This window comes from Populus trichocarpa, chromosome 11 (assembly GCF_000002775.5).
Source record: "Populus trichocarpa isolate Nisqually-1 chromosome 11, P.trichocarpa_v4.1, whole genome shotgun sequence".
Classification (NCBI taxonomy): Eukaryota; Viridiplantae; Streptophyta; class Magnoliopsida; order Malpighiales; family Salicaceae; genus Populus; species Populus trichocarpa.
The window spans coordinates 14,800,319-14,861,266 of record NC_037295.2 but is presented as its reverse complement, the minus strand read 5'-3'; the positions used below and the strand labels follow the sequence as shown (position 1 = coordinate 14,861,266).

At 31.4% G+C, this 60,948-nt stretch overlaps 2 protein-coding genes across 6 annotated transcripts; one reads left to right on the top strand and one right to left on the bottom strand.

Moving 5' to 3' along the window:
* Window positions 1-288: 288 nt before the first annotated feature.
* Window positions 289-4,450, top strand: LOC18110330 (protein DETOXIFICATION 18). Of its 2 annotated transcripts, none has more exons than XM_024581072.2 (8): window positions 289-655; window positions 975-1,519; window positions 1,605-1,691; window positions 1,795-1,851; window positions 1,953-2,191; window positions 2,306-2,424; window positions 2,677-2,788; window positions 4,196-4,450. In XM_024581072.2, the coding sequence occupies exons 1-8, from the start codon at window positions 374-376 to the stop codon at window positions 4,258-4,260; spliced, it is 1,506 nt and encodes a 501-aa protein (XP_024436840.2). In that variant the 5' UTR covers window positions 289-373; the 3' UTR covers window positions 4,261-4,450. The 2 variants fall into 2 exon arrangements, with proteins under 2 accessions (XP_024436840.2, XP_024436839.2); XM_024581071.2 differs by having other exon boundaries at window positions 4,193-4,450.
* A 3,906-nt stretch (window positions 4,451-8,356) lies between these two features.
* Window positions 8,357-29,780, bottom strand: LOC18110332 (protein DETOXIFICATION 19). Of its 4 annotated transcripts, XR_008056822.1 has the most exons (9): window positions 29,542-29,736; window positions 11,846-12,057; window positions 10,324-10,868; window positions 10,148-10,234; window positions 9,978-10,034; window positions 9,648-9,886; window positions 9,148-9,266; window positions 8,871-9,071; window positions 8,357-8,749 (listed from the first exon to the last, which is right to left on the bottom strand). XR_008056822.1 is itself a non-coding variant. In XM_006388578.3 (7 exons), exons 1-7 carry the CDS (start codon window positions 12,122-12,124, stop codon window positions 8,940-8,942), a joined length of 1,458 nt encoding a protein of 485 aa, XP_006388640.3. In that variant the 5' UTR covers window positions 12,125-12,291; the 3' UTR covers window positions 8,782-8,939. The 4 variants fall into 4 exon arrangements, 2 of the variants coding, with proteins under 2 accessions (XP_006388640.3, XP_006377765.1); XR_002976858.2 differs by lacking the exon at window positions 29,542-29,736 and having other exon boundaries at window positions 11,846-12,290; XM_006388578.3 differs by lacking the exons at window positions 8,357-8,749; window positions 29,542-29,736 and having other exon boundaries at window positions 8,782-9,071; window positions 11,846-12,291.
* Window positions 29,781-60,948: the final 31,168 nt, after the last annotated feature.

Sequence of the window (60,948 nt, the reverse complement as noted above, 5' to 3'; positions counted from 1 at the left end):
TTTTTTTAAAATAAAAAAAATAATATTTTAATACTTTTTTAAATAAAAAACATTTTAAAAAATAAACACATACATTCAAATATCTCTGAATTCATAACCAAATATTGAGGTGGTTGACGCATGTCGGGTCCAACGGCTGAATGTTATGTTCATGTTTTTTGTGCCCCATCAATTAATTTGTACGGTGACATTGATCCAATTTAATGTGCATTAAAGTTTTAAAGAACATTAATTTCACATGTTATCTTCAAAGAAAATGTGCAGTGACACACTGACACTTTACAATAATGGCATACATATCTAATGTAAAATCAACCATAAAACTAATAAATCTTTTTCTCTTGAAAGAAGGATCATAGAGATAGCTGTAGAGATGCCAAAAACAAGTTTAGATACTGCTTTACCCTTGTTGCAGGCTTATGATCATCATTGTGAAGATCAAAATGGCGAAGGAAGATGCTGGTGGATCAAACTATTGGATGTCGAAGAAGGCAAAGGCCAAGTCTTGTTTTCACTGCCCATGATCCTTACTAATGCTTTCTACTATCTAATAACTTTGGTTTCTGTCATGTTTGCCGGTCACCTTGGTCAGCTTGAGCTTGCCGGCGCCACTCTTGGGAATTCATGGTGCACTGTCACTGGCATTGCTTTCATGGTACGTTTCTCTCCCTCTCATCCCCCACCCCCGTCCACACACACACACACACACACACACACACACAGAGGAATAATTTAATGATATTATCATATATATGGTTATGAACATACAATCAAGGAAAATGATTTGGAGTAGGAATGGCAGAGCTCTAGCTTAAGTGGTGTGCATCCTTAATTTGAATTGATTCCTATTTCTGCTACATAGAGCAATGTCTTAGTCCTTTTGGGCCTAATGCTTCTATCAACTCTTTTTGTTTATCAAGTATACATATGATCCTGGTTTCTAATTTTCTTTCTCTTTCTCTTCCTTCTCCCAGACTGGATTAAGTGGAGCACTTGAGACACTTTGTGGTCAAGCATTTGGTGCAAAACTATACAGAACATTAGGAATTCATCTTCAAGCTTCTTGCATCATATCCTTTCTGTGCTCCATAATCATAAGCATTATCTGGCTTTACACAGAGCCCTTACTCATCTTCCTCCGTCAAGATCCTCAAATTTCAAAAGCTGCTGCTCTTTACTTAAAGTATTTGATTCCAGGCATATTTGCATTTGGATTCCTTCAAAACATCTTGAGGTTTCTTCAGACACAATCTGTTGTCATGCCCCTCATCCTGCTTTCAGGAATCCCAATGTGCATTCACATCGGTACAGCTTATGCATTGGTTCATAAGACAGCTCTTGGTTTCAGAGGAGCTTCGTTGGCGGTTTCAATATCTTTGTGGATTTCAACTCTTGTGTTGGTCATATATGTGATTTATTCAAAGAAATTTAAACATACTTGGGAGGGGTTTTCTTCTGAATCATTACGTCACATCCCAATAAACTTGAAACTGGCCCTGCCCTCTGCTGCAATGGTGTGGTAAGAGAACAAAAAATGTTTCGTTTTATTGGTAGCAGGTTTGTGATGTCATATATCTTACAAGCTCTCTTTGATGATTTGCTAGTTTGGAGTACTGGGCATTCGAGCTTTTGGTGCTCATAGCAGGAGTGATGCCAAACGCAGAACTAACTACATCTGTGATTGCAATGTGGTATGCTTTACAGTTTACACCACAACACATTTTTTGCTAAAATGTAACTGTTCTGCACTTGTTTTCCTGACTTGACTATGGTGATGTTCTCGTTTCTCTTCAGTGTGAACACAGAAGACATTGCCTACATGTGTACCTCAGGTCTAAGCGCTACTGTGAGGTAAATGGTTGGAAATTAATTTGACACTTCTTAGTTATAGCATTTCCGTAATTTGATCCTATACGCTTTTAGATATTGAAACTACGAATTTCTGTTAATAGTACAAGGGTGTCTAATGAGTTGGGAGCAGGAAATCCTGATAAAGCTAAACAAGCCATGGCTACGACTCTCAAGCTCTCTGTCCTTCTTGCTCTTCTAATTGTTTTAGCACTAGCCACTGGTCATGATATCTGGGCTGGCTTCTTCACTGATGACCTTTCCATTATAAAAGCCTTTGCCTCGATGACACCTTTCCTTGCTATCTCTATCGCACTTGATGCCTTCCAAGTCGTCTTTACAGGTTTCAAGGATCCTATTTCTTTCCTTATCTGCTCTAATTTCTCTATCCTTTCCTTGAGGTGGCTAACTGTATGACTTGTTCAGATCTTAATGTAAGTATTTTAATTTGACGCAGGGGTAACAAGAGGGTGTGGTTGGCAGAATCTGGCTGTTATTGTAAATGTAGCAACATTCTTTTGCATTGGAATGCCGATGGCAACCCTCCTCGGATTTAAGTTTAAGCTTTATTCTAAGGTGAAGCCAAACAAAAATAGTCTGTTTCTGCGTTTACTTACACAAGCATGCAGCTATTCACAGACACACATTAGACATTTTCACCTTCTATGACAGCAATTTCCCTGCATACAAAATTGAGGAAAATGCACCTAGTAACTCATCTTATTCTCAATCTTTGTCCTCTGGATTTTCATATTCTGTTTACTCATCTTATTTTCAATCTTTCTTCTATCGATTTTCATGTTCTGTTGTGGGACCATTTGGGATCAGGGATTATGGATTGGTTTAATCTGCGGTCTGTCATGCCAAACCTGCACTCTGTTGTTGATTACACTGCGTACAAAATGGACTAGAATGGATCTCTCAGAACCAGAGGAAAATGGTAAGGAAAACTCAAACTTGCCTTGATAAAATCTCGAAAGTATGCTTTTGATGAAGAGGGACAGATAGGAGAAACTCAGATGCCATAATGTTCTATTGACCGGGACAACATGGAGAATTTTGTCAATGAAAGCTCTCTCTTTTTTGCAATAAATTGGTAATTTTGCAGTGCAGAGAATTTGACTTCATTTTTCATAGCACTTTTTAAATAAATACTGGAGATTATGAATGGCCAAGGCTGTCATTTTCAGATCAGGGAAAGGAGAAATAAAATTGCAAGGCAGAAGAGCTATGTCACATGTTTCACACCATTTGGTCGTCTTTTTTTTTTTTTTCCTTCCCTTTTTTTCTTTTTATTGACATGAGTTGAAGTAGTAATATAATTAGAGGGCGTTTGTCTACGCGGCTGCGGCTGCGGCTGCGGTTGAAATAAAACGCAGCAAACATATATTTGGTTATAGAAAAAAACGTCTTTAATTGTTCATGGGTCCCACCTTTTACTGCGTTGCAAACTCAGTAATCGCGAAGCAGCAGGAGGCTGCTTTTGTTTCAACAATAAACAATGGGCAACATATTTACGCACTGTGCATGCTAATTAATTAGCATGCACAGTGTAACTTGCATACACTGTACACTGTATGCATGTTACACTGTTCATGCTAATTAATTAGCATGAATAACAGTTCCGGTTGGACCGGTTCCGGCCAAACCGGTTTCGGTTTAAAGCTTAAAATACATTGAACCATGTCCAACCCTTTAAAATAAAAATTATTTTTAATTTTTTAATTATTTTTTATTCGAAAAACTAGTGTTTAACATTATTTAATGACACTACATAAATTAGACAAGGATCGCTTGATAAAGTAGCATTTGCAGAATTTGATCGCAATCCCAATTTCGTTCTTGATTATATTTTACCTGATGTTATTGCGCGCTTAAAAAACCAAAAAAATTATAGTCCTTGTCGGATATATTTCATACGTGATGAAATTGTAGATATTTTAATGGAACAATAAAAAATATTTTATATAAAGTATTATTTATTTCATGATGTAATAACAAAAGTTAAATCTACAATATTTAAATTAAAAACTATCAATATTAATATATATTTTTTAAAATTATTTTATAACCTCAATTTCAAAAGCATTATTAACCAAATACATTAAACTATTTTTTTTCAACCTCAATTTCAACCACAGTTTTAACCAAACACCTATTTTTTCAAACCAACCTCAATTAAAAGTACTTTTTATAAAACAACTTTTTTCAAACCACAACCACAACAGCTACCGCAATACCAAACACACTCTTAGATAAGTAACTCGCTCGCGCTTTGCTAAGGATTGTAATAATTTTTTAACGCAAAAATTGCTCATGTATTTTGTTGTTGTTGTTGTTGTAGCAGGGTATTCTCCAACCCTTTCCAAACCAGAAGACCAATCCTCTTCCTGGTATCGTCGGGCATCTTAAAGCGGGTTCCACTACTAGCGAGGATTCAAACTGTGTTTGCCTCACAGGGAGGACCAGCCCTTCGCTGCTATAACCAACCTCTAATGTATTGCTGATTTGTTTTTTAATAGATTTTTTATTATCAAGAATTCAAAATTCTATGCATATTGTTCGAAACCTTTTTTAAATACGACAGTAGTATATTAGATGATATATTTTTAAAAATATTTAGATGATAGTATACAAGATTTGCTTGTGCCAACCTATGATAAATTTTCAAATTCATGACCAGTGTTATGAAATCGTGATAATTCTATAGAAAACAGTTCAAAATAAATAATGAAACCCAATTTTCAATCAACAAAATATTGAATGATGAAATTGAAAAAAAAACATTCAATTTAAAAAAAAAAACAAAAAACAACATAAGTCAACCTAATTTAACTTTCCAAACTCACGACTTGGGTCATGAGAACCTAATAACCCCATGAAAAACAATTTGAAAAAACATACGATGCTCAATTCCCCATCAATCAAATGTTGATGGATGAAATTAGAGAAAAACTTAATTTGAAAAAAAAGGACAAAAAAGATGCAAGTCAACCAAGGTTAGCTTGTCAAACTTGAGACCTGGGTTAGCTTTTCCCGGATTATGAGATTGAGATAAGTCCATATAAAATAAATAAAAAAATTATAAAGCCTAATACCCAACTACTCCAATGTTGAAGGATACATTTGATAAAAAAAATCAAATAACAAAAAGTACCAAATAAAATTGACCCCAGTTAACCCAAACTAATCTGCTAAAATCACGACCTAAGTCTCAATACTAAAATAACCTAATAGAAATCAAACAAAAAAAAATCTTGAAGCTCAATTCTTAACAAATCTGATGATGAATGATGAAATTGCAAAAACAATAATGATTAAAAAAGAACAAAAAAAAAACAGCTCAATTATCCAGCCAAACTCGTGATCAGATTCATGATACCAAGATAACCAAATAGAAAGCAAACCGAATAAAATTACAAAACACGATTCCTAGAGAACCTAACATTTAAGGATTAAATTGAAAAAAAAACTAAAGTAAAAGATTGAGGATCAAATTTGATATCCAAAAACAAATGAGACCATTTTGCTATTTTAGTTAATGTCATGTGCAAAAATCATGGGAACGAGAGAGAAAAGAGAGAGAGAGAAAAAAAAGGGGAAGATTAGGCCGCCAAAGACAAACCAAACCTCCTTTATGCATTTGTGTTGTCTTGGAGGGAAGAGTTTATCGAGGCAAATCAAATAATATCAAGGAAGGCCGCCAATGGATAATGGTAGCCACTGTATGCACCACCCAAATTAGATTGACGTTCTCACATGCTAATGCATATGTTGCATCTACCAACCATTTCCCTCTATTTTTTTCAATCCAGTCCCTAAACATTTATTTCAGTTTCAAACTCGGTCCCTAAAACTTCAATTGTTCTAAATCAATGAAATCAAAATGTATTTTGCCAAATCAAGCATCAAACAAGTACTGGATTTTTTCCTCGACATTATAAGAACCCAACATGAAGTCAATTAAAGCAAACTATCAAGTCAAATCCCTAATAAATCAATTTGGAAGGATAAAATTGAAGAGCGAAAAAAACCTGAGTGAAAAAAAAAAACACAAATGATGCCATTATTACAATCCACAATAACTTTGTGCCTTGATCTACAATAGTTTTCCTAATTTTTTTTTTTGTAATTGCAATGTAATTATAATTTTTAATAGTAATAACAAGTTGTTTAAAATATATCGTATCAACAAATAATTTTATAGTTTTAAAGTAATAATCAATTAAGCATTCATATGTCGCTTAATTTTTTAATTAACAATCTCACAAGTATAAATAATATAGTTTTTTTATATAATTTTAAATCATATATAAATTTTATTATAAAGTTAATTTATTCATCAATTGTAATATTTATTAATAGGTGTTATGGAGTACAACTAAAATAGTCAAGGCTTAATTGTAGCATCATCATCTTTGAATGAAAAATATTTTAATTTAAACAAAAACTAAAGGTTATAATGATAAAAGAAAAAAAAAAGAAATTCTAATGTATTTTAGACTTCATTGCATTAATTAGTGTGCAAGGAATAACTTGATAGCCAATCAAGAGAATAATTAATTAATAGTTGATGATGTTCTAAAATCAATATGTGATTTTTAAGTGTTTGGATAGTGGATAATCACATGTTCACGTCAATATGTTTTTTTTTAAAGCTCACGAGGTAGGTGGTTGATGGTAGAAGGCTTAACACCTGCAAAATAGTTCCTTCTGGTAGGGACTCTTAAGTGATAAAGTCATCTAAGAATAATAGTGTTTGTTTTTTTTTTTTTTGTATTATAAATGTTTTGAGAATTAAAGTATAAATACTTAGAAAATAGAAATTGTGAATTCAACGGTGACGATCAAAAGTTATTTCTTTTATAACCCTAGCTTCTCTTGCTTGCATTTTTCTTTTACTTTCACTCTTTGTAATTTCTCTGTAAAAACAAATTGTTGAAAAAGCCTTGAGCGAGATTTGCTCTGTTTGTTAAGAAGAAACTATCATTTTAAGTATTCACTGCCCTTAAAAGTTTCTTTTTTTCCATTCTTATGAGAAAAATAAACTTCGAGAAAGTTAGATATGACCCTAAAAGTAGGGATGTTGCTTCTTTCGGTGATGAGTTTAGGTTCCAACCATAAACTAAAGGAAGTTGTAGGGGACAAAGGTCCATTAGATTGGGTCCTAAAACTAGAGAGGGTAGAAATCCATCTTCCACCTCTAGAAGGGGGAAAGGTAGTTCTCAACATTGAAGAATTCCATCCTCTATTTCCTCTAGGAAACCCAGGAGAGAGAGAAAGCGAGAGAGATAGAGAGAAAGAGACTACCTTAAGCCCCCGAGGACGATGCACCTAGCACCTTAAGCATAAATGAGGTGGTATTTATAAATAATTGATAACTAGGGGAGTACGTGGCTAAATTGCCTTCAAGGAATGAAAGAATTAGCTAAGTGACCTTGGCCTCCACTCAGGGGTACTTGGAGATTACTTTCCTAATATGTATGTATGAGTTAGGGTATAACTTCTCTCTTCAAAGGTTTGTGAGGGGAGTTTTTTGGTATTATAGGTTGGGTCCAGGCCAGTTACATCCCAATAGATGAATAATTTTGCCTGTCTTTGACAAGTTCTTTAAGCTTGTAGGAATCAAGCCTATCGTAAATATATTTAGAAATTGTTACCATTTTGTTGCTAGTACTAATGATGACAATAATGTGTATTGGTTTTTTTACTTTCACCAACAAACTCATTGGATTAATGAAGGGGGATCTTTTAGGCCAAGCCTGCACACGTCAAGAAATAAAGGGGGAGGTAGATGATAGTGAGATACAATGAGATGATGAACCTCATAGATGAGATGTAAATAATTTAAGGTTGTTTCTACTATTAGAGAGTACCCCTCTAGGTGAACAATATGCTCCATCCAAGCTCAGATGATGAAAAAACATGTGCTATGTTGGCCTCGACCTTAACTGAGTATAGTGTTTATAAGATGGCCAAAGGGCATTACTGTGCTTTGTTATAAAGTATGCAACTTCTTTATCTTATTATATGCGTATTAAACATGGCCTTCCAGGTTGATAATGCTATTATCCCACATTGGCTAAGAGACAAAGGCCTTGATCACTTATAAGCACAAGGTTCAACCTTTCTCCCTAAAAGATGCCTTTTCAAGACAAAACTCATTATGTGGTTCCAGTTGGACAATACCTCTTAGGACTTACCATGTGCGGGTGTGAGCACACATCATCATTGACGCTATCTGTGGGGACATCAGCCATGTGTGACTATCCAAGCCTCTCGTTTGAGATGCTATGATGATGCCACTATCCTATATCAGCTAGGAAACGAGGGTTTTGGTTGGTTATAAGCACAAGACTCAATTTCTGTGCCCAAAAGACGCTTTTTCAAGACAAAACCCACTATGTGATTCCAGTGAGATAATATCTTTTAGAGAGCCCTACTATATACGGGCATGGATACACATCATCACATGTAACAGTCTATGTTGATTTGGCTATGCAGCAGCTTCTCCAAACCAATCTGCACCTTCTTTTTCTTATTATATGCGTATTTTTTCATTAAAACAAAGGGGAAAAAATACACAGCATATCTCAACATACGAGTTCTGAAGAAACATTCGACAAGTCTCAACAGATGAGTCCTTGAATTATATGTTGAAACGGTTCAGATTATGTTCTTTTTGGAGTAAAATCTCTCTGAAGGTGTAAGCAACGAGATTCGTGGGACATCAAAAGTGAGAAGTTGATTGTAGGTTTTTGCCGACTTGTTTTAATCTGAATGACAACCATGACAGAATTCGAGGGAGCAATTTAGTTGAAACAAATCCCAATCAAGTGCACAAACGTCTGAGCTTAACCTCGTGCATGCATGCAACTGAAGTTCAAATGCTCTCTCCAGCCTGAAATTTTGACAGTCATTGTTCTTGGTCAGTGAATATAAAATCTATTTCTTTATAGAAAGCCACTGCATCATAAGACTAAGCTTGTTTATACAAAACGCATATTGATTTCATGACTAACTTTTTGCCACTTGCTAGTAACTTGCAGTTCAGCTAAGCTGTCTGTCGACAATTAATTGAGAAGATACTGTTAGACGACAATGGGGTTCTCTTTCTCTTTGGTTATAGACAGATCTGTTGCAGTCCAATTGGTCCTTATTGTGATTAACAAGAGGGTACCGGCTTGGCAACAAAGGCCACTGATTAAGCCAATCCATAAACCCTGCACCAAAGTAAATACATCAGAATTCATAAAAGTTAGTACAGGCTCCAGCCTTGTTACATTTCTTTGACAATACCTTAACATATAGCTTTAACTTGAATCCAAGAACACAAGCTACAGGCATGCCAATACAGTAGAATGTTGCCAAGTTCGCATAAACAGCCAAGTGCTGCCAGCCACAACCCCTGGCCACCCCTGCAGTATGTCAAATGCATTATGTGAAAAAAGATTTTTTGTTTTCAATTTGATAGGAAAGGTTTGTGTATAGATGATAAGAAGCTTCTGAATTTAGTAAAATAGAAGAAGCACATCATTGAAGGATATTCCCTCCAGGACCTTATATTCTTCAAAATAAAATAAAATAAAAAAATATTATGATAACTTTATTCTATAAACCATTTCTAAAATCTAAGCAAATTGATTCTGAGAAAAGAATGATCAAGGAAATTGTGATTAGTCCTCTAATCAGAAAGAGTGCATCTGATTCCCTTTCATTGATGACAAATATGAGAAAAATTGAAAATAATCCTCAAATAATTAACTTCCCATATCTACAGAAAAGTGCATGTTTCGAACCTGAGAAGACACCTTGCACAGAATCAAGAGTAATCGAAATTGCAAGAAAGGGAGCCATTGATGCAAATTCCTTTGCTATTGTAGGGCTGCTACTGAAAAGTCCAGCCCAGATGTTGTGACCAAATGCTAGAGCCAGAACAACAAGAAGAGCAAGAAGGACAGAGAGCTTGAGAGTCACAGCCATAGCATTCTTAGCTCTCTCTGGATTGCCCTCTCCTAATTCATTTGACACCCTTGTGCTGTTACATGAAGTTATTAATTTCAATATCTAAAACAGAAAAATGAAACAATAACAAAACAAAAAAATTTTATTTCACATTATCAGCAAACCTTGCAGCGGCACTGAGACCATAGGTTAACATGTAGGCCACAGTTTCTGTGTTTACACTGAATATTCAAAAAAAAAAAAGGGACAACCAGAGTAAGAACGAGAAACTAGCGTCAAAACAGAAATTTTATTTCAAGAGATGGTAAAGACAGACAATAGTAATTGAACGTACCATATTGCGATCAATGAGGTGCTTATTTCTGAGCTTGGCATCAGTCCTGCTAGGAACACCAGAATCTCAAAGGCCCAATACTCTAAGCTGGCAAAACATTTTGGGAAGTCGATTGCTAGTGAGATTTTATTAGTCATGATGAAGAACTGAACGGAATCCTGTACACTTTCACTTACCATACCATTGCAGCAGAAGGCAGGGCTAGTTTCAAGTCATGAAGAATGTAATGAAATGACTCAAATGAAAACCCACCCCATGTATGCTCAAATTTCTTTGCACAAATCACATAAATGGCTAACATTAGGACTGATATCCATAGTGAAATTGATGCTGCCAGTGGAGCTCCCTTGAACCCAAGAGCTGTATAGTGAACCAAAGCATAAGCAATACCGATATGAATGCACAGTGGTACTAATGAGAATACCACAGGGGGCATTACTACAGATTGTGTCTGAAGAAACCTCAGGATGTTCTGCATAATGCCATATGCGAACAATCCAGGAATGAGATACTTCATGTAGAGAGCAGCAGTCATAGAAACGTGAGCATCTTGATGGAGTAATAACAGAATTGGCTCTGTATAGAACCATATAACCGATATGGTAATACAGAAGATGAATGATATAATGCAGGATGCTTGAAGATAAATTCCTAGCATTCTGTACATCTTTGCACCAAATCCTTGACCACATAGTGTTTCAAGTGCTCCACTCAACCCTACCTGGAAAAAAAAAAAAAAACAACAGGAGAGGGTAAAAAGAGAATCAACAAAGAATCATCGTCTCAAAAGAGAATTTCAAAGGACACCGAGACCATGAAGATAAAACTGAATTAAGGGTTGTATGTAGTTGGGATCAAAATTGAGTCTTCCAGGAAAAAAATATCTGGTAAATGCACCAATTCTAATGTGGATGACCCGTCTAAGAACAGAAAGAGAAAAGACTTAATTTTAAGATATAAAAGCTAAAGCTTGTCCAAAGACACCTTGAGTCCTTGATCATTAAAAAAAGGGGAAGGACAACTTATGATTTAATGAAGCGTATCATAGTGTTTTTAGCTAATTATACTAATATTATCATGATCTGTACAGTGTTTTGACACAATCATGCACTACCAATTCTTCAATTACAACACCGTTTGAATTCTGATCACCATCTGTTCTAAATTTACTGTAGTGATCTGGGAACAAACATGCAACCCACCTGGACTCTTGCCATTTCAACAGGCTTCTTCTACTGCTCTAGAGGCTATACAATCAACGATCTAAATAAAACTCAGCCCAGCCTTGATGTAGCTAATGTGCTGGGCTTTTACATGTTGTTTTTCTAAAGCCAATGATAACGTGCTGCTAAATTCATTATTGCCATGACAAATGATGGTGACCATACCACAACAGAATTGTAAGCGAACATTATGGAGTCCTAGTCTTGATTTGGCAATAAAGGCTAGCTCTCCGTTTGTTGTTTTTTAATTGGTCAATCTTATCATACACAGCAACATGTGGAGCACAAAAATCTTGACAATATCTCACATTTCAATTCTGGCAGACACATCTTGTCGGTTTTAAACAATTCTAGAAACAGAAGTGAAAAATGGGATGAAGATGGAATTAAGGAAGAAATACAAGGCAAGAACTAAGATATGAGCCCGACTTATTACTTGGAAAAAATCATGAAAAGAAGTGCGAGGTTGAGTTACCATGAAGGCAAAACCAGTGACCGTAGCCCATGAGTTAGCCAGGGTGGCTCCAGCAAGCTCAAGCTCTCCGAGATGACCAGCGAACATGACAGAGACCAAAGTTATCAAGTAGTAGAAAACATTAGTGAGAATCATGGGCAGTGAAAACAAGATTTGGTTCTTGGCCTCTTCTACATCTAACACCTTCTTCCACCGCAGCCTCCTCTTCTCACCTTCTTCTACACTACTGATGCTACGCTCCAACAAAGGGGCAGCTTCAAAACTTGTGTTCGATAACATTTCTTTGATCTTGGCCTGCCTTCTCCAGCCTTCTCGTCTATCTTCAAACTTACACTATGTTGATAGCTCTTTTTTCATTAAACAAAAGGTGAAAATGATGGAGATTTACATGTGGTGAATCAGTCCTGTTATGTACCTTTTATTGTATATTTTAAAGGGGTCTTAAATGATTTAGGAAGAGTCGTTTGATTTCAGATGACCTCACACCCATCTCGATATTTATTTGAAGGTTACGGGTCGAAGCAGTAAGGATAAGGGTTAGGGCTCCATGATCGTGTCCTCGCATGCTTGAGATGTAAGGATAAATTGGTTTTGTTTTTGTGTTTTAAAAATATCTTTTAAAAGTTAATTTTTTTTATTTTTTTTTGGTGTTATTAATTATTTTTAATGTTCTGATTTCAAAAATAATTTTTTTTTAAAAAAATATTATTTTAATATTTTTCTAAGTGAAAAACATTTTAAAAAACAATCACAATCATAAACATGCTAAATTTATTTAAAGAAAGGTCCTGTGAGAGACATTAGATCAACCAATTTTAGTTCATGACCTCCTCCTTGAGACATAAGTAAATTATGAACTTATGTTTCAATCTCCTAGTAAAATATTTACTACATGTGTGATCAATCTAATTAATATACACTCAATCTCCTTACCCAACAAATATGAATGCCAGATGGGTGAGATGTCATAAAATGCTAACTTGTGAACCAAGCTTCAAACCACTTGCACAGGAAACAAGCCACCTGGGTCACGACAAAGCAGCCAACTCAGTATTCAAGTTGCAGCCAATGAGCGCAGAGGAGAATTTTCACTAGAACTTGCTCATAAGCGGGACATATAAATCGACTTATGCTGTGTAAGTGAGTGCTGTAGTGTGTTCTTCTTTGTGTTTTCAAGTGTGGGTAAAGTGCTCCCTCCCTGTGCTGTGTGCATTACAAAGCTTTGTGTGAGCGTTTTGCAAGTGCTCTTTGTATTAGAAAGTGTTTGTTTTTGGTTGTTCCTGCAGCTGTTTCGTTCAACAGATCGACAACCCATTTATTCTCTTTTTTCGTTAAACAGTTGAGTTCTCCTTGTTCGTGTCAGTCATAATATTACTTTTTGACACTAAGGGAAGGCACCAGGAGACCTAATCTGCTCTCATTGCTTGAACAACTTCAGCGGGCCAATATTAAAAGCTGATAAGGGAAGGCACCAGCCTATCCTTTTCTTGAATCGTGGATATTTTCAATCCAAGTATATATTTCTTTAATTCTTAAACAAAAACAATCAAATATAAATCATAATGCTCGTAATCTTATAACTTTATGATTTTTAAAAGAAAATGTACCTTGATCCATATATAGAAAGTCTTTTGAGAGAATAAAAATTATTTTCACATATGCTTCTTCTATAGAAGAAAACATACAGTTATAGGATAAAAAGATGATCAATAAACTTTTAATCTTGGACGTACATCCATCAATTTTTTATGGTTATAATAAAAAACTAATTATCAAAATTAACTAATAGGATTTTAGTATTGAGATTCAAATTCATGATCACTTGGTCAACAAAATACTAATATCATGTTAAATAACTATCTGAATCTAAAAGTTTAAACTATTAAGTAAAATTGTAATATATGATTTATATTGTTATCTAACTCACCCCCTTAAATAAAAGTTCTTTGGACTTTAAACTTGCACAAACCCACCATTACCTTGTGCTTAATTTTATCAAATAAAATAGGGGTGGTGAGATTTAAACTCATGACCGCATAGTCAACAATGCTTTGATACAATGTTAAAGAACCATCTCAATCCATAAACTTAAACTGTTAGATGAGATCTAAAATATGATTTATATTATATTCTAATAACAATAGTGAAGTTATGTTAAATACCGATGCTTTCTAAAGAGCATTTGAGCTTCTAGTTGTTGGGTTCTTTTATAGATATGTATTTCCGATCCAAATCGAGATTTTCTATTAACCTTAGTAAAACTTGGTATTGTAGAGCTTATTGGTAAGGAGTGGTACTTTATGAGAGTGCATGATATTGTTTAAGTTTGCCTTCAATATGTTTACAACTTAAGTCGAACTCCTAAGAATCAAATTCATTTTCCCCTCGTTTTAATTATCCTGCTTAACTTTTATTAATTTTTTGCGTTTCTTTTTTATATTTTATTTTGCTTTCAATTGTTATCACAAGATTAATGCTATATTTGTGTCTCCTCCTTAATTTGGTTTAAGGTATGCATCCTTTTTTTCCTTATATGGTTAAAGTTAATGGTAAAATGCAAAGGGAGGAAAATAAATCATGCTAGTTTTGCTCTCTATTTTTGTTTTGTTTATATGACTCCTTGTGTGTTTTCTCTTCTAGACTTTCTGTTTTTTTTCTGTATAATTCTTTCCTAAGTTCTTTTCCCTTAAATGGGGGATTTGTTGGCCATCATGGTTTTTTTAAATGTTGTTTTTATTGTTAAAAGTGTTTCTTGGTTTCTGTTCACGGTATGGCTTTATGGTTGGATCAAACAATTTTGTACTAGTCTTCTTGAATTTGAAAATCAAGCAACAAAGCTATATGGATGAAATGAAAGGTCTTTCTTATAATTATGCCTAAAAACCCTTATATTTCAGTGGAGTTTATGAAGGTAACATATTCATCAATTTTTCTTACTATAATTTAGTCTCAATAGAACTCGACCATTTGAGCTACTCTATGCAACTAATTCCCTTACCTATTAAGAACTGATTTGATGTCCCTCACATTATAAGATATAACAAAACCTCTTACCTTTTCAATTTGGGATAAGGTTCTCTTTAACTACCTAATATACAAGCTATATTTTAACAATTATCCCCAACTTAGCTTGTAAATTAGGTGGTACCATGTTTCATACATAAAATAAGGTATTTTTAGATTTAAACATCTTCTTAGTGTAAGCATTTCAAAACTCTAAAGAAATCATGATGACAAAAAAGCTTAAATCAAGATTTCATTCAATAGAATTGAAAATACTACACACGTGATCCAATTAATCCAAAACAGAAGTTCACCATTATTTTAGCAATAATATGGCCTTGTGCTATTTCCTAAATTCATGAACATTTACAAAGTTTTCCAAACTTTTATTGAAGCATCACTACTTTATATAGGTGAAATCTCCTTATATTGATATTTCATTAAGAGTGTTAATCATTCATCCTCCTATTTATTTAGAAAACTAATTTTATAAATCTTGATTTCATACACAAATTAGTATACACCACTCTTAATAACAATTTGTTATTACCCATGAAACTCCTAACTAGTTAAGGTACTAGTAAGAGTTGGGTGCCTATTATTAGTAAGTTTAATTAAATGGTCTTAATCTCATACTAGCAAAAGTGTATCTAACTAAATCTCTTGAGAGACGTTTAATGAAAAGATCTGCTATATTATTGCAAGATCTAACATACACAATGATAATTATCCTGTTAGAAATTAACTACCTTATATATTCATGTCTCAAGCTGATATATCTAGATTTTTCATTGTAAATTTTACTAAATGTCTTAGACATAGTTGCTTCACTATCACAATGTAAGAAGATATATGGTATCAGTTGGGGCCATAACTTAATATCCAAAAATATATTTCTTAACCATTCTACCTCTTTACATACTTGGATTTCATTGTAGAATGAGTTATATATGTTTGTTTCTTTGAAGCCCAAGAAACAACACCACCTCCTAAAATAAATACCCATCTAGAGGTTGACTTATTATCACTTACACTCGTTATCCAACTATCATCAATATAACCTTTAAGTATAACAGAAGATTATTATAAAATAATCCAAGATTCATAGTCTTTTTCAAGTAACCAAGTACTTTTGTAATTTCTTTCCACTGATCCTTACTAGGATTACTTGTGGATCTAGACAATTTACATAATGTGAAAGCAATATCTGGTCTATTACAATGCATGACATATATTAAGCTACTAATTGTACTAGCATATTCAATTTGAGCAATTGATCTACCACTATTTTTTGTCAACTTAAAGGAAACAACATAGGGAATATTTGCTTCTTTGATATTCAAATGATTAAATTTATTTAAGACTTTATCAATACAATGAGATTGACAAAAAGCAAAACCCTCCACTATGTTTTCTTACTTTGATACCCAAAAATATACCTTATTTAAGTCTTTCATTTTGAATTTTGAGGTTAGATACTTTTTTGTATCATTAACACCATTCATGGTAGTATTAATAATGAGCATGTCATCTACATAAAGACATATTATCACACCAAAATCATTTGTAAATTTAGAATAAATACATTTATAAACACTATTATGTTTAAAACCATATTATAATATTACATAATCAAATTTCTCATGCCATTGCTTAGGTTCTTGTTTCAATCTATATAGAGATTTAATCAATTTGCAGACTTTATGCTCATTTCCTGGTAGAGCAAAACCCTCTAGTTATTCCATATAGACCTCCTCATCTAATTCACCATTAAGGAAAGTTATCTTAATATCCATTTGATGTACATATAAATTATAGATTGATGATAAAGCCAAAATTATTCTTATAGATTTTATACGAGCCACTAGAGCATATGTATCAAAATAGTCTATTCCTTTCTATTGTCTAAAGTCTTTGGCTACTAACCTTGTTTCAAAAGTTTGAATTGATCCATCAGTATTATATTTTCTTTTGAAAACCCATTTAAATCCAATACCTTGGAATCGGAGGCAAATCAACAATAGCCCAAGTATTATTATATAATATGAGACAATCTCATCATTAATTGCTTCTTTCCAAAAAGCAACATCTTGAGACATCATCACCTCTTTGTATGTTTTAAAGTCATCTTCAACTACTAATAATGATTGACATCTTATTAAGCACATTAGTCTTATTGCCTTCAACTAAGGAAACAATAGATTGTGAAGATATATAATTCAGATGTAAATTATTTTCTTTTCTGGCACGTTAGCTTCTTCTAAGTTCAATACAATGATCAATTTGAGCTCTTTTATTTCTATAATTTAGGTCAAAACCTGAATTATTTGTTGACTCTATTTCAATTTTAGAATTATTGATTCATTCACTAATTAAGTTGGAATTAGTTTGAAATTTATTTTCAATAAACTTAGCATCTCTGGATTCCACAATGACATTAGAACTTGAATCCAATATTCTATATGCTTTTGAATTTTCAGCATAGCCAACAAAATTCTCCTTTAAAACTCTAAGTCCTAATTTTATCCTTTTAGGATCTGGAACTCTATAAAAGGCAAGGCAACCCCAAACTTTAAGTTAATTAAGTTTGGTTTTCTTTTCTTCCACAATTCGTATGGAGAAACTTTTAATTTTCTAGAAAGATTTCTATTATGTATATAACAAGCAGTGAGTAAAGCTTCCATCCACAAACTAGTAGACAATTTAGCATTCACTAACATAAAGTAAAGCATATCAATAAGTGTTCTATTCTTTCTAAAAATAAGGTTCGCTATCTAAAAATAGTATAAAAGTCTAATAAAATATGTTTCAGGGGTCCCTCTAAATACAAATTTGAGTATTACAAATTGAATTACAAAGGTTTTTTTTTTTAATTTCCATCTTGATTTTTATTGTTCATTCTAAAAAAAACCTTAAAAATCTAATAAAATATGTTTACTAAATAACTTTTTTCAAAATAAAAACAATGGCCTTGTTTATCTTACATTATAATTGAAAACAAAAATGACATGAATAATTATTAGATGAATCAAACAAGATCCTTAATTTTATATTAGAAAATTTGGAAAACAATCCTTTTCGTGTTTTTTTAAATTTTCTAGAGAATTAAAGAAATAGAAAATACATGTTTTGAAAAAATAGTTTCGATTTATATTAACAAACATGTTTCCTTCAATTTTATATTTTATATTAAATGTTTTAGGAAAATTGAAAAAAAAAATCATTACCAAAAATAAATGTGCATAGATTAATTGAATTTGTATGATAACTGATGAAAATATATAGATAATAGATTTTATAGAAGTTTTGTTTGGTAATTGTTAAGAACCATTGAAATTCATAACTCAATCTCGTTTTCACCCATACACAAGGAATTAATTTCTTTAATGATTAGATTTTATGTTTAACTAAACAAGTTTAATTATTATTTTTCCTGAGGTATAATACACCCTTAGTAACACATAATTAAAGTTCTTCCTTAAAGTAAAAGCCTCTCTCCATAAACCATCCTCTTTAACGTTTAATTTTTTTTTTTATTTCCTTGTTCCTATTTTGTGATATAATTGTCAAGAATTACTCTATAATTTAAATGGTGGCCTAGATATATAGAAAGTCAACAACAATATTATAGGGTAAAAAATAATATGAACATCGAGTGGAGTAATTTAAATAGCAGTAATAAAAAAAAAGGTCATTATAATAATCTTATCTTAAATAAAAAGTATTAAATAAACAATGATGCAACCCTTTTTTAAGAAAATATCAAGATTAAAAGCTACCATTCAATAAATAACATTAAAATTACTGAGAGAGTAGCGTCAACCATCAATTCTTGCCTCAATTCCTCGAGTCATTCATTTATTGGGGCACATGCAACCAATAAATAATAGCAGGAGTTTTTATTTTATTATTATTAACATAGATGTTTAGAGTAACTCGTGTGTATCTCGACTAATTTTACGTGCTTTAAAATTAATAATTATATAAATTTTTAATGACTATCATATTAATAATTATAAAATTTAATTTTGAGATTATATGAAAAATAAACGAAATTGTTTACTATTGAACCACTGGTTGGCAACAGCCTTTATTGATCTTTTTGTCGATGTTTTTCACGTGATTTTGAGTTTGAGAAAAACAAGTCAAAGATTTTCAATCTATGAAATTATTTTAAAGCAGAACTGAGAGAAACGCGTAAGGGCCAAGCCGACAAGGATTTTTCTTCCTCATAAATTATAGTCAGTGAATTTTATTTTTTTTGTCCGTTTCGTTAGGTCATTGAACTATCGTAATTATATATCATATCTGTTTGTATTTATAATTTTGACTCGGTAGTACCATATGCTCAGTAAGTCATGAATGCTTGCTTGAGGTTTTAAATTTTAGACTGAGAAGGTGAAGGGGGTGTTTAGAGCTGCTGTTAGGACAGTTTTTAAATAAAAAAAATTAATTTTTATTTTATTTTCAAAATATTTTTAAAAACAATATTCATAGTTAAAAAAACCTTTTAAATTGAGGAAGTATTAACAAATATTGTTAATTGCTGAAAATTGAAAAAGAAGTGAAAGATTTGGTTAGAAATTAAACAGTAGTAGCCCATTCATAACCCAATTCTGGGTTATTCCCCAAAAATCATTTTTTAAAAAAAATTAAACTAATAATAATAATAAAGGCTGGTGACGTCAAGCAAGCAGACAGGAAAGGATTCCAAAAAAATATACATAAAAACCAAGCTGCAATTTTAGAGGAAATTCAAGGTCTAGTTGTATCCCATTATGCCAAAAAAATGAAGAAAAAATGCAAATTTAAGGTCAAATTAAATGATTATTGGATGAATTTGCATAAATATTAAGTCCAAGGACATAATTAAATTTTTAATAGGCCAATTTGATTTAATCATGGGCCAAATTGAATTTTAATTTTGTTTAAGAATTAATTTGGGTCCAATTGAAGGATTTAATTAAGTGCAAGGACTTAATTATACTTTAAATTGGTCAAATTAATTTTATTTGGGGCTTAATTGGTGAAACATTAAGTTTCGGAGCCTAATTTGGGCTTAATTGAGAAGATTGAAATTTTAAGAGACCAAATTTAATTTTTACCAAGTTAATTGATTGAAATTAGGGGCCACATTGCACGAAAATTGAAGTTTTTGGGTCAATTAAGGGTTAAATTGACAAAATTTGCAGCCAATGACCAATCTGGTTCTGCATGCTGCCTTATTAATTTGCATGGTTAGTGGGTCGGGCCAACAACCATGCGAGCCTGGGCTGGACCATTTGGGTCTGGCCCGCCCTAAAAAGAAAATAAAAGGGTATGTTGGGCTGAGATTGGCCCAACCCAAAGTCCCTGGGCTCGGCCCAGTTAGCTGGGCCGACCCAGCCCACATAGTTAATATAATATAATATAATATATATTATAATATTATTTTTTAAAACAAATCTAAAAAAATTTCAAAAATCATTTCAAAAAAAATTGTGATTTTCTTAAATATTTTTCTACCAATTTTGCATAATATCGGGTTGTATATTTACACTGTAAAATACAAATCTGGTATTAAAATACCCGGTTTTCTCTGAAATATTTTTTTAAAAAAAAACAAAATTCAAAATATTTTTTTTAAAAAAGTCTCAAAAACTTTTGAATTAATTTCCCTTTTCAAAAACAAAAAAAAAAAAATTTGTTTTCATGCATACGATCAAATCCTAAAAATTCTCAATGCATATTTTCATTAAAAATAATTTGCATCTTTCTTATGTTTTGAAAATCCAAAAAATAGATATTATAACCAGTTTATGATTATCCATTAGGGTTTGACCAAAATATCAAAAACATTTGTCTAGATGTAGACTTTAATATTTGTATGGTGTAAAATTACACGATAACGTACACCCTCAGGTATTAAAGATATAAGGTGTAAAAATACGATTAGAATTTAACCCGATAAAGTAGAGACTTTCTCATGAAGAGAGATCTGCCTTGAACCTTAGAAAAGACCAACGAATAGAAACCCGACTTAGAAAAATAATTAAACAGCAATGCAGCTTATCTTAGATAGGGTGCACTGGGGGTGATGCGTCTTCCCCTTGCACAACCAGTCGCTTACTCAGACTCACGTAGACCATAGATTTCTAGTAACCATAATACTAGGTGGCGACTCCTAAACATTAATTATAATTTTATGATTAAATCCAAAAACCCTTCTCAACACACTCACCACAGTGGTTTGCATCCTTAATTTGAATTGATTCCTTTTTCTGCTACATAGAGCAATGTTTTAGTCCTTTTGGGCCTAATGCTTCGATCAACTCTTTTTGTTTATCAAGTATAATGCATATGATCCTGCTTTCTAATTTTCTTTCTCTTTCTCTTCCTTTTCCCAGACTGGATTAAGTGGAGCACTTGAGACACTTTGTGGTCAAGGTTTTGGTGCAAGACTATACAGAACATTAGGAATTCATCTTCAAGCTTCCTGCATCATATCCTTTCTGTGCTCCATAATCATAAGCATTATCTGGCTTTACACAGAGCCTTTACTCATCTTCCTTCGTCAAGATCCTCAAATTTCAAAAGCTGCTGCTCTTTACTTAAAGTATTTGATTCCAGGCATATTTGCATTTGGATTCCTTCAAAACATCTTGAGGTTTCTTCAGACACAATCTGTTGTCATGCCCCTCATCCTGCTTTCAGGAATCCCAATGTGCATTCACATCGGGACAGCTTATGCATTGGATCATAAGACAGCTCTTGGTTTCAGAGGAGCTTCGTTGGCGGTTTCAATATCTTTGTGGATTTCAACTCTTGTGTTGGTCATATATGTGATTTATTCAAAGAAATTTAAACATACTTGGGAGGGGTTCTCTTCTGAATCATTACGTCACATCCCAATAAACTTGAAACTGGCCCTACCCTCTGCTGCAATGGTGTGGTAAGAGAACAAAAATGTTTCATTTTATTGGTAGCAGGTTTGTGATGTCATATATCTTACAAGCTCTCTTTGATGATTTGCTAGTCTGGAGTGCTGGGCATTCGAGCTTTTGGTGCTCATAGCAGGAACGATGCCAAACGCAGAACTAACTACATCTGTGATTGCAATGTGGTATGCTTTACAGTTTACACCACAATACATTCTTTGCCAAAATCTAACTGTTCTGCACTTGTTTTCCTGACTTGACTTTGGTGATGTTTTCGTTTCTCTTCAGTGTGAACACAGAAGACATTGCCTACATGTGTACCTCAGGTCTAAGCGCTACTGTGAGGTAAATGGTTGGAAATTAATTTGACATTTCTTAGTTATAGCATTTCCGTAATTTGATCGTATACGCTTTTAGATAATGAAACGACGAATTTCTGTTAATAGTACAAGGGTGTCTAATGAGTTGGGAGCAGGAAATCCTGATAAAGCTAAACAAACCATGGCTACGACTCTCAAGCTCTCTGTCGTTCTTGCTCTTCTAATTGTTTTAGCACTAGTCATTGGTCATGATATCTGGGCTGGCTTCTTCACTGATGACCTTTCCATTATAAAAGCCTTTGCCTCGATGACACCTTTCCTTGCTATCTCTATCGCACTTGATGCCTTCCAAGTCGTCTTTACAGGTTTCAAGGATCCTATTTCTTTCCTTATCTGCTCTAATTTCTCTATCCTTTCCTTGAGGTGGCTATCTGTATGACTTGTTCAGATCTTAATGTAAGTATTTTAATTTGACGCAGGGGTAACAAGAGGGTGTGGTTGGCAGAATCTGGCTGTTATTGTAAATGTGGCAACATTCTTTTGCATTGGAATGCCGATGGCAACCCTCCTCGGATTTAAGTTCAAGCTTTATTCTAAGGTGAAGCCAAACAAAAAAAGTCTGTTTCTGCGTTTACTTACACAAGAATGCAGCTATTCACAGACACATATTAGACATTTTCACCTTCTATGACAGCAATTTCCCTGCATACAAAATTGAGGAAAATGCACCTAGTAACTCATCTTATTCTCAATCTTTGTCCTCTGGATTTTCATATTCTGTTTACTCATGTTATTTTCAATCTTTCTTCTATCGATTTTCATATTCTGTTGTGGGACAATTTGGGATCAGGGATTATGGATTGGTTTAATCTGCGGTCATGATATCTGGGCTGGCTTCTTCACTGATGACCTTTCCATTATACTTGGATAAGTATCTCGCTCGCGCTTTGCTAAGGATTGTAATTATTTTTTACCACAAAAATAAAATGCTCATGTATTTTATTTTTTATTTTTGTTGTACCAGGGTATTCTCCGACCCTTTCCAAACCAAAAGACCAATCCTCTTCCTGGTATCGTCGGGCATCTTAAAATGAGTTCCACTACTAGTGAGGATTCAAACTGTGTTTGCCTCACAGGGAGGACTAGCCCTTTCCCGCTAGAACCAACCTCTCTCATGTATTACTAATATGTTTTTCAATAGATTTTTTATTATCAAGAATTCAAAATTCTATGCATATTGTAAGAAACCTTTTTTAGATATGAAAATATAGGTATATTAGATAATATATTTTTAAAAAATATTTAGATAACAACATACAAGATCGGCTTGTACCAACCTGTGATAAACTTTTAAATTCATGACCGGAGTCATGAAATTATGATAATCCTATAGAAAATAATTCAAAATAAATAATGAAACTCTATTTTCAATCAATAAAATGTTGAAAGATGGAATTGAAAAAAAAAACATTCAATTTAGAAAAAGGACAAAAAACAATATAAGTCAATCTGGTTTAACCTTTCAAATCCACGACTTGGGTCATAAGAACCTAATAACCCCATGAAAAACAATTTAGAAAAACATACGATGCTTAATTCTCCATCAATCAAATGTTGATGGATGAAATTAGAGAAAAAGTTAATTCGAAAAAAAAGGACAAAAAAGATGCAAGTCAACCAGGCTTAGCCTATCAAACTTGAGATCTAGGTCATCTTTTCCCGGATTATGAGACTGAGATAAATCCATATAAAGCAAATAAAAAAAATAACAAAGCCTAATGCCCAACTAACCGAATGTTGAAGGATGCATTTGATAAAAAAAAAATCAAATAACAAAAAGTACAAAATAAAATTGACCCTACTCAATCCAGACTAACCTGTTAAAATCACGACCTAAGTCTCGATACTAAAATAACCCAATACGAAATCAAACAAAAAAAAATCATGAAACTCAATTCTCAACAAATCTGATGATAAATGATGAAATTGCAAAAAAATAATAATTAAAAAAGAACAAAAAGAAAAACAGCTCGGTTATTCAGCCAAACTCGTGATCCGATTCATGATACCAAAATAACCAAATAGAAAGCAAATCGCATAAAATTACAAAACACAATTCCTAGAGAACTTAACATTTAAGGATGAAATTGAAAAAAAAAACTAAAATAAAAGACTGAGGACCAAGTTTGATATCTAAAAACAAATGAGACACTTTGCTATTTTAGATAATGTCATGTGCAAAAAATCAAGGGAAGGAGAGAGAAGAGAGAGAGAGAAAAAAAAGAAAGGAAGATTAGGCCGTCAAAGCCAAACCAAACCTCCTTTATGCATTTGTGCTGTCTTGGAGGGAAGAGGTTGTCGAGACAAACCAAATGATATCAAGGAAGGCCGTCAATGAATAATGGTAGTCATTGCATGCATCACCCAAATTAGATTGGTGTTCTCACATGCTGATGCATATATTGCATATACCAACCATTTTCCTTAATTTTTTTCAATCCAGTCCCTAAACATTAATTTTAGTTTCAAACTCGATCCGTAAAACTTCAATTGTTCTAAATCAATGAAATCAAATTGTATTTTGCCAAATCAAACATCAAACAAGTACTAGATTTTTTTCCTCGACATCATAAGAAACCACAAATGCCCCCACCCTTGATTTCAACTATAGAAACCTCTCCAATTATTGAGATTTGTTTTCATGGTGCTTTTCTTGAAGCTGGACAGCCTAAGCTATAATGGATCTTTAAGAGATTAAAGATAAAGAAAATTCTTACTTGGTTTAACAATACCTTAGAAAAAAACTTTTTAGCGAGGAGAGTGTTAGGTAGGAGTAATTACTAGATGGAGTTGGGCCACATTAAGAGTGAAGGTCCTTACGCTGAAGGTTAAGTTGTTTTTAGAGTAGAGAAACTTATTGAAAAATGAAATAACAAATCCAACTTCATTTTTTCATTTCATTTCTTGTTGACAAATATTGGCAATTGTTACTGCTAAAGGTGTTAATTATGATAAGGAAATAGAAGCCAATTTGGTAAATGACATGTTCAATGCTCCTAAGAGCAAGATAGATAAAATAAACAAAAATAATAATAATAAGGTTCCTGAAAAGAAATTTATCTGAATGAAAGTGGTCTCTATTTTTTTGTTGGTTATCAATGTGGAAGATATGTGGAAGATTTAGTAAGGTCCAAACCATGAGAAGCTAGAGACAAAGTTTCTAGGGCGTATAAAGTCTCATTAGTAGGGAAAGATAGGTGGTGTATTAGTGAAAGACAACTTATTAAGCATGGCCTTCTAAGTTGATGATGTCACTATTCCACATCGGTCAGAAGACGAGAGCCTTGATCACATATAAACATAAGGTTCAACTTCTCTCCGTAAGAGATGCCTTTTCAAGACAAACTCACTATATGATTCTAGTGAGATAATACACCTTAGAGAGCTTGTCATGTGCGGGTGTGAGCACACATCATCATTAACGTTATCTATAGGGATGTTAGCCATGTGCGACTACCTAAGTCTCTTGCCTGGAAGGCTATAATAATGTCACTATCCCACATCGGCTAGGAGATGAGGGCCTTGATCATTTATAAGCACAAGGGTCAACCTCTCTCCTTAAGAGGTGTATTTTCAAGACAAAACCTTCTATGTGGTTCCAGAGGGATAATATTTCTTGGATGGCCTACCATGTGCCGATATGAGCACACATCATCACAAGTCATTGTGTATGTTGGTTTGGCTACGCAGCAGCTTCTCCAAGCCAATCTGCACCTTCTTTTTCTTATTATATGCGTATTTTTTCATTAAAACAAAAGGAAAAAAAAAATACACAGCATATCTCAACATACGAGTTCTGAAGAAACACCGGCAAGTCTCAACAGATAAGTCCTTGAATTATATGTTGAAATGGTTCAGATTATGTCTTTTTTGGGGTAAAATCCCTCTGAAGGTGTAAGCAACGAGATTCGTGGGACATCAAAAGTGAGAAGTTGATTGTAGGTTTTTGCCGACTTTTTTTAATCTGAATCACAACCATGACAGAATTCGAGGGAGCAATTTAGTTGAAACAAATCCCAACCAAGTGCATAAACGTCTGAGCTTAACCTCGTGCATGCAACTGAAGTTCAAATGCTCTCTCCAGCCTGAAATTTTGACAGAGTCATTGTTCTTGGTCTGTGAATAGAAAATCTATATATTTCTTTATAGAAAGCCACTGCATCATAAGACAAAGCTTGTTTCTACCAAACGCATATTGATTTCATGACTAACATTTTGCTACTTGCTAGTAACTTGCAGTTCAGCTAAGCTGTCTGTCGACAATTAATGGAGAAGATACTGTTAGACGGCAATGGGGTTCTCTTTATCTTTGGTTATAGACAGATCTGTTGTAGTCCAATTGGTCCTTATTGTGATTATCAAGAGGGTACCGGCTTGGCAACAAAGGCCACTGATTAAGCCAATCCATAAACCCTGCACCAAAGTAAATACATCAGAATTCATAAAAGTTAGTACAGGCTCCAGCCTTGTTACATTTCTTTGACAATGTTGCTTTACCTTAACATATAGCTTTAACTTGAATCCAAGAACACAAGCTACAGGCATGCCAATGCAATAGAATGTTGCCAAGTTCGCATAAACAGCCAAGTGCTGCCAGCCACAACCTCTGGCCACCCCTGCAGTATGTCAAATGCATTTTGTGAAAAAAGGTTTTTTGTTTTCAATTTGATAGGAAAGGTTTGTGTATAGATGATAAGGAGCTTCTGAATTTAGTAAAATAGAAGAAGCACATCATTGAAGGATATTCCCTCCAGGGCCTTATATTCTTCAAAAATAAAATAAAATTATGATAACTTTACTCTATAAACCATTTCTAAAATCTAAGCAAATTGATTCTGAGAAAAGAATGATCAAGGAAATTGTGATTAGTCCTCTAATCAGAAAGAGTGTATCTGATTCCCTTTCATTGATGACAAATATGAGAAAAATTGAAAATAATAAACTTCCCATATCTACAGAAAAGTGCATGTTTCGAACCTGATAAGACACCTTGCACAGAATCAAGAGCAATCGAGATTGCAAGAAAGGGAGCCATTGATGCAAATTCCTTTGCTATTGTAGGGCTGCTACTGAAAAGTCCAGCCCAGATGTTGTGACCAAATGCTAGAGCCAGAACAACAAGAAGAGCAAGAAGGACAGAGAGCTTGAGAGTCACAGCCATAGCATTCTTAGCTCTATCTGGATTGCCCTCTCCTAATTCATTTGACACCCTTGTGCTGTTACATGAAGTTATTAATTTCAATATCTAAAACAGAAAAATGAAACAATAACAAAACAAACGAAATTTTAATTCAAATTATCAGCAAACCTTGCAGCGGCACTGAGACCATAGGTTAACATGTAGGCCACAGTTTCTGTGTTTACACTGAATATTCAAAAAAAAAAAGGGACAACCAGAGTAAGAACGAGAAACTAGCGTCAAAACAGAAATTTTATTTCAAGAGATGGTAAAGACAAACAATAGTAATTGAACGTACCATATTGCGATCAATGAGGTGCTTATTTCTGAGCCTGGCATCAGTCCTGCTAGGAACACCAGAATCTCAAAGGCCCAATACTCTAAGCTGGCAAAACATTTTGGGAAGTGGATTGCTAGTGAGATTTTATTAGTCACGATCAAGAACTGAACGGAATCTTGTAAACTTTCACTTACCATACCATTGCAGCAGAAGGCAGGGCTAGTTTCAAGTCATGAAGAATGTAATGAAATGACTCAAATGAAAATCCAGCCCATGTATGCTCAAATTTCTTTGCACAAATCACATAAATGGCTAACATTAGGAATGATATCCATAGTGAAATTGATGCTGCCAGTGGAGCTCCCTTGAACCCAAGAGCTGTATAGTGAACCAAAGCATAAGCAATACCGATATGAATGCACAGTGGTATTAATGAGAATACCACAGGGGGCATTACTACAGATTGTGTCTGAAGAAACCTCAGGATGTTCTGCATAATGCCATATGCGAACAATCCAGGAATGAGATACTTCATGTAGAGAGCAGCAGTCATAGAAACGTGAGCATCTTGATGGAGTAATAACAGAATTGGCTCTGTATAGAACCATATAACCGATATGGTAATACAGAAGATGAATGATATAATGCAGGATGCTTGAAGATAAATTCCTAGCATTCTGTACATCTTTGCACCAAATCCTTGACCACATAGTGTTTCAAGTGCTCCACTCAACCCTACCTGGAAAAAAAGAAAAACAACAGGAGAGGGTAAAACGAGAATCAACAAAATATCATCGTCTCAAAAGAGGCTTTCAAAGGACACCGAGACCATGAAGATAAAACCTGAATTAAGGGTTGTAAGTAGTTGGAATCAAAACTGAGTCTGCCAGAAAAAAAATATCTGGTAAATGCACCAATTCTAATGTGGATGACCCGTCTAAGAACAGAAAGAGAAAAGACTTAATTTTAAGATAAAAAAGCTAAAGCTTGTCCAAAGATACCTTGATCATTAAAAAAAGGAGGACAACTTATGATTGAATGAAGCGTATGATAGTTTTTTTAGCTAATTATACTAATATTATCATGATCTGTACAGTGTTTTGACACAATGCACTACCAATTCTTCAATTACAACACAATTTGAATTCTGATCACCACCACCTGCCTAGTGCCTATGGAAACTCTGTCCTTAATTTACTGGGTGATCTGGGAACAAACATGCAACCCACCTGGACTCTTGCCATTTCAACAGGCTTCTTCTACTGCTCTAGAGGCTATACAATCAACGATCTAAATAAAACTCAGCCCAGCCTTGATGTAGCTAATGTGCTGGGCTTTTACATGTTGTTTTTCTAAAGCCAATGATAACGTGCTGCTAAATTCATTATTGCCATGACAAATGATGGTGACCATACCACAACAGAATTGTAAGCGAACATTATGGAGTCCTAGTCTTGATTTGGCAATAAAGGCTAGCTCTCCGTTTGTTGTTTTTTAATTGGTCAATCTTATCATACACAGCAACATGTGGAGCACAAAAATCTTGACAATATCTCACATTTCAATTCTGGCAGACACATCTTGTCGGTTTTAAACAATTCTAGAAACAGAAGTGAAAAATGGGATGAAGATGGAATCAAGGAAGAAATACAAGGCAAGAACTAAGATATGAGCCCGACTTATTACTTGGAAAAAATCATGAAAAGAAGTGCGAGGTTGAGTTACCATGAAGGCAAAACCAGTGACCGTAGCCCATGAGTTAGCCAGGGTGGCTCCAGCAAGCTCAAGCTCTCCGAGATGACCAGCGAACATGACAGAGACCAAAGTTATCAAGTAGTAGAAAACATTAGTGAGAATCATGGGCAGTGAAAACAAGATTTGGTTCTTGGCCTCTTCTACATCTAACACCTTCTTCCACCGCAGCCTCTTGTTTTCACCTTCTTCTACACTACTGTTGCTACGCTCCAACAAAGGGGCAGCTTCAAAACTTGTGTTCGATAACATTTCTTTGATCTTGGCCTGCCTTCTCCAGCCTTCTCGTCTATCTTCAAACTTATACTATGTTGATAGTTCTTTTTTCATTAAACAAAAGGTGAAAATGATGGAGATTTATATGTGGTGAATCAGTCCTGTTATGTTCCTTTTATTTTATATTTTAAAGGGTAGGTTTTTTTAATTAATATTTTGATACATTTATGGTGTAGGAAGAGTCGTTTGATTTCAGATGACCTCACACATATTTATTTGAAGGTTATGGGTCGAAGCAGTAAGGAGAAGGGTTAGGGCTCCATGGTCGTGTCCTCGCATACTTGAGACGTAAGGACGATATTTATTTAAAGCAAGGTCTTGTGAGAGACATTAGATCAACCGATTTTAGTTCATGACCTCGTACTTGAGACATAAGTAAATTATGAACTTATGTTTCAATCTCCTAGTAAAATATTTACTACATGTGTGATCAATCTAATTAATATACACTCAATCTCCTTACCCAACAAATATGAATGCCAGATGGGTGAGATGTCATAAAATGCTAGCTTGTGAACCAAGCTTCAAACCACTAGCACAGGAAACAAGCCACCTGGGTCACGACAAAGCAGCCATCTTAGTATTCAAGTTGCAGCCAATGAGCGCAGAGGAGAATTTTCACTAGAACTTGCTCATAAGCGGGACATATAAATCGACTTATGCTGTATAAGTGAGTGTTGTAGTGTGTTCTTGTTTGTGTTTTCAAGATCCCTCCCTGTGCTGTGTGCATTAGAAAAGTGTGAGTGAGAGCTGTGTGATCCAAGTGTGAGAGAAAATTGAGTAAGCTGCTCTGTGTGAGCTTTTTGCAAGTGCTCTTTGTATTACAAATATAAAGTTTTTTTTTTATTTTTAACCGAGGGAGCCAGAAATTTTTTCTACCCTGGTCTACAAAGTAAATATATATTTTTCAAGATCAATCATTAACTCATATATATAAATTTATCAAGTTAACAGTAAAGTTTCAATCCAAATACATAACACAAAATATAAAAAAATAAAATAAATTTAAAGTACATAAAATTGGAAAAAAAAATATTACACTATTAAAGTTGTACTCTTCGATGTTTTGTGAAATAGAATTTATCTATGATCGAATTCGAATCGATATCTTTAGCAAGTTCTCGTTTAATGTAAATGATTTAAAGTTGTCCTTAGGTTCTAAATCAGAGATAAGTGCAAGGAATTCCACTGTCCCATCACTGAATTTAAAATTTAATTCTTCCAACTGAAAATCTATTATTGAGTTAAATATATCATAATGATAATGTTGGTAAACTGTCACTGATTCTTGTTGTTGACATGAACGACCTATAGCCTTTTTATACGAAGTATTTATATTTGGTATGTCAATTTCATATTGTGTGCAAACAGATTGCACATGTGCAAGGAAAAAATCAAATTCGACATCTCTCAAAGTTCAAAGCAATGTTTTAGTAGTTGATACAAGATCAATTGCATTTAAGATGTCAAGAGATTTTTGTTGCAAAACTCGACAAAGTAAATAAATAATCCCCATTATTTTATGCATAAAAAATAAGATGAATATAAATTTAAAAAATTTCATCACGATCAAACAACCACCAGCTTCTCCACATATAGAGTTAGAATATCCTTTTTTAACTATACTTTCAAGCATAAGTTGCATCATACATATCTATTAAACTGCAAATAGAATCAAAATGAGAGCTCCACCGAGTAATTCCACTTCGATGTAAATTATCGATTTGATAAGCCCATCTACTAGTCTCACATTCTGCGGTAGCTAAAACTCGATCCAACTTACAAAGGCATGCAAATTTGATTGTCTCACGACCAATTAATTATTTGTGTTTAGAATTCATGTGGTTTTTAGTAAAGGATAAAGTAAGTTTTTTTATTGAGTTTTGGGTTATTAGAAAGTTTATGTGATTATCTCATAACCAATTATTAAAAATCAAGATGAATAGGTCATTAAATGTTTTATTTATTGAATTTTTTGTAATCTATTTTTTTTTTTACTTAAGCTAGGCTATAGCCCACCATAGCCTCATTAACTCCTCCGCCCTTGGTTGTGACCTTTAGCTGTTTTGTTCAACATAACCCATTTATTCTCCTTTTTTTCGTTAAACAGTTAAATTCTCCTTGTTCCTGTTATTCATAATATTACTTTTCGACATCAAAGGAAAGACAAACGTGTTTGAGAGTGTGATTGCGATTATTTTTTAAAGTGTTTTTAACTTAAAAATATATCAAAATAATATTTTTTATTTTAAAAAAATTATTTTAGACATCAGCATATCAAAATGATATAAAAACACCAAAAAATTATTAATTTGAAGTAAAGAAAATAATAAAAAAATTTCAAATTTTTTCAAAAGCACTTTTGAAACACAAAAACAAACAAGGTCAATTCTTTTCTTAGATTATGGATATTTTCAATGAAAGTATTTCTTTAATTCTTAAACAAAAACAATCAAATATAAATCTTATAACTTTATGATTTTCACATTCAAATAGTTATTAAAAGAAAATGTACCTTGAACCATAGCAAGTCTTTTGAGAGAATAAAAATTTGATGAAAAAACAAATTATATTAGTTTTATAACCCTCTATTATTTTCATATATGTTCTTCTAAGGAAGAAAACATACAATTATAGGATAAAAAAATGATCAATTTTCTGAATAAACTTTTAATCTCATACATCCATTAATCTAATATAGTTATAATAGAAAATCACTTATCAAAATTAACTAATAGGATTTTAGCATTAATATTTATTAAACTATTTAAGAGCCCATTATCTCATCTATATAGACCACATTTTGCATTCTCTCACATGACTTACATGTTATTTTTTTTCTTCTTGGTTTAATAAATATATTAACAAAATCCGCATAGAGTAACACTAAAATTTTATATATATTGATCACATTATATATTATAATTAAGTCAAAGAACTAACAAGAGTCATGATGGTTATACATTGTCGGTTCAACATAGTCTTTTCTGTGTACTATATAGTATTAGTTTTTACTTAATATGACATATAAATGAGAAGCAGGTACTTGATCCAACAATAATGTCATTGTCAAAGATAATTCATATTATCATCATACTAATTCAAGCATATAATCTAATTAGAAAACAAAAAATATCATAAAGTGTACGTAGATCACTTTTAAGTGTTAAATATATAAGCATCATAAAAAATCATGATGTAATATCAATACTACTCATTCTTTCAACATGATGGCTTTTAGGCGGCAATTATCTTGTTAATGAATCGGCAATCATAAGATTGGTGCTATGCTTTCAATTGGTACTCTTTGTTTATGAACTTCTTCTTTAACAATAATGTATTCAATTCCATATGTTTGCACCCTCTAAATACTTGTTGTTTTTAGAGAAAAGATAGTTGGGGAATTATCATGATAAATTTTAATGGCTTGGTGATACCGTCGACTATTTTAAATCTTGAAAAGAAGTTCCACAACCAATTTTCTTGAGTTGCGGACTCAAAACATGCCACAAATTCAACTTTCATGGTGGATACAACAATAATAGACCCTTCACACTCTTCCATGAGTTTTCTTCTCTAACTAAAAGGAACAAATACCCAAACGTAGTTTTTCTTTTCTTGTCTCCACACACTAGCAAAATTGGAATCTAAATAGTTAACCATCTCAATATGATTTAGTTTTTTTTATAAATGAGCATATAAACTTTTATTCTTTTCAATTATCTCAATACTTTCTTTTTAACCTTCTAATGATCCAACCCTGGATAACTTTGGCACCTCCCTAGCATTTCAATAGCAAAATTAATATTTGGCTTGATACATGTTTGAGTATTCATCAAGCCCCTAATAATTGATGCATAAGGAATTCTTTCCATTTATTTGTGTTTTAATTTGTTCTATGGGCATTGTAAAAAACTAAATTTATCTCATTTCTGAATTTGAACCATATTTGTTAAGCATTTATCCATTCTAAATCTCGATAAAACTTTATAGATATGTGTTTTGTTAAAAAACCCTAACAATCATTGTCATCTGTTTTTTAATATTTCTATCACAATCACATAAGTTGTCTATCTTATGTAATTCATCTCAAATTTATTAGAGAGGATTTTCTAATTCTTGTATAGTAAATCAAGATCATTAGATACAAATAAAGTTCCATCAACATAAAGAATCAAGAATATGAACTTGCTCCCACTGATTTTTGAATTTATACACCAGTCAACAGTGTTTTTCTTAAATTCAAAAGAAATAATAATATCATTAAACTTTAAATACCATTGTTTGGATGCTTGTTTAACTTTGTATATTGATTTCTTAAGTTTACGTACCATATGCTCCTTTCCTTCAACTAAAAACCCTTTTGATTGATCCATACAGGCTTATTTTTCTAAATTCTCATTTAGAGGGGTAGTTTTCACATTCATTTGATGTAAATCTAAGTCATAACAAGCTACCAAAGCTATGATAATTCTAAGTGTCTTTTCTAGATACTGGTGAAAAGATCTTTTTGTAGTCAATGTCATCTTTCTGAGTAAAACTTTTAGCAACAATTTTAGCCTTGTATTGTTCAATATTACCATTTGAGTCTCATTTGGTCTTGAGGACCCATTCACATCTAACTATTTGTTAACCTTGAGGTATTTCAACAAGGTTCTAAATGTTATTTTGTTCTATATACTCCAGTTCATCTTTTATGTCATCAACTCGTTTATCAAAATTACCAATATTAGTGGCTTGTGAAAATAAAACAGAATCATTATTAATTCTTAAGTCAAATTTTGACTCTTATAGATATACCACATTATTCTTAATAAAATTTTTGTTTTGTTTTTGAGACCTTCTTAATGCTATTTCTTTTAGCTTAGCAATAATATCTTCATATTAAGGGTAATCATTCATTTGATTTTCTTGGTAATTGTTAAATTTTATACAATTAAAGAAACAACAACTTTAGAAGATGTAATTATGTGGTGCTTCACTCTCACTAACTCCTAGTAATACTAGTTTCATTAATTATTGTGTTATGAATGGCCGATAATATATATATATATATATATATATATATATATCTCTTTTAGATCTTTCTTGATTACCAATAAAAAAAATTATTTATTGTTCTTGAATCCATTTTTTTTATGTAAATTATAAATTTTTATTTCTATTAGGAACCCTACATAAACAAGTATCTTAAACAAGGTTTTTGACTAGTCCACAATTTATAAAGTGTTTTGGCAATCAATACACAACCTTCTCTTTTTTATTATAATGCCTCTAAATCTTCCCACCAAAGTAGTTGCCAATCACTATAGAACATCATTACAACAACTTTAGCCCACTCTCTAATAATCAAATCCCCATTATTATACAATAAAATAAGAACTAAAAATAGGCATTTTGTGTTATTATGGATAGGGAAGAATCTTCAGCAATAAAAGATGGAAATGGTGTGGTCATGGAAAATTCAAAGGTAACCTAATATTTCTTCACCTTTCAATACCTTTTAGAACCAATTTTTTAGATATTTTTTTAACCTGTATAGAATATAGGTTTTTGTAGTAATCATTGCTCATTTTTTTATTTTCTTTCACAGTTTGATATGAATTTACATGATTCGGTGGCTTAACCTTTTCAATGTCAGGCATTGCTTTGAATTTTTATCATACTTTTAAGTCCTTTAACTAAGTACACATCCTTAATTTATCTTATTTATACAGTTGTGATAGGAGCAAATAAAGGGATTAGGTTAAAAATATGTAGGCAATTGACTTCTCATGGATTGTTATGGTTTTGACAATCAAAGATAAGAAAAAGGGGTTTTGAAGCTATTTAAAAGCTAAAAACCTTTGTCATCTTCGATGATCTTATGGTTTTTTTATCAGCTAGAAGTGGCTAAACATGATACCATTGCTTATTTGGTTTAATCCTCAAGACCACGTTAGGAAAACTTGATATATTGTTAAGATAACACGTATGTTAGATTATAAGTCTTGTAATTTGTTAAACAATTGAATTTTTAAGTGCATTATAAGAAAATTTGAATTATGTATAGGTGAATAATGTTGTGATTATCAAAGAACAATTAAAATCTAAAAATCTTAGTTTTTATGTGAAGGTCCAAGATATGATATATATTATACTCTAACATACCAACATCAAGTAAAGCCTTTTAGACTTGAAACATGCACAGACCAACCGTTATCTTGTGCTTAATTTTATTAAATAGAAAGGGAATGATGAGATTTAAATTCATGATCACTTATAGTCAACAAAACTCTAATACCATGTTAAATAACTATCTAAACCTAAAAGCTTAAACTATTAAGTAAAGTCATAATATATAATTTATATTATTCTTTAACTCACCCCTTCAAGTAAAAGTTTTTTAGGCTTTAAACTTGCATAAACTCATCATTACCTTGTGCTTAATTTTATCAAATAAAATAATAGTGATAAGATTTAAACTCATGACCGCTTGATCAATAATGCTTTGATACAATGTTAAAAATTCATCTCAACTTAGAAACTTAAATAGTTAAATGAAAGTTTAAGATATAATTTATATTATATTAATTTAACAATAATAATGAAGTTATGCTAAATACTAATGCTTTCTAAAGAGCCTTTGAGCTTTCTAGTTGTTGGGTTCTTTTATAGATATGTATTTCCAATCCAAATCTAGATTTTCTATTAACCTTAGTAAAAATTGGTATTGGAGCGCTTATTGGTAAGGAGTGGTATTTAGTGAGAGTGTATGATACTGTTTAAGTTTGCCTTCAATGTGTTTAGAGCTTAAGCCGAACTCTTAAGAATCAAATTCATTTTCCCCTCTTTTTAATTATCCTTCTTAACTTTTATTAATTTTTGCATTCCTTTTTTACATTTTATTTTGTTTTCAATTGTTATCACAAGATTACTACTACATTTGTGTATCCTTCTTAATTTGGTTCAAGGTGTGCATCCTTTTTTCCTTGTGTGGTTAAAGTTAATGGTAAAATGCAAAGGGAGAAAAAAATCATGCTAGTTTTGCTCTATGGTTTTTTCATACGACTCCTTGTATGTCTTCTCTTCTAGACTTTCCATTTTTTTTCTTTATAATTTTTTCCTATGCTTTTTACCTTAAATGGGGGATTTGTTGGCCATCATTAATTTTTTTTAAATGTTGTTTTTATTGTTAAAAGTGTTTCTTGCTTTTTGTTCATGGTATGGCCTTATAGTTAGACCAAACACTTCTTTATCGATCTTCTTGAATTTGGAATTCAAGCAACAAAATGAAAGGTCTTTCTTATAAATATACCCAAAAACCCTCGTATTCTAGTGGACTTTGTGAAGGAACGTATCATATTCATCCATTTCCCTTACTATAATTTAGTCTCAATAGAACTCGACCATTTGAGCTACTCTATACATCTAATTCCCTTACCTGTTAAGGATTGTTTTGGAGAAAATGTTTTTGGCATGCGAGACACTATCTTTTTTTTAAAAAAAACAAATTCTTCACTAGAATTGTAGTAGCTTAACTAATCACCACAGAATTGGAACCTTACTTGTTAGAATGTTCATTAATGCAAATGGATCCATTACTTTAGTGTAAGATATTTTAAACTTTTGAGTTTTTTTTATTTTTATTTTACTGAACGGTTTATTATTCATTGAGAATTTTTCTAACAACAATGATTGTTGCAAATTAAAAACCAATAACCATAAGGATAAAAATCAAGAGTCATGCCTAGATTGTGCTCCCATGATCTTTAAAATTTTTTTTTACTTGAGTTGAACTTAATATCAATTTATCATTATTTATCTTTGATTCATGCGAGTTGTATTTTCCATGGTTTTTTTAATCTATCATCTTAGGTGATAGTAATTGGTAAAAATGAAAATGAGATTGATTTTTTTATGTTTTCATGCATACATAAAAAGGCATTATATATATATATATATATATATATATATATATATATATATATATATATTGCAATTAATTAATGTGCTAGTGCCTTACAAAAATATTTATTTGAGTGTTAAAAGACATGTATAATAGTTACATATCTTTTATAAATATTGGCACACTACATGTTTGAGATTAGTTTCTATTCAAATTACAAACACAATAATGTATTGCTTGAATTAATTTTTAAGTTTACACATCTCGTAGCATAGTGATGGTAATAAACTAGTTTGATCTAAACTATTTACTTGCAACATTGAAAGAAATATTTCAATTATTTAGAGAAAGAAAGAAAGAAAGAATGCATCCCCTAAATCATACATGTGTCGGCTTTCTGTCATGTAATGAAGCCTTGCCAGCTATATGAAACACTTGGATACAAAATTTATAATTTACCAAAAGGACTTGGCCCTTCGAGCCAAACACAAACATGTGGGTTAAAAATTAAATGCTTAACCCACTACTTTACTCGTGGCAAGCTGATCTCTTATTTACTCATCTTTATACAAAGAAACAATTCTCATATACTTCTTGGTTTCATCTTCACTCAATTATATGTCTAGTGTTCGTTTCCATGTAATGACACGGGGTATATCAAACAGGTTTTGAGGCATAAAAATCATTATCTTTAAGGTATTAATTACTTCCACTATATTTGTTGCATAATTAAAACAATATACCTTCAAGATACAACAAAGTCTTAAACATAATTTAGAAAATTGTAACAGGTGTTTCATTTCTTTGAACTATTTGGGTTGCCTGGATTTTTGAAGTTTTTTGTTGCTTCAGAAAATTTCCTTTTCTTTTGAACATTTTGATTTTCTTCAACATAATTTACTTTTTTTCCAGATTCAATGGTGAATTTCTTTACATGAATTCTTGTTTCCTCTTCAATCCACAAGTGTTTTTGAATCTATTCAAGAGAAAATTCTTTTGTGGTATGTAATAACTTCTTCATGTACTCATTCCAACTAGGAGGAAGCTTTACAATTATTCCTCATACTTGTAATGCTTCAGGAACTTTCACTTTCAAGTCTTTAAGTTTAGGATTAGGACTTGTAAATTATGGACTTGATCCATAACATAAACATTATCAATCACTAAAAATTCAAAATATTTCATAATACGGAATTTGTCCACACTTTGTTTTTCTATGTAGTATTTGTATTCCAATAACTTCCAGATTTCCTTTAAAGGCTTTATAGATGTGAAAACATCATACAGAAGATCTGATAGATTATTGAGGATGTGACATCTGCACTATAAACGTTAGAATACCTTGGAAAGTTATCTTCTTATTAACTCAATGAGGATATATATACAGCCATGAAGAATGAACAAGAACACAGGATAAGTTTTCCTAACAACCTGATAACAGAAGATTAATTCAAATTCAAACACTAGAGTCCTAACAACATCAGTATTCCTGAAGACCAGCACAGAGTCCTAACTATACAGCATCAGTATTCCTGAAGACCAGCACTGTGAACGTTGCTGGCTGACATCCCTCCTCAAGATGGAAGACCTTTAGTAAGTCCAATCTTGTCCTTGAGTAACTCAAACTGATAACGGGGAAGAGATTTTATCAATGCATCAGCGAGTTGATCATCAGAGGAGACATGACAAACCCGAAGAACTCTAGACTGAACTCTTTCGCAGATAAAATGGAAATCAATATAGACATGTTTCATCCTTGAATGAAAAACTGGATTTGAACTTAGTTGTGTTGCACCAATATTATCACAATAAATCACAGGAACTTGATTAACTGAATATTGAAGTTCATTCAATAATGAACATACCCAGCTAATTTTTGAGGTCGTGTCAGCCACAGAGCGATATTCAGCCTACGTTGATGATCGGGCAATGGTTTGTTGTTTCTTGGATGACCATGAGACAGGATTCCGATCAAGGTATAGAATGTAGGCACTGGTGGAGAAGAAGTCATCCTTGTTTCCCCCCCAATTTGCATCTAAAAAAGCATGCAAGTGAGCAGGTGATTGATGATGCAGAAGAAGACCTACGTTACTGGTGCCTGAGAGATAATGCAGTAGTCGTTTGACAAGTTTCCAATGTTCTTCAGTCGGTTTGTGCATGAATTGTGACAACTTGTTCACAGCAAAAGATAAATCCAGTCCGGTAAGTGACAGTTATTAAAGACTTCCAACAGTGGCACGATATTCAGATGGATCAAGGAGCAACTCACCCATTGTAAGAGTGGGAGGAGGACCTGGTGGAAGTGGAGTAGCCACAGGCCGTGAGTTGCTCATGTTGGTACGATGCAAGAGATCCTGAATATATCTGTGCTGAGAAAGCACCAACCTGTGAGGATGGGATTGAATTTCCACACCAAGGAAATAAGTTAGAGACCCTAGATCCTTCAGTGAGAACCACTTGGCTAAGTTTAACAAGGAGGTCGACTGCATGCTCATCATCACCGGTGATGATAATGTCATCCACATATACCAATAAATATAGAAGATGTCCATGATGTTTAAGAATGAACAAGGATGTATCATTCACTGAATTTGTGAAGTCGTTATTAATCAGAAAGGAGTGGAGTTCATGGTACCATACACGTGGTGCTTGCTTTAGCCCATAAATGGCTTTATGCAATTTGCAGACGAAATGTGGTCGTTCTTTGTCTACAAAGGCAAGCGGATGAACCATGTATACGTCTTCCTGTAGATGTCCCTGAAGAAAAGCATTGTTGACATCCAATTATCGCAGCCTCCACCTATTACTTATTGCAATGGACAGAACAAGACGAACTGCGGTTGGCTTGACAACCGAACTAAAGGTTTCGATATAGTCAAGCCCTGGTCGCTAAGCCTTTGGCCACCAAGCGTGCTTTATAGCGAGAAACACTGCCATCAGAATTGCGCTTCACCCTAAAAATCCATTTACAACCGACTAAGTTAGAGGCACATTGAGGAGAAACCAAATCCCAGGTTTCATTTTGGATGAGAGCATTTAATATTAGTTGATCTTGACGTATCCATGCATGGTAGTCAGGATTAAGAGTGTTTGAGTTGTCAGTGATGAGATATTATGATGGATAAGGTTTGGTTCCATCAACGAAACCTTGGAGATCATAACCTATAAAAAGTGTTTGGAATTGCAGCTTCTAGGACAAATAATTGGAGCTGGTGAGCTTGAGAGGAGCCTGTGTCGTGACATTGATGGTCACCAACTTGGGCAGGCTGCTGTGAAAGTGGCTGGTGTTGTTGGGATCAGTCATGATGAGAAAGATGATGGAAAAAAAATTAAAGATGCTCTGATACCATGTCAAAGAACCATCTCAACCCAAAAGCTTAAGCTTTTAGGTGAGGTCCTAAGATATGATTTATATTATTTTCTAACACACCCCCTCAAGTGAAAGCCCTTTGGGCTTGAAACTTGCACAGACTCACATTACCTTGTGCTTAATTTTTAACAAATAAATGGGGATTGTGAGGTTCGAACTTGTGACCGCTTGGTCATCAAGGCTCTGATACCACATAAACGTTAGAATACCTTGGAAAGTTATCTTCTTATTAACTCAATGAGGATATATATATATATATATATATAGCCATGAAGAATGAACAAGAACACAGGATAAGCTTTCCTAACAACCTGATAACATAAGATTAATTCAAACCAAACACTAGAGTCCTAACAGCATCAGTATTCCTGAAGACCAGCACAGAGTCCTAACTATACAACATCAGTATTCCTAAAGACCAGCACTGTGAACGTTGCTGGCTGACAAGCACAACAATTCATCTTCATCTCGTTTCTTACACTCTGCCTTCAACTGATCATTGTTTTCAGATGTAGATGTAGGAATTTTAGGCAGATTCAGATCAAAGATGTAGGAGATCTTTAAAGCAATCAATAAGAACATCATCTTGTCTTTCCAACATATAAAATTTGTTCCATCAAAACGATCCAACTTCGCAAACTCTTGATTCACTATAGTCTTGAACTCTATTGCAAATTAATACCTTAAATCCAGTCTTCACATACCAGTTTGTTTATGCATACGACAACATGTAATTAGCAATTTTAAGCCACCACAAGATTTTCCTTTTTTACTATTATAATAGGCAAGAAAAATAAAATGAAATTCTTCAATTAAAACCTAAGATTTATAAAATTCAGATAAATAGTAATCTTTGAATGAAAAAAAATATAAGTTTTTAATTTTAATACTTTGATACTACATGCAAATAATTATTTTAATTTTTAAACAAAAATAATTCATAATGTTCAACTTCATGATTTTCATTTTCAAAACAATTATTTTAAAAAGCATACCTTAATCCATAGCAAGCCCTTTGAGAGAATTAAAATCATAAATGTAATATGACGAAGAAAATTGTTTTTCTTTTTTTAACTCTTAATTATCTTCACATGTTTTTTTTTTATGAAAACAGACTCCTTATCTCACATATCTATCAAATATGGTTATAATAAAAAAAATCACTTATCAAAATTGATTAATATAATTTTAGCATTAATATTTATTAAACTTATTGCAAGCTCATTATCTCATTTACAAACTATTTAAAACTCTCTGCATTGAATTTAATTTAAAGATTTTAATGAAATATCATTTTAAGTATGAATAATTGAATTCCAAATGAGATTTAATATCTAAAAAAAATATAAAAGTAAATTAAAGGTCAACCCCTCTAATTTATTACACTAAAAGGAGAAAAATTAATGTTAAAATTAGCTTCCTCAAAATATTTACATATCCATCTCTATTTTTTAAGAAACTTTTGAAGGAATAAGATAAAGATAATGATGGTAGTGTATATATATATATATATATATATATATATATATATATATATAATTGAATTATATTTCTTTCAAATATATAAATTCAATTTATTAATTAAATTTAATTATAGTAGAAAATCAATTCCAATCATCATGTTAAGATATGATATTCTACAGTCAAGTGAAGTGAATTACCTTCTAGTGTTTTTTAAATTTTCTAGAGAATTAAAGAAATAGAAAATACATGTTTTGAAAAAATAGTTTCGATTTATATTAACAAACATGTTTCCTTCAATTTTATATTTTATATTAAATATTTTAGGAAAATTGAAAAAAAAACCATTACTAAAAATAAATGTGCATAGATTAATTGAATTTGTTGATAAGTGAAAAAAAACCATCACAAAGTTCTTCCTTAAAGTAAAAGCCTCTCTCCATAAACCATCCTCTTTAACGTTTTATTTTTTTTGTATTTCCTTGTTCCTATTTTGTGATATAATTGTTAAGAATTACTCTATAATTTAAATGGCGGCCTAGATATATAGAAATAGAAAGTCAACAACAATATTATAGGGTAAAAAATAATATGAACCTCGAGTGGAGTAATTTAAATAGCAGTAATAAAAAAAAGGTGATTATAATAATCTTATCTTAAATAAAAAATATTAAATAAACAATGATGCAACCCTTTTTTAAGAGAACATCAAGATTAAAAGCTACCATTCAATAAATAACATTAAAATTATTGAGAGAGTACCCTCAACCATCAATTCCTCAAGTCATTCATTTATTGGGGCACATGCAACCAATAAATAAGAGCAGCACTGATTTTTTATTTATTTATTAATGTAAGTGTTTAGATTGAGTTGTGTATATCTTGACTAATCTCACGAGTTTTAAAATTAATGATTATATAAACTGTCAGTTATTATCATATTAGCAACTATAAAATTTAAATTTGAAATCACAAAGAACATAAATTTTTAAATTTTAAATTTTTTATAATTGAAACACCTTCTAGATGGTTAGCAGAGCATTTATTGATTATTTTATCGATTGTTTTTACGTGATTTTGAGTTTGTGACCTAAAATCTTTCCTCGAGAAAAACAATTCAAAGATTTTCAATCTATGAAATTATTTTAAAGCAGAACTGAGAAACGTGTAAGGGCCAAGCCGACAAGGATTTTTCTTCTTCTTAAATTATAGTCAATGAATTTTATTTTTTTTGTCCCTTTCGTTAGGTAATTGAACTATCATAATTATCATATCTGTTTGTATTTAATTATAGTTTTGACTCGGTAGTACCACATGCTCGGTAAGTCATGAATGCTTGCTTGAGGTTTTAAATTTTAGAGTGAGAAGGTGAAGGGGGTGTTTAGAGCTGCTTTTAGGACAGTTTTTAAATAAAAAAATTAATTTTTTTTATTTTTTATTATGGTTTAATGTGGTATGTTAAAAATAAATTTAAAAAAATAAAAAATTATTTTAATATATTTTTATATAAAGAATATTTTAAAAAACAATATTCACAGTTAAAAAAACCTTCTAAATCGAGGAAGTATTAACAAATATTGTTAATTGCTGAGAATTGTTTAAACAGTAGCAGCCCACTGATATACTCTATTTATGACATGATAGAATATTTATAATAATACAGAAATTCTTAAAAAAATCTAATCTGATCGGTAAATCAATAATTTCTTCACATTATTATTATTTAGGATTTGAATTAAAGGAGAAGTCATCAGAATATTTTTTAATATATAAATCTAGATATGAATGTTTTTTTTCAAAAAAAAAAACCCCCAAAGTAAAAAAAGATCTTAGAATGAATTTATTTATATATATATATATATATATATATATATATATATATATATATATAAAAGAAACAACAATAATAATACAGACGTTACAGATGGAGACTCTAATCATTAAAAATATATGGGTGATAATGGGCTAGCTAGGAGGCCTACTGTATGTATCCACACCCAGGCTGGCTCTAGTCGTTTTGAAAACTCATCAGGATTCATGAGGACTAAAATCTTAATCCATTATGGTGGATCAAATCAAATCCTATATATGGCCTGAGCTCAAGTGTGATGGCTAAAAAAAAATCAACATACTACGAGCTCTATTGCTTCTGACTAGTTAATGCAGTATCAACAATTTTTGCGTCCTTTTTGGTATTTGGGAAGAGTTCATGCCTTCATGGATTTAGTTACTAGTATTTTATTTGAAATTAAATTTGATTTTGGAGTTAACCTCTTATATCTACTATGTTTCTTAGATTGATCCAAGATTTGAGAGAGCATTTTTTTTTTTTATTAACGTGGATGTCCGGGCCAGCTTGCGCCCACCTCGACTAATCTCACGGACCCTGAAGTTAACGACCATGTAAATCTTCAGTGGCCCTGAGGTTTGTGAGACCACACCCCTTCAGGGTCAAGAGCTTTTTACACTTTCATGCGGTTTCCAAAATAAAATGAAGAATAACATTGAATTTCATAAAGTCATTGCAAAATATACAAAAAGGGCCATGTTTCTCTTTTTCTCATCATTAAATCTTTTTTTTATAATTGTGATTTTTTTATGCCTGATCAATTTGTCAAAACTTGTTAAAGAAAGAAAGTATTTTGCAATAGAGGACCATAATGTAAAATAAAGAAAAACCCTATAGCTAATCTCAAATTCCATAAAAAGAAGTTCTTTTTAGTCCATCTACTTTTCTTTTTCTTACTTTGCAATCCTTTTTTTTTTCATTTTAATTTTGGATCAAAAGTTTATTTTTGTAACATTTTAGTCCCTTGAATTAATTTGAGAGGGGAGAAAGAAAGTCAACTAAAAATGGTGAAAGAGAAAGAAAGTTGGCGAATTCCCACTTTTCAATGATGAAAATCGTAGTTCTTAGTACCAATGAGTTCTATTCAACGAGAAAAGTTTGACAATAGTTGTTTTTTTTCTCTAAACATGTTTGAAAAGGTAGATCGGACTCGATTTAGATTTTTTTTATCCGGTTGAATTTTTTTAGCGATTTATGGTGTTTTAAGATTGGTAGGTGGTTCATGTATTTTTTTTAGGTGTTTTAAAGTGAAAATAACTTGTAAAATGAATTTTTAGAGAAAACTCCTCCCCTAATTTTCTAGCAACCATAATGGTGATCAAATTTTGGGTTGTCACCCACTTAAAAAAATACCCAGGAGCGGATGAGGATTTAGGCAAAAAGAAAAAGGAATGAATGATGCATCATCCGCTCTTGTGGCAAAAATAAGAAAACCCTAGCGCGGGCTTGGGCTTCTAGGCCTAGAGCACTTAAGTTTTTTATTAAGGTCAAGTACATAAGTCAAACTCATTAACGTCTATTTTTAAAAAAAACAAAATTTCTTCATTCAACATTGAATTTTTGTTGAGTTTTTCATTAATTTTTCTTTTAATTTTATCATTTATCATTTGATTAATTTTGAATTGACTTCATAACTTGTTTCAATTTGCTTTCGATAGGTTTATTGTAGTCTCAAATAAGCGTCGCAATATTCAGTTGATGTTTAATTTTTTGAGCATCTAGAATTTATTTTTCACAATTTAATTTGAAACTCAGGTTAGATATACAAATTCATTTTATATTTACCTCTATATTGGAATTAATGATATTACTAAAACGTTTCTTGATTATTTTTTTTTGTACTATAAAGATTTTTTATCATAACTTGCAGCTTATCTCAACCCAGTTAGTTATTGGGATTGATTTGGATTTTTGAATTTTTTTCTTCTTATTTCTTAAGTTTATTAGAGGGCGAAAATATGTTGGTTTAGCATAACACGCAATAGGAGGAGGCCCTCTTATATCATATTATAATTAAAGAAATTGAAGTCATCAAAATAATTACATGTTTCACACACACACACACACACACACACACACACACATACGTACGTTAAGCCAAGTCTGTGTGTAGCCACTGCTTGCAGCAAAACAGGAGGCCAATTCCTCTTTAATATTATTTTTGGTAAACGTCAATATTTTAAGAAGCGTGGGAATTCAAGTATATATACACTTTAGTTTTAAAACCTTAGTTTTTTAGTCCTAACCATTACGTCAAGAATTGAGTGCGCACCAAATTGAAGTCCTTTTCCAATCCCAACCATTCTAAAATGTTAGGTATTGAATGTTGACGTTTCATGGAAAGAGACCAGCAACATTCCTTTAAGAAAATTATTGAAAACATCCCGTCAAACCCTTCTTCTTCTTCTTTCAATTTTGTCCTCTGTGTCATTTTCTCTCAGAACTTTTTCTTACACCATTTTTTATTAATTTTCTGCTTGAACAAGCACCGTATTTTTTATTTTTTTATTATTATTAATATGGATGTTCAGAACAGATTACATGCATCTCGACTAATCTCATGGACTCTAAAGTTAATGATCATATAAGCCTCCAGTAGCTTAAAAGAACTCAAACCTGTAATTATTAGATACAGACTCAAGATCTAATGAGTTGAGTTACCCCACAAGATTATCATACTTTGATCTCTTCATTCGCTTGCGAGCATGCATGAGCTCATCACCGGCCAGACATGTTGCTATGAGTTAATTATTCATACCCAATATGTAATGTTTCCCTTCATTATGTGATAACTGATACGAGTTCCGAGTTATTCATACCCAATATGTAATATTTTTCTTCATTTTTAAAAAACAAATTGCTCGAAAGCTAAAACAACCCCAGTTGTGTAGCTAGCTGGGTAACGTGTGCTCCATTACAAAAGCTCTTAATGTAAAATATACCTATCCACACACACACAGAGTTCTTACAGATGGATGTACGTATTTGTATTTTCCAGAATTGTTAACAGGACAAACAGATTTGCAGGCAATTATGCAAGCAGAAGCAGAAAATGGAGGATGCATTGTTTTTAACTCGGGAAAAACAAAATGTAGTGGTAACATTTATTTCCAAGCGTAGTAATTAGAGGTAGAGGCATTTCATATGGATTAGAAAGAAAATGCTACGTACAAATTACAAGAGAAGAACCAGCAAGGAAAAAGAGGCATACACTAAAAGTAGATCAAACATTATGCACCAACGTTGTGGTTGCATTTAATATATGATCACTCTTTCTTCGCTTCCTTGGTAGTTTCCTTCACCTTTGGTCTTCCCTGTTTAGGCTTCATGAAGCAGAAACATGAGCAACAAGGGCACTGGAACAAGAACTTCATCGCTAACCTTTTCCTTCTCTCCTCTCGTCTCCAAATTTCTCTTGAACTTTTATGTGCAGGAAAAGTCTTAGCTTTGCCGTGCCTTTCTATCTTCTTTCTTATCTAAATAACACCATTCATCTTATTTTTCTTCTTTTCAATTTTTTTATTTTCGACAGGATTCCAAATCAATCACTTTCAATAAAGAAGATGCCTTCCCAATAATGCCCGGCTCTAGAATGCGTAGCGGGGCCGCCCATGAGCAAGCATGAACTTAATGCTCCTAATAAGCTCTTCTCTGTGAGTCATCTTTAGCCCACTTATATTGAAAATTAGGGGATCCTTTTGATTTCTTTGTCTCTATTTAAAATCTCCAAGCTGGCAAGCATCATGCATGTATATTTTACATTACCATGTGATGTAAGTTTCAATATTTTTTTCTTGTAAGTTGAAGACTAGCACAAGTGTAATACCATCATGATATTGATTGTCTTCATGATTCTTTTTAACTTTTTGTTGGAAAAATTATTTTAAATTCATGGTTAATTTACATATTTAATTTTAAATTAAAAGTGTGCTCCATTAACTTTTGGAGTTAAGACTTTGTTGGAGTTTGTTTTTCAATATAAACTCTTTAACCTGAAATACATATTAACATGATTAAAACAATTTATGAGTTAATAAAAAATTATTCTAAAAATTTTTTAGGTTCATATGTTGTCCTTTTAAAACTCTATCATATGTACAAAAGAAATAAAATTTTCTTAATATTTATATAATGAGAAGGCGAAAGGGAAAAGAAATCAAATAAAGTGAAATTTAAGTTTAAACTCACGTATACATGTACATGCCAGCTAGGCTCATACTTGGGTTTCAAGACAGACCTATGCCTGAACTTGGATTTCATGAAAATTTTTTTCTTTGCTTGATAGACAAACTAGAAATTTGGGGGTGTTTGTGAGTATAGAAGCGGTTGCTTTTTAAATTATATTTTGCTTAGAAATGTATCAAAATAATATTTTTTTTATTTTTAAAAAATTATTTTTGATATCAACGTATCAAAATAATAATAATAAAAACATAAAAAAAACTAATTTTAAACAAAAATATAATAGTTGTTATTGTCTGCAATTCTTTGTTTGGTTCAGCTTCAAGCAAATGCTATGCCACTAAAGGAAAAGTTGGAAAAAGCATTTGCCTATCAATCCATTATGCGATTTTCATGGCTGCATGTGCCACCAACTTCAAAGATTAGCCTAATGCTGAAGGATGATGGTCAATTTGGAATGATTGTCACTACCCTCGCAAGTCGCTCGTCTCTCCCCGGCCGTCTATAATTGTATTACTATTGCAAACACTAATTTTCATGAAATTTAAAGACGACCTTGTTGATAAAGCATTACTTATGAGCTATCACCATCAAAGTTCCAAGATAACTAACGTACAAACCTTTAGCAAATCGCTTGAAATGACACATAGGGCAAGCAAGCAATTTTCACGAGAACTCTAATTACCTATTTTGCAAGAAGTTAAGTTAAGATCAACAATAACTATGGATCAACTTGAAGAAAATTTTGAAAATATTATTAATCAGTATATTTGAAACCAAATTAAAAATAAGATCCATTTATTTTTAAGATTAAAATTTTATTAGAAATTATTCTACAACAAAAACTTTTTAACATAAAAAATTAACATGATTAAAAGAAATTGCGGTAGAATGATAAATTTATCTCTAACAATTCTTGGTCGGCATGTGTCGTAACCTAATTTTTAACAAATATATTTTCAAAAGAAATGAAAAAATGCCAAACATACATTTCCAACATGTTTTGGCCAATTTTTGGTCATTTTGTAATTTTTGATCATTTCGCTTGTTAATTATTTTTATATTTACAAATTTTTCAAAAAAAATTCAATAAAAAATTAAAAAAGTCAATAGATCAAACAAGAGTTTTTTTTAGTAAGTTAAATTTATTTGAATTTCAAAAAAAAAAGGGAAAATATATTTTGTTTAAAAGAGAGGGAAAACATTTTTATTTTAAAAAAGACGAGGAAAATTTTAGAATACACTAGAAAGTTTTGGAAAATATAAGAAGATTATAGAAGTGTGGAATTTATTAGCACTTAAGTGTGAAAAGAATTTTCTTAATTAGTATAAATAGGACCACCCACTCTTTTATAAACAAGGAGAATCTTGTACACAAAGTGAAAGAGAAAACTGACCAAAAAATCACAAAAACTTGCGAGTTTCTATAACACTTTCCAACACACACACATTCTCTCATTCAAAACAAACAAACAAAAAAAACAAAAGTTGGTCCCTCTCTCCAAAACACCAAAAAACCATTCCTCTCTCCCCAAAAGCAAAATGAACTTATCACTCTCCCTAATTCCATCAAAATAAAAAATAAAACTAGTCACTCTTTCTTCCAAAAATCAAGTAACAAAAATGTATCTCTCTCTAAAGAAATAGGAAGAAAAATGAATATAATCTCCATATCTCTCCCCATCTCCTTATTATCTTCCATAACAACACTGTCATCTTCTCTCATCCACTAAGCATCACTAGAGATAGTGGCGGCCACCATACAAGCTCCTCCTCCAATAGTCGATGCTAGCAACTGCTACACCTCAGTGAAGAGAGGCAGTCTGAGAGAGCTAAAATAGAAAAAGAAAGAAAAAAATAACAAGAAGACGAGAACTTTGAAGCTCTAAATCTCCCATGATGAACAAAATGATTATCACTATCAATCTAGAAAGGAAAAAAAACAGAGAAGACAGGTAGAGCGAGCTCCTCCACATGCCTTTTACATGACCGACAAAGATGTATATGCACTGTCGCGCACCACCATTGCTCCACCTAATTCTAACAGCTTCAAACCTAGACAAGCCACCTTGAAAGGTTGAACTTTTGAGCCCTTAAATCATGACACCTTGATTTTATTTTGTTTATGGATTATTATTTGGTAAATGTTGTGTATGGTTTTTATTATTTATGTGTTTGTTAATAGATTAGGGTGGAATAATATTTGATTTTGAGTTGTGGTTAAAACTTTATAAACCTTGGATTAATTTTATAAGAGTGAGATGTTATTTTTGGTGATTCTTTTTTGAATTAGTATGTGATTTGAATATAGTTTGTGAAATTAATAAAGCTTGTGTTCACTTTTGGTGTTGGTTGGTTTGAATGGTTGAGTTGTTGGTAATAAATTTCAGGTTTATATAATTTGAATTGAATGAGAATATTTGATTTTACCATGGTTTATTAAGATTTATTTAGTCATTAGTGTTTAAAGAACTTGATATTATGTGATGGTTGTAGATGATTCATGAAGTCTTCATGTCAATTTGATTGAGAAAATTCCAAATTAATTAACGAGTTAGTGAGTTTGCAACTAAAAATTGGATGGTGTGTAATATTGTTAAATATGTTGAAGATTATTAGTATTGTTTGGGTTTTTGAGATCTTGAATTGATAAATAATGTTAAATGGTTTGATTTTAAGCTTTAGATCGTGGCCAAATCGATTTTTTAAGGTGTGTGTGTGTGTGTGTGTGTGTGTGTGTGTATTCCTGTGTGTCTGTGTGTGTGTGTGAAAAGGTTGGAATGGATGGAAGAACACCAAAACTTAGCTTTGAATTGTTAAATCTATAAACGTGTTTATGAATTATTAAATTTACATAAATGATTGACAAACTTGCAAGCTTGAATTGTAACGATTCATGAATGGCCCAAAGTCTACTTTCGTCATCCATACAAATCCAACAACTATTTTAAAACCTAATTAAGAAAATTGTGTTTTGTTATACACTTTTAATATTTAGGTATATAGACTTATAGCAAGTCAATACTTGGATATCTAAAAACAATTGTTATTCACTTTTAATAATTTTGTATATGAACTCATAGCGAGTTAATACTTGGATATGAGGAGGAATAATCCATCACAATAATTCCCTAAAAAAAAAGTAACGATGAAATTTCTAGCTAAAAATAAAACTAAATTTCCTGAAATGCTCGTCATTCAAAGGTATTTTCAATCTCATATTCCATAACACCAGAGTTGGGAATATATGATGTACCATATGATAGGTAATCCTTTCAATGCATCTTTAATGGACCATTTCTAGGGCTTTGGTTGGGTTTCCAAGGACCTAACAAAGCCCCTTGATACATTTATAGACATGACTTTAAGTTGTGATCTGGTTTGACCAAGTTAAAATACTTAACCAGACTTTTAGAACGAATAAGTATTGAACTTTATACTAGAGTTTAACTCATCGCAATAGATCCAAATAAGATCTAATAAATAGATCACTGGTAATTTAAATACAACAAACTGTTAGCAATTTAAGATAAAATCAGTAATGCAACTTACCTAAGGTAGGATACTTTAAGGGTGATAGTATCTTCCCTTAGCATAACCAGTCATTTACCTTAGATCTTTGCATACCAGTTAGGGTTTCTAATAGCTATAATACTAGGTGACAACTTTATTTTCAAATACCAAGACCTTTTTCCAGAGAAATATTTGTTCTTTCACTTGGTCATCGTGATCTCAGGTATCGACAACATGTTTTGTGAAACTCTATACCCTCTATCCACATTGAAAAAACATAAACTTTTCTTAGTAGATAATAGAATGAGAAATTGAGAAGTTAAAAATGAGACCATAGAACACTAAATCTTTTAAAAAGAAGCAGCTCTAAGCAAAATGCGCTTTGAACTTAAACCATATGCGAAGGTCCGAGTCTTGGTCATGATTTGGGCTTGGGTTTAGGTTTGCTTTAAAATAATACTTTGACCTATAAGGAATTACTTTTTTCCAGCTCATGAATAAAAAATATGAATAGTAACCTTCCATTTCCTAAATAGTTTTATTTTCTAAGTAAAAATATCTAGTTTTTAAGACAAAAACTATTAGTTTTCTATATATATATATATATATATATATATATATATATATATATATATATATATATATATCTTTTTATAATGGGTAATTAAGGCAAAATGATGAGAATTAATTTAAGTAATAAATAGAATTAATTATGCATCAATTTTGGTATTAAAAACCAGTATAAAACGGGGTTGAATGGAACATGTTTTGCACACCTTGCAATATCACTTTTGCTTTCTTCTCTACTATTTTTCTAACTTCTTTTGCCTTTAGTTTCCTTCGCTTTTTGCCTCTTTTTTCTCTCTTTATTCTAGAGCCTAGGTACTAGTTCTTTATAGAGAGGTTTTAAGTTTCCTTATTTTTTTGGTTTGTAGACTTTTAAAGGAAGTGCATCCCTTAAGAATTCAGTTGTTGGAATCTTGAGAGACTATTTACAACAAAATCATTTGCATCAAGTGATATGCATTTTAGCCATAAAGATAAAAAGTCTAATCCTTGACAACAATATCTTTATTTTGTCGTTCAAATATTTCCAACAAGTAAATGTCATATATTTACGTTGGTTTTAGTTTTATAGCTTTTGTATAAGTATAATAATTTGTTTTGTACATGTTAGTATACATGCTAGGATCTATTTTGATTCAATTACAACTTTTATTACTTTACTATATACTTAGTATGCATGCTAGAAAACTTTTTTAATTCAATTATAAATTTAAGTAATTTATTTTGATCTATAAGCTTACATGTTATTTAATTTTTAGTTATCCAACTTGTAACTTAAGCTAAACAATTGCTATCTACATATCACCATCAATCTTAAAACTAAATTTTTTATTTGTTTTGGTCTTTCAGTGTTTGATTTTTAAATATAATTAATTAATGTAATTATTTATTTTAATTAATATTTTGTTAATTGTTTTTATATAAAATCTAAATTATAAACTTGACGCCATTTTGTTTTTTTGCATGCTAAATAATTAGAGATTGTTTAGTTAATTTACTTGTTGAAATTTTATATTGTTTACTACATTTTTATGTTTTGCATATTTATAGACAAATTTGAATTATACAAATTTGAATATTATTTTAGAAAAATTAATCATGACTTCAACTCAAGATTTCATTACTCCAACCAATATTGTTCCGATAAATACTTATGTGGTAGGGAGGATTCCTCCATCATTTTCTATGGTGCATAGTGAGAAACTTGAAAACTTTAATAGATCAAACTTCAAGAGGTGACAATAAAAGATGTTCTATTTGACCACCTTGAACTTGAAGAAGTTATTTCTAACGAAACAACAATGCTATTAGATAACGAATATGATCCTAAAATTGTGGCAGTTATGAATACATGAATCACATCAATTTTATATGTAAAAACTACTTCTTAAATGAACTAGAAAATCACAGTATGAAGTGTATAGTTAAATCAAGAATATAAAGGCACTATAAGAAATTGCTAATATGAGAAAATTCATAGTCAATAAATTTTTGGATTTCAAGATGGTCGATATAAGGATTATGATAAGACAAGTTCAAGAGTTTCAACTTATCTTGCATAATATTCATACTGAAAGGAAGGCTGTAATTAATTAAAAAATTACCATTATCTTGGAAAGACTTCAAAAATTACCTTAAACATAAAAGTAAAGAAATGAGAATTAAAGACCTTATTTTGAGGTTAAGGATAAAATATGATAATAAATTATCCAAAATAAGAACCAACTTTTCTAGTATGGCCCCTAAAGCAAACATTGTTGAACAAATGCAAAGACCCACAATAAAAATAAGAAGAAGAAGATTATTATAAAGGGAAATGGAATTGCTAAGAAGTTCAATACCAAATGTTTCATCTGCAATAGAACTATATATTAAGCCAAATATTGCAGAAATAAGGCTTAACAATGAAACCAAAAAAGAAAGGACTCTTAAGCCAATTTAATCGACATTGATCACCTTATAAATAAAGTTCCAAAAATGAATTTTTTTAAAGAAATGCAATAAAGGAATGCTATATTTTTTGGAAGATGTGTTTCCATTTAAGGAAGGACATGGAATTTATTCATTTTAAAAAAAAAAAATTAAAACTAGCTCAGGTAGTCATCATCAATTAAAACATGATAAAGTTGAGCCAATGAGTAAAAAAACAAAAACAACCAAGATGTTTGGTCCTAATTTTCTAACATACTTGTCTTCTATTGATTATTTGTCGAACACCAATTTTTATTCTTCTGTAAGGATGGATCCCTTCGAAGATTTATAGTATTATCCTCCTCAAATGTACTTCTTTAATTTCCTAGTAACTATATAATGGATATTATTGATTAGTAGATGCAAGATAGAGAGGTTGTGTTTGTTGTATTGAAGAATTATTTAGAGTTAGCTTAAAATAGAATAAAATAATAAATAAATAAGAAGCGTGTGATTCATCAATTTGTAATTAGAGATTAGGTTTATATCAAATTGCATCATTACAAGCAAGTTAGTCTTACTCAGAAGATTTCACACAAGTTTGCAATGAGGTATTATGAGCTATATAGAATCCTAAATCGTATTGGGGTTGTGGGATATACATTGAAATTGCTTATAAAAGCCTAAATCCATTTCACATTTCATGTTTTATAATTTAAAAATGCTCATGATTATCATTCAGAGTTTACACCTTCTTATACTGACAATGCTCTTCCACCTTATCTTGTTGTTACTTTGGATAGGAAAATGACTAAATATGGTAATCAAGTTGTCACTAAACTTTTATTCATGTATAATAAGTTTAATAGTTTAATACAAATGCTATTGATGTAATTTAGGAGTTTCCTTTTAATCTTCTAACAAAAATATCCTTAATTCGACCTTAAAGCTAATATTATTTAAAGATGAAGGTATTGTAACTTATCCATTATATTAGCAAGCATGAGTAGAAAGTTAAAATAGAAGCAATAAAAGAAGAATGGAAGGAGATGAGATAATGTAAGTTATGACAAGCAAAACAATGTTTGATGCAAGGCTTATAAACTAGTTGTATCATGAGAGGAGTTAATTAAGTATTATAGGAGTTGTTGGAGTACTAAAGTCTAAAATAATTAGTTAACATATATGTGGATGTTAGTTATATCATATGTGAAGGAATTAAAAGATGGTTGTGTGGAAATTAGTTAATAACATGATAATTAATTAGTTGGTTGGGCTATTAAACTTATAACCGAAAAGAGAGAATTCATTATTGAGCATTCCATTAATTTCTCCCTCGACTCTTCTTCTCTTCTTTCCTTTTGTGTTAATAATTTTTATTCTTTTTATTCATTGTTCTTGTACTTTTATTATAACATTTTCAATAAAGATTTTGGAATACATTCTTTTATTGATATTTATCATCAAGCATTCAATTTTACTTGTTACTCTACATTTACCCGAACCTTTCATAAAAACTATTAATTCTCCCTCCCCTTCGTCTTCTACTCATTTAAAGTTGATTTATAACTCATACATAGAAATGGTGGATAATAATGTAAGAATAATTTAATGCGAAACCATTAAACATAGAATGTCAAAAAAGGGTTTGAAGGCTCTATACTCTTGATTCTCAAATGCATGTGAAAATAACTTTGTTGGAGGATGAATGTATGCTTATTTAATTTTTATTTATGATTTTCCTATTTATAAGAGAGTTGTGGAGGATGAATATTCTTTGCTTTTATTTTAATGATTATTAGGAACATGACCATTATCATAAAGAGCCATCTTGCATTCATAGGATTGCATTGAATTTGATTTGTTGTTAATAGTATAATTATCCATAATTAATGATTAATCATAAAAACATAGTTAATCCATCACATTTTGAGTAATCAAATTACTTGAATGTATTTGACACTAAATAAAGGAAATTAACATATAAAATACACAAATATATATATATATATATATATATATATATATATATATTCAACATTATCATTAGTGTTGGTATAAAATGAGAATTTGTAACAAGACTAAGAGAAAAAAAATATCATAAAAGATATTAAAAAAAATCAAGATAACAAGTAGTCATTGCGGGAATGCATAACTAATTATCATATTTAGCATATGGTTTCCACTGCCTTCTTAATATGGCTTTATGATCTTTTAGCACTGAACTTAATGCCTTTAATTTCAGTAATTCCTGTACGCTTTGGTTGAATATTTTATTATATTTTCTCGAATTGTTTTGTGAATCTTACTATATCTTGTATATGAGTTTCATAATCATGATTCAGTCTGGATCAAAGGAACGTCCTCTGTTTAGAAGGTAACAAGAAATGTAGAGGATAATAAAACAATAGCCAAACGAACCACCAGATTCCAACCAATAAGAAACAGAGGCTCATGGCCCAGCTCAGTAAGTACAACCTAACCCATCTAAAAATTTTCTTTTGTTTTGAAGATTAGATCCATTTATAGCGTTTTGAAGTGTGGTTGTGTTTATTTTTCAAGTGTTTTTTACTCTGAAATATATCAAAATTATTTTTTATATATTTTTTAAAAATTATTTTTGACATCAGCACATTAAAATGATTTAAAAATACCAAAAAATATTAATTTGAAATAAAGAAAAAAATAAAAAAATTTCAAACTTTTTAAAAAGCGCTTTTGAAACGTAAAAAGATAAAAAGAAATAGAATTAATATTATGTGTCTTGTATCTAAGTTTGATAATGGTTATTTTTTAAAGTATTTTTTTTACTGAAACACTAAAAAAATAAAGCAATGAAAACTATTATATTTTTTTTTATCAAAGGTAAGTATATATATCAGAAAACTATTATTTTTTTAGTATGGTAGTGATTGCTTTTCAGATTTTTTTTAAAAAAATTATTTTTAACATCAACACATCAAAATAATGTAAAAACACAAAAAAATTAATTTAAAAAAATTATTTGTTTAAAAAACTTTTAAAAAACACAAAAATAAACGTGCAAATTTACCTGAGCAAGGTGAATGATGGACGAAATGTAAAAAAGAAAAGGACATGATAGAAGGTGGACAGTCTTTTTAACCCTTTTATGAAAAATGTCAACTCTCAGCTCGTTGTAAAAGGTATGGAAACTGGCAATCATTATAGTTGAAATCGTGCACGATGCCACCAATGGAGTATCATGAAATGCCTCGGTTTCTGCAAGCTTACCGAGAAAGATTTTATCATCACTAAAGATCTAGCACCAAAAAAAAAAACATAGAATAACCAGCCAAAATAGCATAATAAACATAAAACTTTATGAAAAACTTTTACCATTTACATACCTTGTCAGAAACTCTCTGCATCGGCAATGCTTAATTAGTGGAAATTTTTACCATATACATACCTTGTAACAAACTCTCTGAATTGTAACCATTTAAGTGGAAAAAATTTGAGATCAAGAGGTTTGCTCTATCTGTGGTCTTAGGTTCGAACCCTATGGTTGCTAATATGATGACCACTAGAGGTTTATATGGTCGTTAACTTTAGGGCCCGTCGGATTAGTCAAGGTACACGCAAGCTGGCCCAGACACCCACATTAAACTAAAAAAAAAAAAAGAAACTCTCTGTATTGTATCTTCTTGCAGTGGCTTTTTCCCTACTGGCAGTAAGGCCGTGCATTCCACAAATAGCTTCTGGTTCTTGGTAGTGGAATCTATGCTTAATTTTGCAGCTTTACCCATTACCATAAAATAAGTTGGGAAATTTTTATTTATTTATTTTGATGGGAAGGGTGTAATTTGATAATTTTTGCAAGTTTAATGATATGTAAGAGTTTAATCATGATTCTAGATGGTGAATCATATTCACCTAATAATTTCTCAAACCTATTATAAAATTGTTGCACATATCACTAAATTTTACAACAACTCACTAAATTGATGATTTGTAAGAGTTTATTAATTCGTACATATGAATTCACCTTATAATTTTTAAAATCTATAAGAATCCATATGTAAATGATTTTTTACTTGCAACTTGTTGCAGTTAAATCTTTATAAATTAATAATATTGAGACCATGAAAATTTATTAATTAATCAATATTATTTAAACTTTAATTTTAAGTCGATACCAAACAAACATATTATTTAATCAATGTTGTTAATTTATTAAGGCTATTATGCATTTAGATATTTTTTTATTTGAAAAATTATTAAAACAAAACTAGAGAGTGTGGTGATTTCAATGATCACTAAGAGAGAAAACACTTTGGATTGTAATAGTGTTTTATTGTGTTTTCTTCTTCTTCTTCTTCTTCTTCTTCTTCTTATCCTTTGGGTTTTTTTAATTTTAATCCTTATATTTTTTTTCTTGATTTGTTCCTTTGAAGTTGTGTTTATTTGAGATTGGACTTGGTGGTTTGTTTTGGTTGCTTAAGTTATGGGATCATAAGGTGTCAAGAAAACATTATCTCACTTGGTTTGACAAAATTAAATGAAATTTTATTGATTTGAAATAATTAAGGTTGTGAGAACCAAATTTTAATAATAGACAAGTATTTAGCCAATTTTTCTTGAAAGAATAAAGGATTTAATTGCACAAGCAGTTAAAAGATCAACACCATTATTTTTGTCCAATTTTCTTTTCAATTTGATCCTTTCATATTGAATTTATTTAAGATAGGACTTAATAATGTTTTTTTAGTTGCCTTGATATAGGATCCAATAAAGTTAAAAGAAAAAAAAATTATAATATGTGATTGATGCTTGGTTTTGCAAAATAAACTTCAATTTTATTTATCCAACACAATTAAAATTTGAGAGATCAAGTTTGAAATTAAAAACAATTACAGAGATTGAGGTAATGAATAATGGCAAAGAAATTGACACGTGTGAAGGAAGTCATCGTGCTTTCGAGGCACATGCAACTTCCACCAATGCCAGAGTATCGCCTTCCTTGATGAATTTAGAAGTGTCTCGATGAGGATTTGTTAGTGAATCGACACATGTAGATGTTGGAAGCACATGTATTTCCATTTTTATTTCTCTCTCTTTCCCTCCCCTCATTCTTTATGCAAATTCTCTCCAAAATAGCAATGTATCTTGTTTTTTTATTTTTATGTCAAATTTGATCCTTATTTTTTTTATTGTTATTTGTTTTGTTTTTAATCTTTTTTTAATTGAATTTTTTTTCTTCAATTTCATTCATGGACGTCATAATTTTTTACAGTTTGCTTTTATGAGGTAATATCAGCCTTTTGATCCAAGTTACAGATTTGAAAGGTTAGCCAAAGTTCACATCGATATTTTTATAGATTCTTCTTTTAAAATTGATTTTTTAAAAAAATTTACTCTTCAACATTGAGTTTATTGAGGATTTCCCTGAATAACCTTTTTTTTATTTTCTTTTCAATGGAATTATCTCGATCTCATGATTTGGGTCGTAAGTTTGACAGGTTATCTCGGGTTGAATCGGTTCTTCTTTTTCTTTCCTTTTTCTTTAAATTGATTTTTTTCTTTAATTTTTCCCTTCAGCCTTGGATTGATTTAAAAATTTAGCTTTTTAATTTTTTTTTTCTATAGGGTTATCCTGATTTCACGATCTAAGTTAATGGTTTGATAAGCTATTGTGAGTCAATTTTTTTTTTTTAAATTAATTTTTATTCAATTTCATTCTTCAATATTGATTTGGCTGAGAATTGGGTTTCAAGTTTTTTTTTTTATTTTGCTTTTTTATGAGATTATCTTCTTTTCATGATGTGGGTTGTGTTTTTTATAGTTTTTTATATTATAAAATAATATTTAAGTAACATGATGATTTTTTAAAAAAAAATAAGAAAAATCTAATACGTAAATCATTAAATTTCATCCAACCAACGCCATAGCACATGTGACCTTACTAGTGAAAACTAATAATAGATGTGATAAACGAAGAACCAATGAAATGCTTTACAAAGGATGTGAACAAAACTTTGATCATTTCAAATCCAATAACATTTTCTTAATAAATAAACACCTTTTTTTCCTTATGATTCAACTATATCCCAAAATCACATGTATCCATGAGTCTCAAGACTACACTACGGAATTTGCTTTTAAAGGCATTTTACTATTACTGTTGAACTCGGCACAGTTTGCTAAAATAAATAGATTAACTCGTGATATAATTAATTAAGTTAAATTTAATGTAGACTAAACTAGGTCAATTTTAAAGAATTAAAAAAAACTGAAATGAATTTATCTTTTTTTAAAAAATAATAGATTCACTTGATGCCTACTTAATAACCTAAATTCTTTTTTGAATTAGATCTATAACTACACATTCAAGCAAGGTTCTCAAAAATATTTTTTTGACACGACATGAAAAATACAATATAAACTTGGATCGTAAACTCAGATAGTAAAATCATAAACTTGTAAATAATTTTTTTAACTAATTATATATTGATAATTGTAGTCAAGAAATTAAATAACTTTAAATTTGATAAAATAAGTCAACAATATTATAATTAATGAGTGATCTAAATCAAATGAGAGAGATAGATAGTATG

What these genes read in the sequence shown, in the direction of transcription:
- LOC18110332 (XM_006377703.3), bottom strand. Translation starts at nt 29,608, where the DNA reads ATGTTATCGAACACAAGTTTTGAAGCTGCCCCTTTGTTGGAGCGTAGC. An exon ending in GGTCTCAGTGCCGCTGCAAG is followed by an intron (nt 27,362 to 27,453) that starts GTTTGCTGATAA and finishes TTCATGTAACAG; the next exon opens with CACAAGGGTGTCAAATGAAT. An exon ending in TGTGCAAGGTGTCTTATCAG is followed by an intron (nt 26,762 to 27,122) that starts GTTCGAAACATG and finishes GACATACTGCAG; the next exon opens with GGGTGGCCAGAGGTTGTGGC.
- LOC18110330 (XM_024581071.2), top strand. Translation starts at nt 374, where the DNA reads ATGCCAAAAACAAGTTTAGATACTGCTTTACCCTTGTTGCAGGCTTAT. An exon ending in TCACTGGCATTGCTTTCATG is followed by an intron (nt 656 to 974) that starts GTACGTTTCTCT and finishes TCCTTCTCCCAG; the next exon opens with ACTGGATTAAGTGGAGCACT. An exon ending in CCCTCTGCTGCAATGGTGTG is followed by an intron (nt 1,520 to 1,604) that starts GTAAGAGAACAA and finishes ATGATTTGCTAG; the next exon opens with TTTGGAGTACTGGGCATTCG.